Source organism: Cajanus cajan, chromosome 2 (genome assembly GCF_000230855.2).
Source record: "Cajanus cajan strain Asha chromosome 2, NIPB_CcT2T_4, whole genome shotgun sequence".
NCBI classification, from domain to species: Eukaryota; Viridiplantae; Streptophyta; class Magnoliopsida; order Fabales; family Fabaceae; genus Cajanus; species Cajanus cajan.
In genome coordinates, this window is record NC_138518.1 from 79005419 (window position 1) to 79077005 (window position 71587).

The 71587-nt window shown below is 31.0% G+C and overlaps 7 protein-coding genes across 10 annotated transcripts; 4 read left to right on the top strand and 3 right to left on the bottom strand.

The window, feature by feature from the left end:
- The first annotated feature begins 4746 nt into the window (after positions 1-4746).
- LOC109799467 (ribonucleoside-diphosphate reductase large subunit) lies at positions 4747-10209 on the top strand. The gene is made up of 17 exons (XM_020360038.3): positions 4747-5110; positions 5189-5250; positions 5336-5423; positions 6205-6468; positions 6628-6868; positions 6966-7042; positions 7176-7346; positions 7456-7548; positions 7644-7793; positions 7903-7989; positions 8131-8295; positions 8384-8503; positions 8685-8887; positions 8967-9116; positions 9194-9341; positions 9673-9756; positions 9841-10209. Exons 1-17 carry the CDS (start codon positions 4883-4885, stop codon positions 9937-9939), a joined length of 2430 nt encoding a protein of 809 aa, XP_020215627.1. The 5' UTR covers positions 4747-4882; the 3' UTR covers positions 9940-10209.
- A 4645-nt stretch (positions 10210-14854) lies between these two features.
- On the top strand, positions 14855-16341 carry ABR1 (Integrase-type DNA-binding superfamily protein). The gene is made up of 2 exons (XM_020360139.3): positions 14855-15589; positions 15809-16341. The coding sequence occupies exons 1-2, from the start codon at positions 15241-15243 to the stop codon at positions 16243-16245; spliced, it is 786 nt and encodes a 261-aa protein (XP_020215728.2). The 5' UTR covers positions 14855-15240; the 3' UTR covers positions 16246-16341.
- A 2729-nt stretch (positions 16342-19070) lies between these two features.
- Positions 19071-25798, bottom strand: RPN5B (regulatory particle non-ATPase subunit 5B). 3 transcript variants are annotated; one of them, XR_002239870.3, is made up of 13 exons: positions 25646-25798; positions 25204-25398; positions 24424-24531; positions 24230-24334; positions 24070-24126; positions 23764-23960; positions 20724-20823; positions 20506-20618; positions 20276-20426; positions 20073-20150; positions 19522-19770; positions 19282-19362; positions 19071-19132 (listed from the first exon to the last, which is right to left on the bottom strand). XR_002239870.3 is itself a non-coding variant. In XM_020359967.3 (12 exons), exons 1-11 carry the CDS (start codon positions 25781-25783, stop codon positions 19552-19554), a joined length of 1461 nt encoding a protein of 486 aa, XP_020215556.2. In that variant the 5' UTR covers positions 25784-25798; the 3' UTR covers positions 19071-19362; positions 19522-19551. The 3 variants fall into 3 exon arrangements, 2 of the variants coding, with proteins under 2 accessions (XP_020215556.2, XP_082925353.1); XM_020359967.3 differs by having other exon boundaries at positions 19071-19362; XM_083069227.1 differs by having other exon boundaries at positions 19071-19362; positions 25514-25648.
- Positions 25799-28076: 2278 nt separating this feature from the next.
- UBP27 (ubiquitin-specific protease 27) lies at positions 28077-32809 on the top strand. 2 transcript variants are annotated; one of them, XM_083069226.1, is made up of 11 exons: positions 28077-28556; positions 28672-28789; positions 29108-29208; positions 29290-29520; positions 30102-30155; positions 30339-30407; positions 30526-30654; positions 30788-30925; positions 31027-31089; positions 31247-31588; positions 32076-32809. In XM_083069226.1, exons 1-11 carry the CDS (start codon positions 28338-28340, stop codon positions 32346-32348), a joined length of 1737 nt encoding a protein of 578 aa, XP_082925352.1. In that variant the 5' UTR covers positions 28077-28337; the 3' UTR covers positions 32349-32809. The 2 variants fall into 2 exon arrangements, with proteins under 2 accessions (XP_082925352.1, XP_020215607.1); XM_020360018.3 differs by lacking the exon at positions 30102-30155 and having other exon boundaries at positions 28078-28556.
- A 12967-nt stretch (positions 32810-45776) lies between these two features.
- On the bottom strand, positions 45777-46440 carry RGF9 (root meristem growth factor). Its single transcript, XM_020359908.3, has 2 exons — positions 46309-46440; positions 45777-46188 (listed from the first exon to the last, which is right to left on the bottom strand). The coding sequence occupies exons 1-2, from the start codon at positions 46382-46384 to the stop codon at positions 46031-46033; spliced, it is 234 nt and encodes a 77-aa protein (XP_020215497.1). The 5' UTR covers positions 46385-46440; the 3' UTR covers positions 45777-46030.
- A 10796-nt stretch (positions 46441-57236) lies between these two features.
- LOC109799690 (uncharacterized) lies at positions 57237-63997 on the top strand. The gene is made up of 12 exons (XM_020360300.3): positions 57237-57561; positions 57955-58551; positions 58638-58717; positions 58963-59091; positions 59173-59326; positions 59507-59616; positions 59704-59879; positions 60903-60966; positions 61073-61191; positions 61596-61685; positions 63288-63402; positions 63613-63997. Exons 1-12 carry the CDS (start codon positions 57315-57317, stop codon positions 63787-63789), a joined length of 2058 nt encoding a protein of 685 aa, XP_020215889.1. The 5' UTR covers positions 57237-57314; the 3' UTR covers positions 63790-63997.
- Positions 63998-64043: 46 nt separating this feature from the next.
- Positions 64044-68231, bottom strand: LOC109799536 (putative serine/threonine-protein kinase At1g54610). The gene is made up of 7 exons (XM_020360111.3): positions 67825-68231; positions 67060-67344; positions 66108-66425; positions 65640-65861; positions 65121-65215; positions 64785-64902; positions 64044-64687 (listed from the first exon to the last, which is right to left on the bottom strand). The coding sequence occupies exons 1-7, from the start codon at positions 68200-68202 to the stop codon at positions 64340-64342; spliced, it is 1764 nt and encodes a 587-aa protein (XP_020215700.2). The 5' UTR covers positions 68203-68231; the 3' UTR covers positions 64044-64339.
- Positions 68232-71587: the final 3356 nt, after the last annotated feature.

Consider the following 71587-nt stretch of genomic DNA (forward strand, 5'->3'; position numbering starts at 1 on the left):
ATTAGTTTTATTTTTGAAGTGCAATTTTAGACAAGTAATGTAATATTACATATTTTTAGTTAATTTTTAAATAATAAGTTTTTAAAAAACATAAAATTCGAAACAAACCAAACTGCTGAAAATTGGTTTGGTTTAGTTTAATTTGAAGTTCATAATTTATTCAAACTGAATTACATATACTTTTTTTATATTGATTTGGGTGATTTTTAGGGTAAAAATCGAATCAAACCGCATTTCAAACACTCATAATATTTTCTATGTATAACAAAAACTTATCAATTACTAATAAAAAATTCCTTTTGAAATGTAAATTCTATGAAGTGAATTTAGTCTCTACAACCATGAGTATTCTTTATTTTGTTTGAAATTAATTATTTGTCCATAAAATGCATTTAATTGACCACCACAAGGTGGATGCTGTATTTTTTTACAATATTATTTATACATAATATTCATGGACTTCATTGATAATTAATTTTTTTTTTAAAATATAGTTGGCAAAATTTAGTGGGATTTTCCCCTCCAATCATTTTTTTATAGACAAAATTAAAATATAAGACCTTACTTAAAGAGATTGAGTCTAGTACCATTCAAATCAATGACTTATTGACATGTGAATGTTATATGTAAGGACAAAAAACAAAAAAAAAACAAAAAAACATGTATTCCCCACTTCTAGTTGATGTAGTCTAAGAGTTATATTTGAGATATAATAAAAGTTTTAATCTTGTGTTGCATACAAAGTATCTCATAAAATGAAAATGATTTATGGAAACTCACCAAAAGATAAGTACACCTTTGGAACATCTTTAAATAACATTATTTTTCTCTTATTTATCATTTTTATATTATTTAAATTATTAAAAATTTAAATTTTCAGATAATTTTTTGGGTGTCCCACAAACTTTAGTCTTTGGGTGTCCAAAAAAATCAAACACCTGAATAAAAACATAAACTACATTTCCCATTTCAAATAATGGCTAGTTAATTTTGTCTCAAATGTGGAAACTTAATCGTGGTTTGGTTCATAAGGTGTTATAAATCAATTTTCTTGAGATTTGCTGCGTGACTACTCTTGATTATGCGAAGTAGAAAAAAAAAATTCTTGAGCTAAACTCACACTTCGGCCTTGTCCAAGCAATAGTCACACTTTGGTGCATAACTATAGGGTGAAAAGCTGACACACAAAGCTTTTAGATGGTACAAGTTTTAGATTTAGTTTCCCAGTAAAACAATATCAATTTATTCCAAATCTAAACCCAATGCTCCTTATGACAATAATCGTTAACTTTGGCCATACAACTAGAAATCAAATGCCACATGTTTATATTAGAAGCTAATATCTAAGTCTTTAATCGGTTAAAAGTGCATATTTTAATTATTTGTATTCACTGTGCAAAAAAAAGTACAATAGTTCTCCTAAGTAATGTAGCCGAGTCTATTGTTCCTTTCGGATTTAGTGTATGTTTGTTTTATTGGTAGCACTCATTCTTAAACAACTAAACAGATAAATATGTGAAAAGAAACTTTCAAATAAACATCCTTTTATTTATCTCAAACTGAAAATCAAACACACTCTTATATTGATCTTATCGTTACTTTCTAGCTGTTCTGACTCGTATTATCCCGTTCCTCATTTTGTTTTTTGGTTTCCCTAACTACAGGGAATGAGTTATGATTCGTTTCTATTTTATTTTTGAGTTTTGAAAAAAAATTGGTAATTAATTGTTGGACAAAGAGTGAAATAAAAAGGAAACAAATAGGAAGTATGATAGCAATAGAGGGGAAATAAAATGTAAAAATTATGTTAATTGTTTGAGTTTGAAGAAAACAGAGGAAACATGGGGTGGTGACTGGTGAAGAAGAAAGGTTGAATAACAAAGGTTTTGAAAAAAATTAATATTTTGTTGTAAAAAAGCATTTTAAATTACAATGCTACGTGTATATATTCACCTTAAGTGCCACATCAATACTGTTAAAAGTATTATTAAAAAAAAAACTATAGAGATGGATGTTAATGTAAAAGAAATGTAATTTCAATGATTTTCTGTTTTTAGTTTTCCTTCCTTCGCATACTAAATTGCAAGCGTCATATTAATTCAGAAATCAAAAAGGTGTTTTTATTAAAAAAAAAAAAGAAGAAAAAAGTCACATTGTTCTGTAACTCCCATTCAATATTTACCCATATCATATCAAATAAAAATGACATACAATTTAAATGTATTCATCATCAAACAAAAGATAGGACAAAAAAATATCTTTTAAGGTCACATCAAATACAGCCCTACGCAAAATATCAAACCCATGCCAAAAGAGTGATGGTGCCATATAAGAAGAGTATGGAAACACACAAACAAATAGATGGACAAACATATCACATAGGCACTGTGAATGATATAATAAAAGAATCACACGAGTGTTCCCATTTTCTTTTATGAAAATGGTTCACACAAATACAAAATTTCGCTAATTAATTATTATTTTAACAAATAAATTTAGAAACATCATATTAACTGTCGAGCTGCATTTGTCTTTCCAAGTTTCAATAATAAAAATATATAATTATTTATATTATTAATTTTGACTTTAAACTTTTTTTAAAAATATAAAAATATTACACTCACACAAAATTTATCTATAACACGGGTGCAAAGTCTAATTATATTTCCAAAGAGCGTGGTCCCGCACCAACCACCATTTCAAATTGAGAATTCCAAATCCAACGCTCTCTCGCGGGAAAGTTTCGAATTGCACGCTTTTCTGCTTTGCGAGGGAAGCCTCAGTATTTGGGCATCTTGAACGGAATTTTGGTGGGAAACTTGCAAAAGAACTACAATTTTCTATCAAAGGTTACACCACAAATATATGGTAGTATATTATTCTCTAATTATATTTTTAAACATATTATTTATAAAAGTAATTAATATATACTGTAATTTATTATCTATAAATTAAATTCGAGATACCAAAAAGTTGCAGCTCCAATTATTATCACCTGCATTTTCTCCACGTGATATTTTTCTCTTTATTTATTTATTTTTTGTGTTGTACGGTGGATATATTATCTATTTTTATTCAAAAAAAATAAATGTTCTGTATTTCATTACACCATTATCAGTGTGTTTAATTTTGAATTTGAGAGAGACAAAATTACGTTCATTTAAAAGTTTTCTCTTACATATTTATCCATTTAGTTATGTAAGAGCACCTCCAACGGAAGGTGTTTATGCTGTCCTTTAAAAATAAGCTCCGGTGCTTAGAAGCACTTCCCATTGGAGTAGTCCTAGCTGACATAGAAAGTTGCTTATTTTTTAGCAACAGAGCTTCAGCAAGCAACGTTGCTTAGCTCTTATTAACTGTACCAAATTTTATAAAATGTAGTGTGAGGTGTCAAAAAGTATAGTATAAGTTGTAAAAAGTAGGAGTGCTTATAAGCAATTTTCATTGGAGCAAAAATTATAAAAATATAGTATGAGTTGCTTATGAGTGACGTGACACAGTAGGACCCATTTAAAGTGATTGGAAGTTGCTTATAAGAGCACCTCCAACGGGAGGTGCTTCCTGTGTTGCTTAAGAATAAGCAACGGAGCTTATAGAAAACTCCTATTGGAGTGGTCCTACATGGCAAGTCAGGTGCTTAAATTTTTTTCTCAATTGCTTGTACAAGATACGGTGCTTAGCACTGAAAAATTTGAAGAAGAGAAGTTTGATTGGTTGAATCTAGTCCACGTGGAATATGGACACAAACTTGGAAAATAAAAAAAAAACGGGAAAAACATTCTTCACCTCTTCTTCCTCCGTCCGGGGAGGGATGTCTTCGCCGGCCTCCGCATGACCAGAACGCTCGGCCCGCATGACCGTCTCCTCTACGCGCAGCTCCACACAACCAGACCTGCCGGCCCGCGCGAACCGCCCGATCAAACCCCTCCGCCCAGCGCACCAAGACCCCCAGCCTGCACGCGACCCCTCCGCACGGCCGTTTCCTCTGTGCGCTCCGCACCCAGACTCCTGCGCACAACCAAAACCACCGTGAAGAGAGAGTGAAGAAAAAGACAGAAGAGAAAGAAAGGGTGAAAAGTGAGTGAAATGAAAGAAAACGTGAGGGAGAGATGTGATTTTTTATATTTTTTTATGTATTATGTAATTTTTTATATTTTTTTTTATATTATGTAATTTTTCTTATTATTGTAATTTTTGGTATTTTTTTTTATTATTTAATTTTTGGTATTTTTTTATTATAATTTTTTGTATTTTTTATTATGTAATTTTTTTATTATTGAAATTTTTTATTATTATAATTTTTGATTTGTTAGTTATTCATATTTATATATTATTTATAATAATTAATTTTATAAAAGTTTATTATAAAGTGTAGTGTGAGGTGTCAAAAAAGTGTAGTATGAGTTGTAAAAAAGTAAGAGTGCTTATAAGCAATTTCTATTGGAGTAAAAATTGTAAAAATATAGTATGAGTTGCTTATGAGTGACATGGCACAGTAGGACCCATTTAAAGTGGGTGGGAGTTGCTTATAAGCAACTCCCATTGTAGATGCTCTAAGCAACTCCCATTATAGATGCTCTAAGAATGAGTGTTATCAATAAAAACAAATATACGTGTCATCAAATCATTTATTAGATGCATAACAATTAAAAAAATACACAAAAAACAATGTTGTACAAATTATTGTGGTAATTATTTAACGTGTCTCATACGGGGTATTAACGTAATTAAGTTGAATCTGTGTGGAGTTAGTAGAAACCAGGAGCATTTCAATTTTCGCGGTATCTTTGAGCCGTGGTGAGTATATATATATTTATACAGTCCGGGGTGCGCGGAAAGTGTTTGTAGAAATTATTGAGCGACAAACGCGAAAAGAAGAAGCATGTATGTGGTGAAGAGGGATGGGAGACAAGAGACTGTGCATTTTGATAAGATTACCGCGCGCCTCAAGAAGCTCAGTTACGGTCTAAGCACCGAGCACTGCGACCCCGTGCTCGTGTCTCAGAAAGTCTGCGCCGGCGTCTACAAGGGCGTCACCACCAGCCAGCTCGATGAGTTGGCGGCGGAGACCGCCGCGGCCTTGACCGCCAACCACCCTGACTACGCTTCGGTGAGTTAATTACTTCTCTTCTCTCCCGGTTCTGTCTGTGCCTCCGGTGCTGATCTGTTTGTTCTGTGTTCGGTGCAGTTGGCTGCTAGGATTGCCGTTTCGAATCTCCACAAGAACACGAAGAAGTCGTTTTCGGAGACGTAAGTGTGTCACGGTTAACGGTGTTGGCCTGCGTTTTGTTGCGATGATTTGTCGTTTACCGTTGTTAAATTGCGGTTGTTTCAGGATTAAAGTCATGTATGAGCATTTTAACGAGAGATCTGGAATGAAGGCTCCTCTCATTGCTGATGACGTCTATGAGATTATCATCAAGGTACTTTTTTTTTTTTTGGTCGCTGTTTGAAATTGGTGGGTTAGTTGATTGTATTCGGATTAGAATCACCTGCGGTTGAGAAAATAACTGCACGGTGTTGCAGTTGCATCCAAAGGATGCAGGTAATGTTAAATATAATAAAAATGTATATTTAAAATAAAAAATAAAATAAATTATTTTCGCTCAATAAACAATAACTACTTATTGGAAGAAAAAAGAAGAAGATAAATGTCTTTCAAAAATAAAATAAAATAAATATCAACAAGTTGTTGTTCTTGTGCACAAATAAGCATCACCTTTTAAGTAAGGTTGTGTCTTGTGTATTAGAAAAAAATGGAAATATTTCATGAAAGGTGGTTAGTTAGATTTTTTGTCAAAAAATAGTCATTAGTAAAACTAGTGTATATTTTGCATTGATAACCCAAAAAATTAAGTTTGTCTTACAAGTTAAAGTTAGCTTATACAAAAGTTACTTGTATACAAAAAAAAATAAAATGCTCATGCATGAGTTAAAATTGGTTCATGGTAAATTTAATTTTTGTATCAAGGATTTACAACATTTACACATGTTCAATCCTTTAGATGATGTAGTTGGTTTATGTTTCAAAATTGGAAGACACATGTCTTTGAAATAGTTTTAGTATAGTTATTTGATTATTGACTGATATACTCTGTGTGGTTTAATTTTTGGGGTTGTGACCATAAATACTTAAGGTTGTGTTTGGCTGTTGTTTGGTATGATGTGAATTTCACTTCTGTGTCATTTTCTGTTTTGTTTTAGAATGCTGGTCGACTGGACAGTGAGATAATTTACGATAGGGACTTTGACTATGATTACTTTGGTTTCAAAACCTTGGAGAGGTCCTATTTGTTGAAGGTTCAAGGAAAGGTTGTGGAAAGGCCTCAGCACATGTTGATGAGGGTTGCTGTTGGAATTCACAAGGATGACATTGATTCTGCTGTCAAAACTTATCATTTGATGTCTCAGAGATGGTTCACTCATGCATCACCCACTATTTTCAATGCAGGAACACCTAGGCCTCAGGTATGATTTATGCTAGTGCTCCTTCATTCCTTCCTTGGTTGACTTTTTTTTTTTTTTTTTTTTTTTTTGGTGAACCTGTGGTGTGATTTTTTTTTTTCTTTTATTGTCAATAAGATTAAGGTTTCGTTGTAAGTTTGATCTGTTTATGTGCTTTGGCAGTTGAGTAGTTGCTTCCTTCTCTGCATGAAAAATGATAGCATAGAGGGAATATATGACACTTTGAAGGAGTGTGCTATAATCAGCAAATCAGCAGGAGGAATTGGTGTTTCTATTCATGACATTCGTGCCACTGGCAGTTACATTCGTGGCACAAATGGGACATCAAATGGTATTGTCCCAATGCTGCGTGTGTTCAATGATACTGCTCGCTATGTTGATCAAGGGGGAGGCAAGAGGAAAGGTAAATCATTTATACTTGATTGGTAATTGGTAATTCCCACATTTTAATGAACACTTATAAATTGTGTTTAATAACGCATCCTGTATGCTTCTTGTAGGTGCATTTGCCATCTACCTGGAGCCTTGGCATGCTGATATAACTGAATTCTTGGATTTAAGAAAAAATCATGGAAAGGTATGATTGATGGACTTTTTTTAAAAGTAGCGATTTGATTCCCATTATTTAGTTATGAACCTAGTTCTTAGTTCATGCTAGTTGAATAGTTCTATTTTATTGATATAGCCACATGTTAATGTTATTTGTTCAGGAAGAGCATCGTGCTCGAGATTTGTTTTATGCTCTTTGGGTGTCTGATCTCTTTATGGAAAGAGTTCAAAGCAATGGGCAATGGTCTTTGTTTTGCCCCAGTGAAGCGCCAGGTTTGTCTGATTGTTGGGGTGAAGAATTTGAGAAATTGTACACTCAGTATGAAAAAGAAGTAAGTTTGGTCTATATATTTTGGCTTGTTTTGCATGTTCTGAATATGCCTCTTGCGGATTATTGCCTTGCTTATTTTGTTTCTTTTAACCAAATTCATGTGTACATAGGGAAGAGCAAAGAAGGTTGTTCAGGCTCAGAATCTCTGGTTTGAAATTTTAAAGTCCCAGATAGAAACTGGAACCCCTTATATGCTTTTTAAGGTGGTTTACAAATGCATATTTGATTTTCTTTAAGTTTCTATTTTAATGCATTTTGTATTTGCTTATCATTCAAACTTTCATTTTTTACATTCTAGGACTCTTGCAATAGGAAGAGCAACCAACAGAATCTGGGCACAATCAAGTCGTCAAACTTGTGCACTGAGATAATTGAGTATACAAGTCCAACAGAAACAGCTGTGTGCAACCTGGCATCGATTGCTCTACCACGATATGTAAGAGAGAAGGTAGGATACACCTGGCATACTTCATGCGTTGGGCTCACATATATTTGATTTCTAGGTAGCTTGGCCAACTTGTTCTTCCTGATTTAGAATGTTTATCTACTCACTGTAGGGTGTGCCCTTGGAATCTCATCCATCTAAGCTTGTTGGCAGCAGAGGCTCAGAAAACCGATATTTTGACTTTGACAAACTCGGAGAGGTACACTTTGTAGTTATTCTTGAGCTACATGCAATACTGGGTGTTCTTTACGTGTTTCCATGTGTGAAAATATATTGACATTATCATTATACGACTAGTTTTATGGTAATTCTGTGTTTTACTGGTTGTGGCTAATTATAGGTTACTGAAGTGGTGACAAGAAACCTTAATAAAATAATTGATGTTAATTACTACCCAGTTGAAACTTCAAGAAGGTCAAACATACGACACAGACCCATTGGCATTGGAGTTCAGGGTCTTGCGGATACTTTCATATTACTTGGCATGGCATTTGATTCACCAGAGGTAAACACTGTTTTTGGGACTGCTCATTCATCTATAGTTTAAGCTGGATGATCTTCAAATTGATAATTTACACGGATATCGGGTGCAGGCTCAACAGTTGAACAAGGATATATTTGAAACGATATACTATCATGCACTAAAAACTTCTTCAGAATTGGCTGCAAAAGAAGGTCCTTATGAAACATATAGCGGTAGTCCTATGAGTAAGGTATATTCTTGTGAAAGTCTCTTACTCGTTCCTTTTTCTAATAATCCCTGAGCTATATTCTTAATACAGTGGAACACAAATGTACATTTTTATTCAAATTAATTTCTTACACTAGCAATTAAAAATATAAACATCCAAGATGTTTGTTTGTAGTGGCTCAGGTGATTTTCATATTACGCAGGGAATTCTTCAGCCAGACATGTGGGGTGTGACACCCTCGAGTCGTTGGGATTGGGATGCACTTCGGGAGATGATATCAAAGATGGGTGTGAGAAATTCACTTCTTGTTGCTCCTATGCCAACTGCATCTACAAGCCAGATTCTTGGCAATAATGAGTGTTTTGAGCCATATACGTCTAATATCTACAGTCGCAGAGTTCTAAGGTTTATTGCCATACCATTCTATTGTGTCTTGATATCTTTCTCTTTGATTTATCTTGCTTGTTAACTGTTCGTCTTTCAGTGGTGAATTTGTTGTAGTGAACAAGCATTTACTTCATGACTTGACCGAAATGGGACTTTGGTCTCCAACAATCAAGAATCAGATTATCTATAATGATGGTTCAGTTCAGAAAATCCCAGAAATTCCCGATGAGCTGAAAACCATATACAAGTACGAGATTTGTGACGTTGCAACTTACCTAAAATTGGTTCCAAGATACTTATGCTAACTCAATTTGAAATTGTCAGGACTGTTTGGGAGATAAAGCAAAAGACATTGGTTGATATGGCTGTTGATCGAGGATGCTACATAGATCAGAGTCAGAGCTTAAATATTCACATGGATCAACCCAACTTTGGAAAGTTGACTTCGTTGCATTTCTATGCATGGTCAAAGGTATCAACCTTATTCTTTGGGGCAAGTTAATGCCATTCTCATTGGACTATGTTCACATTGGTGGGATGTGTTTTGATGTTAAATTTATGTCTGCTTTCACAGTAGGATCTTTTCAGTGATAGTGAATTTCAGGGAGAAACACATAAAATAAATAAATAAATAAATATATGCTCTGCCAAGAGCTGGGTTTATTTCTTCTGCATTGCCTTCTATTTCTAGATACAGTACTCAATGAATTTCATCTATATTAGAAACTAGGTCTTTTGTTGGGGAATGCTTAGAGAAACTGTTTGCGTATTGATGTTGATTGCTTTTTGTTTTGGCATGAAAGGGTTTGAAGACTGGGATGTATTATCTGCGATCACGTGCTGCAGCTGACGCTATCAAGTTTACTGTTGATACCTCTATGCTCAAAGTAATAAGAATTCTTTATGATTAATCATCCTTATTCATGTAATTTACACATTTTTTATGTTAAATATCTCTTTTGTGAATGCAGGAAAAACCTAAGGTGGAGGAAGAGGATGATAATACCAAGATGGCGCAGATGGTGTGCTCTTTAACAAATCGAGAAGAGTGCTTGGCTTGTGGAAGTTAAAAGTTTTCTAAATTAGAGTTGCATTTTCCCCGGATTAGTTTTGGGCCCAAAAGCCCTTCAGGGTAAACCTCAAATATTTATTTTATAACAGCTCTAGGGCAAAAAGCATTTGTGATGCAAGATTAAGGGTTCTAAATTATCTTTAGAGCTTTGTATAGTATTTATGGTGTTAATTTCATTTGTATCTGTTTGTGTACTATATTATCTCAGTCTTGATACAAATTAGAATAAATATTTTGAATAAGATTATTTTTAGGAATTATTCTTTAATATGATTTTTTTGTTTTCTTTTTATTAAAAGTAATTTATATATTCAAAATTATTTACTTATTATAAATTTTATTTATATAAAATAGAAGTTTAATCTGTGTATTATACATTAGGTATGTTAAATATTTGAAAGATCTTGAGACGGTAGCATATTAACTGTTATGGACCTTTATATTGGCCAAATAATCAATACTTCAATAGATTCCTTCTACAAACTTAATAACGAACCATGTTTGTTTTCAAACATATATTAATTTGTTGCAGTCAATGCTAAGAAAAAGTTGCTTAAACTAATGTTTTTTTTGTTACGTTACATTATTATTTTTAGGATTATTTAATTGAGGCTGACACTGATTCAAACAAATCAAACGGAAAATGATAATTGGATAGTTTGAAAATCACTTCTCTGTTTGAAGATGGTGGAACACGATGCTCAAGTACAAAAATGTCAAAAATTGTTGTTAAATCGGAACCTATTGATTGAGTTTTGGGATCATTTTGAATATGTAATTTTTTTGGGGAAACATTGCTAAACTTTGAAATATGGATGTAAACATTTCTTTTTCAAATAAGTGTTGCAAACTCCAACGACCTTATTGCAGAGGAAAACAAAAATCAATAATGTGATAATTGGTTCCACCCCACAAACGAAAATCACCTTTGCCCTCAAATTTGCAACCCAATTGAAAATTCAGCAGCCCCAGTTTGAGTTTGGCCACTGCATTGCCCAATGCAAAATTGAAGACACCTTTTTCTATTTCAGGCCCAAACACTGTTCTTATTAGCAACCCTCAAACCGGTGCAACAAATAAATTTGGAAAAGAAAAAAGTTGTAGAAACGATAAGAACTTCAAAGATAGGTGAAAAATTGATTGTGTAGGTGGGTTTCAACGATTATTTTTTGTATAATGGATTGTGCACATCTATTTTGCACGCAATAGTGTCATAAGCACATATTCTTTGCGTCACTCTTGAATTCTACTCAATTTTAAATTTTCATGTATTTTTATTTATTTCTCACCAATTCCAATTTTGTCAAATAAAGGATAAATAAAAATAAATAAATGAGAAATAGAATAAAAATAACTAGTGGGTTACACATTTTTTTTTATCTCCTTTCTTAATTTTACTCAATCAAACACATTCACTCTTCTATTTCTTTCACTTTAGTTTTGTAAAATTGATTGATGAGAAATCTAGTTCATGGATAAGATCATCAAAAATTTAATAGTAAAATGATAGTTTTATACCATGTCTTATTTTAATTATATTTGAATCAAATAAAATTATTGTAAACAATAAAGTTAGACTCAAACTCAAGATTTGTAGTTAAATTTAAACAATTTTGTGTTAGTTGACACTTGGTGATAGATTGATAAATCAATTCCTATATATATCGTACAAGAACACTTTTACAAGTTATTCTTAGACGATAATGTTTTGAGAGATTCTTTTAACTTTCTATTAAATTTAATTTTTATTTATTATATTTATAAAGTAAAATAAATTCTAATATTTCAAAATAAATTATTAAAACAATATATTTATTTATCTTAAATCTAAAACCTAATTTATATATTGAAAAATACCTACTTATATTAAATTTAAATATAATTTATATATTCAAATATAGTATTTTTTTATAAATATTTTATATATATTTTAATTACATATTTAGATATTTTCAGTTAATTTTCTTTAATAATAACGTTTTAGAGTTTTTTTTGTCAATTTCTTTTGAATTTATCCCTTTTATTTTTAGATTAAATTTAAATAATTTTAAATTATAAATAATTAAAATAGTCTTGTATTACTCTATAAATTATTTATAATAACCTAAAATATAATATGTAGTTTTAAAAATATTTATCATTAAATATTGATTATAATATAATTTGAGTATTAAAATATTTACTATTATAAATTATAATTATATAAACTAAATATTTATCCCTGGCGTTCCATAGATTAAAATACTAACAATATTATTTTACTTCTTCACTTATGCACAAATTAAGGACAAAGCTAATGAAACCATTATTGTAAAAAGATTATTTTAATATTAAAATGAAAAAATATTTAATAAAATATTTGAATGCCCTTTAATTTATTAAAAATAATATAAAAGAAGAGGAGAAGGGATGTGTATGTCAACTTTGAAATCTGATTTAACCTTAGCTTTGTACGTTACCTGCATGTGTTGGCAAATTGTGTTTTAGTCATGCCATTGTCTTATCAAGTGGACGGCAACATGTCATTGACGCGTTCATCAACCAGAATAAGATTTCTCATTTTTTTAATAGAAAAAATTAAATTTATTCATCATTTTTGTGTCAACCCTTATTCCCTTACTCATGGGGTTGTACTTGATAAAACACCTGAACTTTTTTTAACCATTAATATTATTTCAACATTGCAAAGAGTTTAGGAGTATGTTTGATTTATGTAACTTTAGTTAATTGATTTCAAATGTTGTGGTCATATGTTTAACAATTTTTTCCCCATTTCACCGAATATGAATTATAAATAAATTTTAATTGAATCATAAGTTAGAAAGTTATTACTTTTTTTAAAAATTAATTTTTAAAAATTAAATTCAACTTAATTTAAAATTTTGATTATAATCTAAAGTCTAAACGCACATAAATAATTTGTGTTTCTTGACATTTAGTCCAAATCATGGTAAAAATAACATAAAAATAACTATTAGTTACTTCTTAGGCCCACATTAATGTAGACTTAACATGAAAGCAAACTTGTTTTAAGAATTAGATTCACATTCAAATTTCTTTTTGATTTTTTCTTAATATAATAAACTTTATTTGTTACATTGTATATATAATCAATTATAAAAAATAAAAAATTATAATATTATTATTCATTTTAAAGATTATCTTATTATTATTTTTTTTCATAAAAATGCCATATCTAAATAAAATAAGTAACAATTTTATTATCTAGTTAAATCTATATTATAAAAATGTTAAACTAAATTTTATTTTTCATAGTAATTTTTATATTAGTGTTTTGATATAACATATTGAATAAATTATAGTGAAATAGTGACATGTTCTGATTCTTAAGAAGGGTATTTTTTAACTCAATTTTTTTTGTATTACTTTTTCTTAAAGTAATTTATGGCTGAATTAAATACATATAAAAATGTTATGTATTTACTTTTTATCATTTAATTTATATTTCAACCCATATATGTATATAGTTTAAGAAAAAAACATTTAGATTTTTTTAAAATTTTGTTATGGAGAAAGTTATTTAAATTGATTGTTGGAGATGGATGGATTGAGAAAATGATAAATGATTGCGCGTATCATTGAGAGGATCCATCATCCATGTCTCCACCGTTTTATCTATTCACATTTCAGAATTCATACATACGCGTTCTATCGCATCATTTGACTCATCTAAGCGTTGACCATAAACTTTTACTTCTCTAAACCTCAACCTTCTTTTCTTCTTCTAGATTCCAACAACTGCCAAATTCACCAATAAATATAAACCATCCTCTAAAACTTCATCTTATTTTTCACTATTAATACACATTTCTTTTTAATGCTAATTCCACACCATCTCAGCAATTTTATAATACCAGATTATTATTTTTTTATTTCTCAATTCTTCTCCCCTTTCATTTTAATCGTTAAGAACAGAGTTTGTAGCATTTTTTCAATGCACAAAATGCTTTTAACATGGGTTAAATTCGTTTAAAACCCATCTAGCAAAATTAGTTTTATTGCACTTAATTTAATTTTTAATAATAATATTAAAAATGTCATTTTCATCTTCAATTATCACTTGTATTTTAACATTATAATAGATATTTTACTATTTTAATTTAGGATAAAATTATGGAGATTTAGATTCAATCTTTATTGTGATTATCTCTGTAATTTTTCCTATTTTTTTTATTTTAAAATTATCATTGCCTAATTGGATTCAGTTTGAATTATCGTTACACTATCATTAGGTTTTTAGTTTTATGTGTCTGAGAAATAGAGTATTTTTCTAGTTCAAGCAAATATAATAATATTTTAATCCCTACAATATAACGATATCAAAGATCGTCTCTCCTTCCCTATATATTTAAGCCAAAAGGAAGTTGCATAGGTACTATTGAATTGATGATAAATAAATATTAATTTTTTTAATTTATTTATGAGAATTTGACACCACAGATATAAAAACTCATAGGTTTCTGAATAATATGGAAGGAAAAAAGAAATCCTTAAAAAAGTGGTTCGGATAAAAACGTACACGTTTCGTACCATTTCTCTAATAGACGAGTTCAATTTGAATACTTGCATGGATGTTCCATTGCACCTTCTTTTTAACCTTTTGAGATGTACCTAATGCAAACACATTTTTTTTTCCCAATTCATGGTGTGGTCCTAAAGAAATAGGCTTAATAATATTAATGAAAATAAGGAAAAAATTGAAGTGGCGTATGCAACTTGGCAATTTGATATCAAGTGTGAGAAGCAACTTGCATATTGATGCAATTAGAATGGGATACATTTGGCATTGGATGAGAAATAGAATTAATGATTCCAATTTGCACACAAAAGAGAATATGGCGACAAGTGGTTTGCATTTGAAGTGGGTTAATTAAAATATAAGATCGATCATGCATAAAATAAATATAAAAAAAGAATAATTAAATTGGATGTCGGCTAATTACTGTTGTAACCTTTTTGTGAGCAGTGAGCACCGACCGATTCGTTGAGAACCGTCAAGTTGGTTCACTCCACAAAAACGCAACGTAGTTTCAGCTTTCACACCTAAACGCTTTTGACCCATCCTTCCTTAACTAGGACAAAACAAACTGAATCTTCAAAAAGTATATACTATTACTATCACTGTTGCATTCATTTCTGACATTCGTGTTGTTTAAACACCGACCACTATTCTTGAATCTTGATGGCGGCTGTTACCAAATTGAACTTTTCCATGGTATGAAAAAGGGTTGGGTTGAGTTGGAGGGCGTGCATGCAAATTACAAAGAGGTGAAGCTACATGGCGAATCACGGTGGAAAGGGTAACGAGAAGCTTTTGTCAGTGCCATTCATGTTTTCGGGTCTGAACCGAGAGAGGGAGATGTCAGCCATGATCTCTGCTTTGACCCATGTCGTGTGTGGAGAGGATCACAGTATCAATAATAATAATAATAATAATAATAATAACAATAGTGAAGTTTTTGTGACATCAAATATGGCTTGTGCTTCTGTGGCAGTGGCACCTTCTTCATCTCATGGTGGCAACTCTGTTCTGAAGAGAAGGAGGGAAGAGGATAATACAAATACAAATACAAATACATCATTCGGTGAATTCTCACGTGAAGCCTCGCAGCCTGCTATTTCAACAAGTAAGCACCAAATTAATTAGATGATCATAGTCTAAAATGATAAATATATAATACATGTTGATGGGTCCAGGAATGTTTAAATTGTTATTTTTATATTGTTTTGTAGTAATGCATGCATGAGAATCATAGGTAGGAATAATGAAGTTGAAAAAGAATGTTAGGTAGGATGGTAGATAGTAGAGTGATCTTATTATAATGTTATGGTATTATGGAATACAGTTACAGAGAGTTCAAGTAGGAATAGGGAATACGAATACGAATACGAATACGAATACAAGTCAGAAGAGAAGGGTAGAAGAGAGGAGCAAGAGAGGAGGAAATACAGAGGAGTGAGGCAGAGGCCGTGGGGGAAATGGGCGGCAGAGATAAGGGACCCGATAAAGGCGAGCAGAGTGTGGTTAGGAACATTCCAAACAGCAGAGGCTGCAGCCAGAGCTTATGATGAAGCCTCCTTGCGTTTCAGAGGCAACAAAGCCAAACTCAACTTTCCTGAAAATGTTAGGCTCAGACAACCCAACCCACCAACCCTCTATCATCACATTCCCATGTCTTCTCATAATGTTCAATCTTCACCATTGCTTTCTTCTTCTTCAACTATGACTTCTCCACAGCCACCACCTGTTCCTTCCATTCATTTACCCTCTCATTCCATGTGATTTATTTCACTTCTCTCTGTTTTTTGCACTTGCACGATCTGCTTCTGGAATTTTTTGTGCCATGTTACTTCCATATAAAGAGATAATTTCGATTCACTCTGCTTACATTTACTTGAATTTTCACATTATTAATGCCACAAAATTATGAACATGCTTTTTTTTTTTCTTTCTTTTCAGAATAATACTAGTATTTTTAAAGAGTCTTTGAAATTATTTGTCAAATGATTAAATAAAGTTATTTTATGGGTCCCTTATTTAGAATATGTTTTACTTGTGAAATATATTAATGTCCATTTTACTCGAAATGAATCCTGCTAGATGCACAACATATCAATCGGTTTTTTTTCTTCCCCAAAATATTAACCAAACACGTTGACTTGTCATACGATTACATTATTTTGATTTTTGAAGTTACTATTGACTTTACGCAGAACAAATAAGTCCCTAATTCACAGCAAGAAATTAATTGCTTCGGGTTTTATTATACAACTATAACACGCTTCAACATTTTTTTTAAGTTAATCATCGAGTATAAATTTTTTTACTTGTGTGTAATAAATATTTTTATTTTTTTAAAATATTTTTATTCTTCAAATTTAAAATTAATTTATTTTGTTCTTTGTATTTTTAGAAAACATATTTCAGTCCCTCCGAACGATCAATAACATTGGACAATGATGGATTGAATGTTCAGTAAATTCAATAGAATCAATAAATTTAATGTAATATTTTTATTAACAAGAACACTTATAAATAGATTTTATATGACAAATTTGATTATAGGTGTATTTTGCCAACGCTAACATCTTAACAGAAAGCTAAAAATAAGCTTTATTTAAAATTAAAATCATATTTTGATACTTTTTAAATGAGAATAAATCATATTAAGTCTTTAAAACAAAATCACAGAATGAAATTATGATCAATAAATTCTTGTCTCAAATATTTAACACATGTATATTAGAGTTTAAAACTTACTTTAGATAAATTTAATTTTGTAAAATAAATTTTCATTGGAAGTTCCAGACTTGCAGTGAATACATTTATGTTTGAAAATATTCAATTTGAATAGTTATTTTAATAAAATTTAATTAAAGATGTATAATTAGGGAGAAGGATATAATCAAAATTGTCAAAGAATCCATTCACAACATATAAAGAAAAAAACATCTTAAGAGGATTTGACTTTTATGACGCTAAACCATGAATTTATTTTTTGTGTGGTGTGGTAGCGGATAACCAAGTAGTTGTAGTAATGTAGCGGGGCAGAAACAGAAACAGAAAGTGACGTTGAGCGTCATCAAGTAGATATTATATTATGCTTTGCCGGACTATGTAAGCAATTTCAAAAGATAAATACACTCCACGGAGAACGATTAGATTCACAAGTTTTTACAAAACAACCCTATCAATTAAACTATGGATTGCGTCTAAACAAAGTAATTCCAAAGTATGTCTTTGAAGTATCCTAAAACCGAGGAATTGAATCAAGCCTATACACCACGCTTACAACAAATTTTTATCTCTTACGTGCAAAACGTAGGAGAATTAGTTTCTACGCAACTTGAGCTACTTACGTAATAAATTTGCTACTTTGGACCATCAATCAAAAGGCCAATATAAAATTTCATGATATTTTGATATTTACTTTTAATAATATGATTGAATAGAAAATTTAAATGGAATAACTTATTTATTTAAAAAAATTATTTTTTTAGATGAAATACTTTAATTAAATAAAAAATTTAAAATTTAAATATTTGTAAAATTTCTTAAAATTATAAAACTTTAAATTCTTTAAAAAAAAGTGTAAATTTAAAATTTCTTACAATTTTCTTTTTTATTTTATTTATATCTTTTATCTTATCATTTATCTCTTTATATTTTTAATTATAAAATATTTTAAAATTATTAAACATTTAAAAATTAACTAATATTTAATTTATAAAACCTGATTTAAAAATCTCAACACACACATATATATATATATATATATATATTTAAAATTAATTTTATCATGATGAAATCAAATTATCATATTCAATTTAATAATTTAAGATTTAAGAAATTTTAACTTATTCAATAAAAATATTTTAAGAATGATAAAAATTAAAATCAAACTAATTCAAATGTCAAAAATTTAAAATTCTTTAAACTTGTAAAATTCTTCGTCTAAACCCACCATTCCACTGTAATTCCGGGCTCATTTTGATATTTGCTTATATAATATAGAGAAAACCTCTTCCATAAAATATATACATATATACATCAGAACTAATTATATTTCAATAATCTACTTCAACCCCGGTGACACGCGAATCATCTTTTCACCAGAGTCGATTCAAGATGGTAAACGCTAAGGTCACAACGCCAATCGTTAAGCGAGGTACATCGAGTCCAGGTCATACTTATCTGAATAGATTTCAAAGTTACATCTAATGTTTTGAAGAAAACAAAATCTGATATACTTTACTAGCAGTTGCTTTAGTTTAGTGAAATAGAGGGATAATTTTTCATTTATATAATATTTATATCAGAATTAAGTGATAGCCAAAAACTTTGTAAAATATCTCATTTTATGAAATTTTCAAATAAGGCGAATGTTCACTTGAGTGTAAAAATCTGTCCCTCCATTCTTCCCTCCAACCCGAAACTCCCACCACCCGACGTAGCCTTCGGAGACCCCAAATTTATGTACTCAAATAATAAATGCTTTGCTTGCAGCCAGCAAATTGTCATCCAAGGTAACATAACACGTCCAAATTGCACGAGAAATTGTAATGTAGAGAAATACAGGAGAAGAGAAAAAAACCAACCAGGCAAAAGAATATAAATGAGCAAACACTCAATTTTCTAGCCACTGCTTCAATCGAGATCGTTTATGATCCTGTCATAAGTCAGCGGTAAGGTATTGTACCAGTAGTATACAACAATGCTACTTTCAGTACTAAGATGCATATATCCAGCTCTACCGTGAACGCATGAGTAATAAAATATAAAATGAAAAAGGGATCATCGTTTAACGAAATTCCTCACCAATTCTAGTAGGTGACAATTCAAAAGAACATTCCTGAAAAGGCAACTTCAGTACAAAATCACGTCAAGATTGAGGTGCCCCTGCAATTACCAGAACAATCATCATGACAAAATCGGAGAAATACTTCAGACGTGAACAGTCGCGATTGTAATTTTTACATTAACCAGACTTCCTCTCTGAAAACAGTGGCGATAAGAAAAATTAAGGAGCAAGAGAGTAAAAAAGGACAAAAACTTTACCTGTGACTGTAACTGCTAGTATGGATCTTCTTAAACCTTCAAAGCAGCTTTATGGACCATGGTTTCCTTGTGTATCTGATGACAGCTCTTCTCCACAAGATCAAGCAGTTTCTCCAAGTTTGCTGCCCAAGAGTTAAGAATATCATTGCTATCCTTGGCTGTTTGAAAACAGACTATTCCCATTGGCCTATCGATCTTTGCCACCAGCGCCTTTGACACAACCATATCTGAGAGATGCTTCTCAGCTTCCTGAATTTTGTATGAAGTATTAATTAGGATCATCAAACTAAAAAATAGACAGTATTTTAAGAAAATGAAATGAATTCAGTTACAGCATCCATATACACAAGCAGCTCAACAATAACCAAAATAAATCACCACTTGTGATAAGTGAACTCCAGCATCACGCCAACATAAACAGACACTGCTAACCACAAGTATCATAATTCTTCCTTTGAAACACTAGTATGCAGTGGCAGTCTGTCAAACTAGGGAGGGCCTACGAGCCATTTAAAAACTGTAAAAAGCACACAACAACTAGAATCACCAACCTGTACACTGAGACACAAAAGCTCTGCAAGTCTCTTCAATGTAATTCTTGTGTAGTATTTTGATACAACAAGAATATTCTGAAAAGTAACAAAAATGCTCCATGTTAATGCTCACAAAAAGAAGTACAAAACATAAATCTTATCACACAATACCAACCAACAAAATTGATGGGGTGAAAAGAAATATGGCATTAGTTACTTACATGTTCAATAATTCTTTGCCTCAGATCTTCTGCTGCCTTTTCACCCAAAGATTTCCCAGTGGCCTTCTCATTCTCAAAATCACTCTTATATGTATCCCATAAAGTCGTCCATTGGATAACCTCCATGGTAACAATCTGTTTTAAAAGTAGCCTGGGCACAACATATAACAGGTACACCAAATGAATGAACACAACTTGGAAGACATGAGATAAAATTGAAGATAACATACTTGAAGCTTGGAATCTCAGATAGGTTCTTATCCTCCAGGGTGGAATTGAGAAGGCTTGACTGCATTGGATCATATGGTGATAGAACCAAGTACCAACATATTTTCCTTAGGATCTACATTACATGTAAAAGATAATATTCAGAAGAAAAAAAATATCATATAACAACTGCATCTCAGTAACAGAAAAGGCTAAAAAAGAAAAATAGGAGAAAACTTACTGGAACCCACTTGGCAGGATCTTCTTTGACAGATGGAATCTCATATATTGCCTTGTAGCAACGGCAAATTTCAAGATAATCATTGTTATGGGTATAATACCTTTAAACATAACATAAACCAGCATAAGACAACTAAGACTTTAAAATCAGCAGCACTAAATAATTAATTAAAAAATATGTAGCATGAAGGTTCAATAAACAAACTCATTTATATTTAATAGTATTTAACATTAATGAAGTGCAAAAGTCATAAAGAAGCATTCCACCAAATTTCAAAAGCAGTGCACAATTGGCTGGTACAATATACTCAACTATGAACATTATTACTGTTAAATTTTACATAATGTTCCCCAAAAACAAAAAATTAAATAAAGTAATTCATTAAGATTAAACAGAAAACACAGCATAAATGACAATTGATAAATAAAGCAATGATATACCAAATATGGATCACTCACAACATGACAAACACAATGGTGCAGTAGTTAATGAACCTGTATTGGAATAACAAAGTTGACAAAAAAGGCCTTGACTTTGCAATAGAAGACATTCCAAGGAGTAACATATTTTCCATTCTCAAAAAATAAAAATGCTAAAAATGAGAGATCTTCAGGTCTGGAGGATTAGCTTATGGGAAGGAAAATCAAAATAAGTTAAAAGTAAGGTTTTGGAGAAGTTGTTAGAAGAGAGTTTCTATAGATTAGCTTATGCTTAAGCTAATTTAAACTAATAGAAAAGCTTATTTCATTTAGTCCTTATTTTTCTCTCGTAGAAGTTCTTCTGGAGAAATTTACCCAAGCAGGCCCATAATCTATTTCATTTGGATTGTCAATAAAATCACTTTTTTATAGTAAAATTACAAACAAACAAAAAATTGAACTATTAAGTTACTTACAGAAGTTGGTTTTGTATTTGAAATAATCAATAAATGTGAATTATTACAGATTAATAATTTACAGTTATTATTAATATTATGTTATGTTGTTAGTCAGACAGCTAGTTTCACAGGGATGGCAACGGGGCGGGTCGGGTACGGGTTTCATGATACCCGTCCCCGTCCCCGCGAGTTAAACTCATCCCCGTCCCCGTACCCGTCGGGTATGTGATTTTCATCCACATCCCTGTCCCCGTCGGGTATCGGGTATACCCGTACCCGCACCCGTACCCGTCAATTTTTTTATTTTTTATTTTTTTATAAAAAATATGATATTTTTAAATTATTTTTTTATTATATTATAATTATAATTAAGTTATTTTTCTATATCATTTTATAATAAATAATCACACATAAAAAAATATTAAAATTTTTTAATATAATTAAATTAAAAGTGGGTATTAAATTAAAAATGTAAACAGGGACGGGTACGGGGCGGGTAAGTACGTACCCGTACCCGATTTAAAGTATCGGGTTTTACCCGTACCCGTACCCGGTCAAACCGGGTATTCCCTGTCAAAGTCGGGACGGGTTCGGGTATTACCCGCGGGTACGGGTATATTTGCCATCCCTCACTTTCACTGTGTAACTATCCTTTATCTGTAACTGACTGCTGAGTCAGCAGCCAGATAGCTAAATGTGTACCATCAGTTTCTTATAGCTGTTTGGTTCAGTGTTCTCTTGTGTGAATGTGGATCAACTTGAAGCAAAAAATACTTGCTTCGGCATCATTGAGGCATTTTGGGCGTGGTATTGTAGCAAAAATGTGGATCCTAAACTCAGATCCAAACATGCTATTAATTAATGAATCATTTTATCTCTTTCTAAATTTTATCTTCAGTTTCTTTCTAGAATCTTTTTCTCTGTTTTCTATTATGAATAAAATGGGAAAACAAAAGTTAGCTAGAAAATAATCGAATGGCTTCTAATAATAACCTGAAAGATTATACCTGTGACAAAAAAACACTTTTTTCCCCTTCAACTATTTTACCAAACAAAAAAGTTTTAAAAAAGGCTTTTTTAGCTTAAAAGGGACCCACCATCCCCCAGCCCTCAAAATGAAAAATAAGACCATCCTATCGAAACATGGTAATCCACTAAAGATAATTGCAGAATTGAATCCCAAATGGTGGCACTGGGTGACTAGCACCAAAACAACTATGGCGGCAGCAGGCTGCAGACATACCTGTGTTGAGGTTATGATACACATTGAATAATTTATTCTACACACAAATACAAGCTAAATAAAAAACCCAAAATTGAAGACATTTATAATTAATAATCAAAAGTTATAAATTTGAAGCTAAACAAAAAAATGGCAATAAAAAAAAAGCTGTGAATCAATCATATTTATGCCTCTAAGAGGGAATAGAGAGTTGCATTGGAGAAAGAACTGAAGGGCGGGCAGAAGAGGTGCTGGAAAGTGGAAACAAAGCCATATAGATGTGATTTGCCAGAAACAAGATTTGCTAGCCATAAATAAAGTTTTAGGTTCACCAGAATTGAAAAGGTTGTTTTTGTGTTCGTTCTCATGACAGAAAGAGTGAGTCTGGTACCCTATACCTTATGTTACAAATGAAGACAGAAGACTGAAATCCAAAATACAGAATAAAAACAAATAATTGGCAATAGTAGAGACATCCATGAACTCCGATCTGCATTTTATGTTTTAATACAAATGAAAATAATCACAAGAATGGCCAACAAAAATTTAGTTCCATATATATAGCTAAAGGAGACAAACACAGAAAGCTTTAGATCCACTAATACTCCCAAGTGTATTTAAGCAAACCAGAACAAATGCAAGCAAAGAGAGATTGAATAAATATTGCAGGTAGACAGTCATTGGCACTATGCCTTATTCATAGGCATCTCAAATGCACGTATTGGACCAACTTGCAACACTTAGGCTGACAACAATAACATATCCTCAAATGTTACCAAAACAGAGAAGCATAAAAACCAGATTATTTTACCATTTACTTGATGTTGCCTTATTTCAAATAAAATGGAAAGAGATATCAAACATGGTTACAGCACAATATAAGTAACTAAATCGTGATAGAACAACAAAAAGAAGGAAACATGAAGTACATATTCAATTACCGAATCATTAGTTCATAATAGATCTGCTTCAACTCCAACAATGATGGTATATCTGCAGGGGCCTCTTCAACAACATTATCACCTTCTTTAGGCTTTTTCTTTTCCTTCGATGTATCAGCATCAAATACTCTAGGACTAATCTTTCTTGAGAGTATCTGTGCACGAACATAATCCTGGCGGTCTAGACACAAACGAACCTACACAATTTGACATAGAAGATTCCGAAATCAGCAACTGAATTGCAAAACAAGAAACTAATGGCCTGCTAATGCTGTCATCACATAAACTCGGGAAGATGACTCATACTTGTTCAAGAATGAATGCGATTTTCTCAGTTTTGGCCATGGCACCAAAAGTTTCCACCTGTTAAGATTACCGATTCCGTAAGTATACTGAAAACTAATTAGTTACATCCAAAAACCAATGATATATAGAAGCCATCAAAACATGACACGTTCACACTGACCGCAATTTCTTGCATCAAATCAGCAGCTTCAGCTATAAGCCCTTGTTCTTCCTTAATCTTTGCAAGTTTCTTGATCAATCGAGCTCTCTCAATTTCCACATATATCTAATAAATGATACAGCATATAAATCATATACATAATGCTAAAATGAAAAATTATAAAACAGGAAAAAAAGTTCAAACATCACACTCACCTTTCCTGCAGACACACTGTTCAACGTTTTGATGAGTTCTACACGAGTTTCAACATCTGGTGTCTCATCAATATATTGCATAGCCTGCTGCACCATAGCTGTTACAGCCTGCAAAAATATAGTCAGTTCATTAATAACAGACAACACCATGATTCATGTACCATTTAAGGTTTTAAAAAATGGTCTGCAACCATTATTTCAGCTGCTACGTTAATGTTTTAGGACTCTCCGCAACTGCAACATTTGCGGTAATTTGTCATAATATCAAGGATGACTGGGATTTAAAACCTTGGAACCTTTTACAGAAACATTTAAATTTTAAATAACATCTGTACTAAACTCCTATCAATGAAGAAGTTATGAACGTGGTTATTAGATAGCCTACTTGCACATAACTCTACACGGTAGGGAACTATCACTCACGGTCCTAACATGCTAATAAAAACAATGAAATCAAAATCAATTAACATATATACTCTTTGCTGTCTAAGCAAAATTCTCGTCACTCGTGCATATTTCATTCACCCGAAATCACTAAACATTTGTAAAGCTAACTGACAATTTTTCATTCTAAGTGAACAAACAACTACTAATTTTTCTTTCTAACTGACAATGAAGAATTTTCATTCTAAGTGAACAAACAACTACCAATTTTTCAAAGCTTACTAAAACCCTAAACCTCCTTTCACAAAACACACCACAGCGCGATTCACATAACCTATGAGATTTTTCCACACTAGAAAACAATAATAGTAATAATAATCGAAGCACGGCGAGTACCTGCTTGAGCTGGCCACGTCGTTTCGACAAAACGACAATCTGGTCATTGAGGGTTTTCCATGCTCGCGCATCGAAACAGAGCTGCAAAATATCGGTGACCGCCTTTCTCGTCCCGGCCACGTCACCGGCGAGCCTCATCTGCTTCTCCACGTTCAGCAACTGCTCTATCGCCGCGTCTAAATTCCCCGTATTCGCCTACAAAAATTTCAAAAGCAACCATTAGTTTCAGTGGCGCAATCGTCGACTTTCAGCTCACAGAAAACCCTAGGCCAGGCGCTACTGGCAGAGAGTAATTGAAAGCAACTAGTACGCAAAGTTAATGGCGGAAGTGTGAAATAAAAGCAGAAGACGCGTGCAGCAACAAATTAACGAGAGGGATCTGGAACGGCTTGGATCCATGAATGGATTGAATGAAAGGGGAAGGAGCGAGAAGCGAGGGTACCATGGTTGGGTTGTGGGCGAGAGAGAGATCTCCGAAGGAACCGTCAATTATTGAAAATTGAAAATGGAAGAAAAAGTGGAAGAGGGGAGAAAAGAAGAGTGAAAAAAATACTATGGACCCTGTTTTTATAGTATTCATTCAGGCCCACCTCAGCCCAACGACAGTAATAGCCTGGCCCGATCCGCCTCCCTTTGTTTTTTCGAGTGACAAGTAACAACTATGCTTAAATTTCTGTCTATATAAAAATGTACAATTGTTCGGAAGAAATATGTGTACTCATAAAAAAGAAAAAGAAAAAATGCATATACATTTTTAAAAAATAATTTGTAAGTTGGTTGAAAATATATTTTAAAGAATTTATACTTTCTTTACCAAAAGAAAACTTTTATTGTTTCAAACCCTTATATAGATTTTTGTAGAAATCAATTTCACTTGTTTTACATTCAATATTTTACTTATGGTAGAAATTAAGTGAATCAACCGTTTTTAAAATTTTTAGTTATTGAATAATGATTGATCTTTGTTAAAAAAGTTGACCGACCATTTTCATAAAATATTTCAATTGACGATATGGAAGTCATCAAGAAATTCGTTTATTGTTGGGAGAGGGAGCCTATCTTTAACACTACTGGCATTCAATGCATGATAGTCGACACAAAACCTCTATGTTTCAACCTTCTTCTACATAAGAAAAACCAAAGATGAGAAAGGACTCTCACTGGGTTTTCCTCCATAGCTCATCTTGACAGCACTCAATTTCCTTTTATTTTTTTTAATGAGGGTGAGAGTTAGGACATACACTAATGAGCATTACATTGAGAAGTAGGTGGATGGCATGATCCATTAAGTGAAGTGATGGAAGGGAATGAGGAGCTTGAAAAAGTGTAAAGACAATGTCAATTGATGTTTGTAAAACACGTGGGTAGGGGTGAGCTTAAGGGAGATGTGCGTGGAAGAAATAGACTCCATCTATACGTGAAAATAGGTTGTGGTCTGATGAGTGGAGATAAAACGATTAGTTTGATGGTAGTTTAGCTCAAGTGTGCTTGGTCGCTCGCGATCCTTTAGTTCTATTTGTTGGGCATCATCCGTGAAACGCATAATGAGGTGATTGTAGTTTGTAACAAATGGACCAAGTGTCTTACGCCACACAACACCAAAAAGGAGATATGTGTTCGTGATGATCATAACGTAAAAATATACAATGAATCAATGGGCTTGTATAAGAACAAGAATTGAGAAACCATACCATACATCCTGAATAAAGTTGTGGGTACCACCCCTATCAATTAGGATGACAAGCTTATGCCCATAGATGGAATCCATATCTCAAAATGTTTCTGTGGTTGGCTGATCTGACATTGCAATGAGACTAATTTGAATCAAGGCAGTATCATGATAGTCAAGTGAGACTTACATTTGCTATTGAGATTGTAGTGTTCATTACAATTATAACATAGGTTTTTTTTCAACTGAGTGGCCAATTCTGTTAGAGTGAAGCATTTTTTAAGGATGGTTTGGTTGATGCAAGAAGTAGAGGGGGTTTAATGGGGGAATAGAGGACAATGATGGTATTGTTGTTACTGAAATTGGATTGGTGATTGACTTAATCAAAACACTAAACAGTGGATCATTAGTTGAATCAATATATTATTAAAAATATAATTTTATATTAATTATACAATTTAACATTTTTTTAAACATAAACCGAACTAAATTGCTAGCGTAATGGTTAATTAGTTACAAACAAGTTAAAGACTTTGGTTCAGACTCCAAAAGATGTTAAACGCAAGCAAACGAGAGTACATAGACAAAATGTGCATTGAAAGAAAGACTAAAAAAAAGGAAATTAAATAGGTTGAACCGTAAATTTCGAGTCACCGATTAAATCATGATTTGGATAGAGGAGTTGGAAAGATGCGTGAGCATTATGAAGAACGCAAATCCATTGGATTTATTTTTTCTGCCTGTAATTTTCTTTACATATATTACATATTCTGTACTTTTTTTTCTCATTGAATATAATTTTTTTAAGTATTATTCTCTAATCAAATTTAAATTTTGATCTCAATAATATACAATTAAAGAATTGTACATAAATTTTGTACTTTTATTTGTGCCATCACCGTGTTACTGAGACCAATGGTCACCTAACAATTAATTTAACACTAAAAATCATTTTTGTGAATAATTTGTATAGAAACAGGTTAGCGGGTTCAAAATCAGATAAATTGCTAAAAAAAAAGGAAAGCAAATTAAAATGGTTTGTTGGAAAATCTTTAATATTTTTATATTAATTAACGTTTCCGCATTTATTTTTTTTAGATTAATTGATTTTTTTTCCCGGTTTATAAAAAGAACCCAAACTTTAATATTTTTACATTAATTGGAGTATTTAATAATGTAGTTAACGTGAGAAAGAAAAGAAAAATGTATTCATATTTTGCAGTTTCCGTGTCTCTCCCTCCTTCTTTCTATTTGCTATTTCCATTTCTCCTACGCCTGCGAGTAGAGTAAGAGGGACTTCCTACTTCAAGGGTTCCACAAACAATGAAAATCCACCATGGATGATTTTTCTCACTCCGACTCCGAGATACACCACAGTCCACAGGGACCAACCACCATCCTCAAGCGTTCCTTCGCGACGCTAAATTTCCGAATTCGACGGCGAACGAACCCTCCAATTTGAAAAATGAGGTTTAACGACAACGCTATGAGTTGGATTGGCGTAACGCTAGGTGGCCTCGTCGGCGTAGTCGGTGCGATACTGGCACTAAGAGATGGCAAAGTCGCGATTCCATTTACCTTACCGTGGTCCTTCGGTACAGACAATAGTAGCTTCGAGAAATCGCTCTTTGTTCCTGGCTTGCAGAACCTCCACAACAATTGCTTCCTCAACGTCGTTTTGCAGGTAAGCCTTCGCTGTTGCTTCTCCTCTTTCTTCAATCGCCAATTGATTTTTTTTATGCGCAGTGTGCAAAAATTATATTATTGTTGTTATCTTTTTTTTTTTTTTTTGGTTGCAGGCTCTTGCCAGCTGTTTTTGCTTTCAGAGTTTTGTTCATGGCGTGATTGGCGAGTGCAGGAATAAGGACCTGGATGAAAACATGCCTCTTGCATTTTCTTTGGCTACTTTGTTAGAAGGTAGTAGAAGAACCTTATTGAGTATGAACATGTTTGGATAAACTTCGGAAGAAAAAATGAAATTAGTTTTTCCATAACTTCAATTAGTTTATGCTTAAGCTAATTTATAGAACTTATGTAATGTTAGCTTTTCTAAAAAAAAAATTTAACTCACATGTAAGGTAATTTTATCTGCTCAGAGATAAATTTATTTCAATTTTCCTTCCTATTTAAAGTGTTTTTGGAGAATTTTATTCAAACAAGCTCTATGTTTTCGTCTTTGCATTTCGCATTGCAGTTGTCGTTTGAAATTGTTGATGGAATGTTCTGTATTTGTAGAGCTGAGTTCACTAAGCGCAGAAAGGGTTACACTGAGTCCCCGAAACACAATGCTGGCCATGTCGAATTACATTCCAAATTTTAATCTGACTAGCCAGCAGGTAGAATTGCTTGTGCGATAGCGATTGCCAATAATGTTTTAGTTCTCTTTGTTGTTCACGCTTGGTTTTTGTTTCTTGTAGGATGCTGCTGAGGCGTTTCTTCATCTGTTATGCTCTTTGAGAGAAGAATTTGGAGGTTGTTATGCTCCAAAGATGAGTTCTTTAGCAGACATTTTTGCTTCTAATAATAGAATTCTTACTCCAATACAGAGGGACTGCCAGAGTGAGCAGGAGAGATGGCAGCAACTCTTCCTTGGACCTTTTGATGGGATTCTTGGAAGCAGCTTAACCTGTCAAAGTTGTTCATCTCAGGTACATGGGACTTTCCTCAATGCTATATAATAATCTTTTCCCCATTAATTGCACACACACTCCATTGTCATTGTTCGTGATTGTAATATTAGACTGGCTTCATTGAAAACTGTGACTTAACATTGATGCATCTTTGACTGAGGTGCATTGTGTTTGAAACCATTGTATAGCTGGAGACTAGGAGGGCTATGGTTCAGAGACATATTTTTGTTGGCTTGCTGTGTTGATTTGACGCTGTTGCATTTGGCAGGAAAAAGATTGTATGGTAACATTACAGCCGCTTCATAAAACTTATAGGAAAAGAATAAGTTAGTAATTTAAAAATGGTCAGCAATGCAGAAAAATATAGGAATTGAGGTTATAGGATGGTGTGGCTTGAGTTTTAGAAGTTAAGAAAAAGCTAAATTTTGGTTTTCTGTGTGTTACTTTAAATTTTCTGAAGTTTGAGTGTGCACATGTGGATACATTTAATAATGGCAATAATATGAAGGATAAATTTCGAGGTCACTTTGTTGGCTGAGTTTGCTCAGTAGTTCACATTCTTAAGCCACTACTTTGACAAGACTTATTGTTACCTGCAGGTTATGGAAATGACCAAAGCCAACTCACTTAATTACTCCAAACTTGCAATCCAAGTTATTGATGACCTGATATTGTACCTTTTAGCTGCAGATTTAGCTGTTGATTACAATTTAGCTTTACATTATTTTTTTTTAAATAACTTCCTGAATCATTATTCTCAATGTGATTGTGATAAGATAATGTCTCTTTTTAACAGTCATTTATTTTATTATTTTTAACTTATTTGCTTGGTGCAGATCTCAATTAATTTTGAACATTTTGATTGCTTGCCTCTTTCACCTGTGCTTAGCGATACTTCCACCATAGTAAGTTTTTAAACTAATGTAATGTAACAAATACCGTAGCTTCACTGTTATTTCTTTTATAATTGAAGTGCTGCATACCTCCTGTAGCTCCCTGATTATTAAATGTGACATGTTACAGAGAGTTGGTTGTACACTGGTGGATTGCCTGAAGCAGTTCATCGGTGCTGAACATGTTGAAAATTATCACTGCAGCCACTGTTGGCATAATGCAGCAATCAAGTATCTTTCTGTAATGGAAGGAAATGAGGTAATCCCATTGTGAATATTTTATTCATTTCGAGATAGATAAAAGCAGCTTAGGGATGCATAGTTGGTGGTTGCCGAATCCAACAACTACTCGTTATGTTGCCCTATATGATATCTGTGTCATTGTTACACAGGTAGAACTTGAAAAACTAAGGAGATGCTCTGACCCAGAAATCTGCGATTGCCAAAAAATGTATAATCTTGATAAACTACCTTGGTCAAACAGGTTTTCACATACTCTGAAGCAACTAAGTATTGCTAGATGTCCAAGGGTATGCATATTGTGTTTTCTGAGCTAGCATTTCTAATTTTCTCAAGAACATTTTCTTTTGTACTTCAATATCTGAACTAATGAAACATAGTCGGGTTGCAGATTTTATGCATCCAGTTGAAAAGAGTTTATATGAATGTCTTAGGAGATTTAGTCAAACTGCAGGTACTTGAATCTTTTTGATTGTGCTTTTAATTAGGATGTAAACTTGACAATTATTATTGATTGGCTGAACTTGAACAAAAGTGGTAATAACCGAGTAGAATATGAATATTCATTGAATTTTATGGTAGAAATTTTTGTCCTGATGATAGTAATGCAGGGACATCTTTCTTTTCCATTGATTTTGGATGTGTCGTCATTCATGACAACTAGGCTGGGAGTAAAGACACAGGACATAGATGTACAAAGTTTGCCATTAAATTTGAAGTATAACAAAAGAATTTTTTTGCCAAATCAATCTGACCAGCAATCTGAGATAAGAACAATGAAATTTAGTGGTCTTTATGGAGCAATGAAAGAGCCGATCAATTCAGATGGTCTCATTGATGATGGATTTGTCTCTTCTACAAATGGACATGCACTTCATTATGATTCTGTATTACCCTGCTCTGGCTCTTCAGAAAGCATTCACTTAGATACCCATATGCAACCCGTTGACAAGGTTGGTTTAATTGTTTTTTGATATTGATTAATTTTTACTGTTCTTTGAAATACTTTGTCTGTGCATAATAATGCCCCCTTTAAAGAAGCTTCATGGATATCCATTTATTTGTCAAAGTATAAACTAAAATTTTCTTTCCTGTGGGTAATTTCTTTCATGTCATGATCCAAAACAAAATTTTTCTCAAGCCATTTTTTTAGATTGTGCTAAAATCAAACTCAAAAGCATTCTACTATTAAGTTAGGGGGATAATACTACCAATAATGTAATATTGATGCATTTTTTTTTTCCGGATTGGACCCTTCATATATCCCTTTTATTTCTCCCCTGTGGGCTATGCCAATACTTCTGTGATGCGTGTAGACCTGAAATGAATTAAATGAATTTTTTTGGTGGGATATTCTTAATCTTATAAATGGAAAGATGATTTATATGATGGTAGGGGAGGTATTTTTCTTCTTCTCACAATGTTGTGTACATAATGCAGGTAGATGTTTCTTGTAATTTAGTTTCTCAAGAAACATGTTTGTATCAACTTGTTTCTGTGGTGGAACACTTTGGAAAAGCTGGAAGTGGGCATTACACTGTTTACAGATGTGCAAGAGTGGAGTCCTCGGAAGATGTCTCTGATGACTACTTTAATCAAACTCAAATGCGTTGGTTTTGTATTTCAGATTCTCAAGTGCATGCTGTTTCAGTGGAAGATGTTCTTTCTAGTGATGCCAGTTTGCTTTTCTATGAGAAAATTCCAAGGAACTGAAAAAAGGGAAGTTCTGGGTTCACAAAATGCATTGGTTGATAGTTCCGACTTACAGGAGTCTGGTGCGGCGTTTTAACGCTCCACGAGTGGTATAAGGACGTGCTGAAGTTGTTCCAAATTGCTAGACAAGCTTTTGAGGGGGTAATTATAATGCTTGGAATGGTTATTCAGTTGTTATTGTACTCAAAATGATTATTCATTTTGTTTCCTTATTGTGGTTACGCCCATAAAAGCTTTTTTAGGTATTTAAAAAAAAAAAACTGATCTCGGCAGCTACAGTTGCAGCAGAAAGCACGAACTTATATTAATACTTGATATGGTTATTGACCGGGAGTCTTGCATTGGGAATGTCGTTGACAAGAGCTGGGGTATTAAATTTCAGATTGAGTAGTGTGGGATACTTGGTGCTTGGTCTCTCCCCTTAACTAGTAATTTTTAAGAGATTTTCGGTATTGGAGTTATTGCTGAGTAACTGTTCAACGGGGATTTCAATGACGGGCAATTTCAACATAACTGCATGGCGTGTGGCCATTCAATAAGAGAAATATAAGAGACATTTAAGAGAAATAAATTTATTTAAGGGTATTTTTTGTATAAAAAAAAAACTAATATAAGAGACATTTAAGATTCTTATAAAACAAAAATCAAAGAACGCTCTTGATTTGAAACTTATAAAAGAGTCAGACAGAGTATTGCTTTTATCGTATCTGACACTTTGCAGATTATGTATATCTTAGAGTATCTGCAATGGGGTTGTTTATAAGTAATTCTCTGTGTCACATCAGTGCCATGTCAGCCCTGACTCACTTTATGGGTTGCTTAAATTTTAGCAGAGTTGCTTGATGTTCTTAGGCACTAAAGTAACAATTCCAAACCGTTGAGGTACTAAATGTAAATGTAAGATGATGAAGAGTTGCATGTGATGTACTTGAGTGCCCCATTCAACTTCTAGATAGCATTATTAAGGAGATTTAGCTCTGTTGATTGAGTATTTTTAATACCGTATTTGATTCGATAAAAAAAAATCTTGATGGCATTCAGTATAATTGAATAAAAAAAAGGAGGATTTGACAATTTTATTATGTAAAAAAATATTTAAGATACCAATTTCATTTATGATCGAGATTCACGTTATATATATATACATATATAGGAGGGTTCAAACGACATTAGTGTAACTTTTACTAAGTGTTACACCACTTAATAACTTTATATTAAATGTGAATTTTGAAAATCTAATCGTTAGATTGAAAGTTCATATCTCTTAGATTTTATATATCAAATTTTATTAATTTAAGATGATTTAATACTTCATTTTTATAAAACAAAATTGACGTAATATATATATTTCAAAATATACTAAAATATGAACATTTTGATTACTGTCAAGTTATTGTTCAATTTTAACAAAATTTGACATATATGATCTAAGAGATATGAACTTTCAATCTAACGGTTGGATTTTCAAAATTCACATTTAATATAAAGTTATTAAGCGGCGTAACATTTAATAAAAGTTACACCGGTATCGTTTCAATCTTTTTCATATATATATATATATATATATATGATCATTTCAATTAATTTTGACTAAACTATTTGAAAAAAACACTTGTGGGTTGGATTTTCAATAGTTATAACTTATAACAACTAACAAGGTTAGAACTTTTACAACTTCATGCAAGTTACCCAATTCTTCACTATCAGGCTTATCGGAGTTTGTGGTTAAATATTTTGAGTCACTGACATGTCAATCCATATTCCATACAATAAGCATAGCGCAGGTGATTGTGTTTTCGTTATCATGGCCCGGCTTGTACATAATATCCCTGTTAGCTGTTAGTTTTAGTTATAAGGAATAATAGTGTGTTTGAATGGATAATTTAAATTAATAATTTATTGTTTTAAAATTTTTTAAATGTTTTTGGATGAAATATTTTGTTTGAATGAAGGATTTATAAAGAATATAAAATTTAAATATTTGTAAAAAAATTTAAAATAGTAGAATTTTAAATTATTTTTTTAAAAAGTAAGAATTTGAAAATTTGTATGTTTTTCTTTATCTCACTTATATGAAAAATATTAATAATCTTTTTAATTATCGAGTGTTCAAAATATTTTTTAAATTATTAAATATCACTTAATATTAATTTTTGAAACTATTAAATATTTAAAAACTAGTTAATATTTATTTCTTAATTATTTATGCCTTTTGAATTTTACTTGAGTAAATGTTATACAACCTTTCATGTGAAAACATGGCAAGGAATATATATATATATATATATATATATATATATATATATATTATCATTTACATGGTACGGAATATAATTATATAGTCAATAATTATAAATTTCTTTATTGTGTGTTGTAATCGAAAATATTAATATATTTAATTTCAAAATATAATTAATTTATATCTAGCTATAAATAATTTTTTTTCTCTTAATATGCTTATATATATATATATATATATTATGTTTTATTAAATTTGTTGTCATTACACTTTTTGTTAGTTTTAAAAAGTATAATTGAAATACTTGTATTCTTTTTTAATTACTTTTACCATACAACATATGGATGCTATATTAAAATAAGTCAGAAGAGGTTGTAAATTGTAATGGAGCATATATGTAAGTTTATATCACTGTTCTAAAATTTCAATAGAGATCTCGTATAGTACTGTACTGTACACATGCATATTTTTTATTCATCTTTTTATATATACACTATGCTTTGTGTAGGAAAGACATAGGGTGATTTTCCTACGTACCGTGTATTCTAGCTATAATTAATTACAATGTTATAAAGTAGAAAAAACTTTGAAAATATATGATACACTTTTTGTAGTATATATAAAAATAAAGAGTGGCACAAAATTGGCATCAATTCAAATTGTGGATTGGTGGCTTCCTTCTGGCTGGAGTGTAATCCATTGAGAACACTTCGTTTCCATTATCTTTACCTTCTTTTGGCTTAAATACGTTATCATGAGTTTCCTTATGAGTTGTACTAGAATCCCCACTGCTAACCGTGTTGCTTTTCTCTTTCAGTTTTCGTGCTGCACATATATACAAAATTACCAATAATGAAAAATAATAATTAACTAAATTTTATATTTATAACAAAAACTAAGAAGTGGAATAACATGAGAGTGATCTCATATCCAATGAACATGACTATGATCTATACATACATATAGTACAAATTAATATATACCTCTTGCATGGATAGAGATGAAGCATAGGAGGAAGAAAAGCACAAGTAGAATGCGTTTGTTTTGCACAACCATCTTACTATAATTAAACTATGGTGCTCTATGACTAGATTTTGATGATCTGAATATATACACAATATACAAGTTCATTATTTGGGACCCTTATAGACATAAAGATTTAGCTTGCTTGTAGTTGTAGGAAGTTGGAAAGAAGATTATGTATCATGGTGGTAGTTTGTACATATGATCTACGAGGGTCACCATCGTTGTCTGCTGCTGTCTGGATTGAAATGACGGGTATGTGTTTTTGGGAAAAGTCTTTAACAAAAAAATAATAGAGTAGAAATTCATGATCGATATCCATGAATGTCAACTTCCACCATTTATGTACGTGTATTTGGGCCATATCACTTTTCTTTATAATATTGCCAACTGCTTCTTGTATTGTGTTAATATTAATATTGTTTTCCATGAGCCACTTCCATAATTGTTCCTTACGTAAAATTTATAATCATTTTTATCTAGAAAGTAAAATGTTTATTCGTTGATAATGAAATGGGATAGTAAAAAGTTGATCCTTTTGATTTTTGGGACTTTAAAAAAAATAAAAATACGTGGTGTTATGCTTAAATAATGAAACCGATCCAAGAAATCATATAATGATTTTTCCATGTATAGTTTGTATGCAGCCGCGTTAAATTTTGGGGCCAGTTATCTCACTTTTTGAGGTGTCTCCAACATAGCGAGAAGATTAGTCACTACTATTGACGGTGGATATTCCAGAGATGAACAAAAAAAAAAAATATTTTAAGAGGATAAAACTGGAGCAGCAAAGTCATTGATTTCTCATACTTATATATTGTTAATTGTGTTTGGTAAAACATTTTAAAACTTATAAATTATAATTAAAATAAATTTGTTTGGTATGAGAATTTGTGCAAGTTTATTTTAAGAGTTGATAACTTATGTTCATAATAGCTAATTGTATTAGTTTATAACCTGTAACTTTTTAGTTTTTTTTTTGTTCTTTTTCTTTCTCTCTTTCTTTATTTTTATTTTTATTTTATTTAATTTATTTGATTTTTTTTTTTTAATTTAGAAACAATCTTCTCTATCATGTTATTCTCTCTCACTTTCATTATTAAAACCTTTTTTTGTGTCATTTTATATTTATCGGATAATTTTAGTAAACACTTTTAATTCAATTTATAAGTTTCTAATTAATATTTTAACTCTCAGCTTAACTTATAAATTTTCAACTATTTTATAAATTAATTTTACTAAACATGTTCATCGTTACAACTCCTTTCAATTTTGAGTTACGTTAACTAATTAAAAAATACTGCCAAGTTGAGAAAGCAACCCAGTTCTTTAGCACCAGATATCCATAATACCTCAGTGATTCATGTCAAACTATCAATATTTAACAAAAATTAATTTGGTTGAGGAAATATTGTTTATGGATCTTGATAATGGGCCATTAAATTGTGCCATAGTATATGGACAAAATAATTGTGAACGCTCAAATTAATTTAATCCAATTAATATATATACTCATAAAAAAATTTATTTCAATATTTGTTTTATTATCCTTGAAAAAATGAAAAAATTATTTATATTCCTATATTTAAAATTAAGAGAGAGAGAGAGAGAAAAAAACTAAAAAAAAATCAGAAAAGTAGGGGGAAAAAGAGGTGGGAAAAATAAAAAAGAGAAAAAGAAAAGAAAATGCCAATCATTTTAACATTCAAGTGTGAGTGTTTTTTTTACCAAAAATAATTCATTTTCTTATCCAAATTAATAGTAAACTAACCCATGATTCATATTTTCCTTTATAACAAAAAAAGAAGAAAAAAAAACTAATTAGCCTCCGCTACATGTCTTTGACACGTACCTGTAACGCATTAATGCATTTTGCTTCGGTCTTTAACTAACATATGTTGTCAACTTGTCATGGAAGGGAAGAGAAATTCCCATGTTATGTAAAATGTTTTTTATGATATTAATTTTGTAAGTTAATATTATTTTTTTTGCAATACATATTATAAATTATATATCTTCTATGACTCATAAATACCTAGGAGAGGTTAACTGAGCACTGAATAAAAGGGACAAATTTTCATACATAGTGTCTGTCCATGGTGTGGGAGAGTATTTTGTAAATTTAAGAGATTTATTAGAAAAAATAAAAATTTAAAGGATTGAGAGGAAATTATTTTATATTTATTTATTATTTTTGGAGAGGATTAACTTGTATTTTGGTGTTGAGGTTAGGAGGCCGTTGATCATAATCGCTTATGTTTGGTAATTGATTTTCCATTTCTGTTGTAGTAATCCCTGATAATTAATTACCAGCTATTTATACAAGAAGAATTTGAATATTTGAGTATCAATCTATTTGAGAATTGGCTTGATACTAGTCTTGCTTCATTTACTTTTAATACTATTATTATTATTATTATTATTATTATTATTATTATTATTATGTTTCTACTTGTCATGAATACGTCAAAGTTACATGCGTCTTGTTTTGTCCCAAAGCTAATTAATTATAATAGATTTGGGACAAATTTTGAGTTATTTTAATATAACAAATCAATGTCTTACATAAATTTAGACTTAATATATTATAAAGATAAATTGAACTGTTTTAATCTAAATCAATGTTTTATTTAGATTTGTCCAATGTAGACGTTTTTAAGTAAGATTTAAAGAGTCTTCTATACTATGTTTAAATATAAAAATTAGTAAACATAATAGAGATAGACTATGACACATCGTAATATACCGATATAGATAAAGAATTCATAAACACATATTTTTATATATATTGATGTAATATTGTTCATTTTAAAATCTAAGTAATCTCAATTATACTTTTAATTATCTCTTAGAAAAAAATTTATCAATAAAAATTGTATGTATTTTATCAATTTTAATTTATTCTAAAGATCTAATGAGGTAAAACTTTGTTTTTATTTCAACAAAGACCAAGCTTCCTAGTCCCTCCCATCACTTGAGAAACATAGAAGAGACTCATTAATTAATCGCATGTTATTGAGAGCACAAGATCAAAGGCACTCGTATCAATCTTGCTCATAGGTTACGATCATAAGAGCTCCTTTGATTTCCATACCAAAACCTAATCTATGCTTAGAAAACTATTTGACCTAAGTAATTACACCCGCCACTTAATTAGTATATAAAATAATAACGATACTCTTCCTCAAAGATATAATTCTAAAATTCTAACATTTAATTAATTACACCACCACCACCACCTCAAAATAATCAACGCATAACAGGAATAACTAATAGGTGATTCTTTTCTACTGAGCACCCTCTATTTTTGAAACTGTTATTTGTTTCGTATATTTCACCCTTTCCTTAAAAAAAAAACACACACACACACACTAAGAAATCATCATGCACACCCAATCGTTACCCTTTTTTTTTATTGCAAAATAAATAATAAAGAACTGTCAAATAGAAGGTCTGTTTTTGTAGGTGGAAAAGAATATAGACGTTGACTTTTGGATAAGAACTAAATTAATAAATAATTATAAGAAGAAGAAGAAAAAAAAATGCCATGGAGATCGGTATATATGAGTCGGGTGGGTGGAGGGTATTGTGTGTACAAATGATTAATTTAAGTATAATGTCCTGTTAATCATATAATTTGATTTGAGACATTTGAGTTGGGATAATTTAATGATCTAAATTTTACTTAAATACTTTTTTTTACACTATAAAGGGCTAATTTAGGAGCGGTGTGCTAAAAAATAATTACTTTTCTATTTATTTTCTTTTATTTTGTTTTTAAACCGGCTGGTATAATAAATATTTTAAAATTATTAATAGTTTATACATTCTTTTATATAGGTATGTTGGAAAATAAAGAATATCACATTTTTATTATAGTATTAATTTTTTGGATATATAAATATTTTTTTACAAAAATATTATTTTCTAAAATCAAGTTTCTTTTTTATTATAAGGTGTGATTATGTCATAATCTAACATAAAAATATTATATTTAGTTTAAAATAATAAAATCTAACAATTTACATATGATTAAACTATATGCAACATACATAGTAAATCAAAGTGTAAAATATAGTTATAATAATTTATTATAGTAAGAAAAATCTTAAATTAACAATTAAAATTAAAATATAAGAAAATTAGAAAACAATAAAGAACATATATAACGTTATTTTGCTTAAATAATTTATTGAATTTAAAAGCTAAAAATCATAATAATTAAGAAATTAACAATGTAGTTTTATAATTTATAAATTTTAAATAGTTATAAAAATACAACCTCTTATAAAAATTATATAATTGTTTGGTTTTTATTATTAGGTTAACAACCAAATATTCACATCACAAATAAACATAAGAATGAGAGACAGAGCTTACATGAAATCTGTGAGTGTACACAATGTTGTTATCTCTTTCTAATATTTGAAAAATGAACAATAAAGTTCATAAAAAAAATGAATATTTTAAAAAAAGATGAATTTTAACTATATATTTCATATTTTAAAAAGGATTTTAAGATTTGTTTTGTATATTTAAAACTTTATTTCTAATTCGAAAAATTTAGATTTTCAACCCTCTATATTCTTGTAAAAAAAATGAGATAAAAATAGATTTTAAAAAACTAAATTTTATTTTAAAAAATTTAAATAACTATCAAATGATAAATTATAATTTTCGATTTAAAATTCTCACGAATATAAATATTCTACCAAACTCCTTCCTCCTTAATCTAATAATCACATTTGGGTGAGTGTATAAAAAGTATTGTGATATTAAAATTTTAACTTTTTTATTTCCATAAATCGACTATGGAATCTAATTTAATTTTTATAGAAAAAAAACATTTTCTAAATTTAATTGATTACTTAAATAAACCAACAGAAACTTCGTTTTTATACTTTTTTTTATTATCTGGAACTTTTGTTTATTATATCATGATGATTCTAGCTAGTAGTGACAATGACAATCACACATTCAATCGTGCTAATTTAATGAAGGTTCATGTTCAACCCATTAATTTTAAGTGTTTTTATTGTTTATATAGTATTACTCGTCCTATTTCATTTTTTAAATTTTATATTAATTAAGGAGAGTTATAGCCCAATAGAATAATTACAATCTATAATTCTCTTTGGGATGGTAAACGTACCCTATCAAGTCCTTTGAATTAAATATTATATATAATTATATTTAATTTTCCTTTTATATATATACATATATATATATATATTTATAATTTAATTTTGGTATTAATAAGTTTTTTTCCCACATCACCTTGTCAGTCGTCCCTTCACATATACATTCCCACCCACCACATACATTGTTTTTGGACTTCAAATACAAATAAATTTATTAAACAAAATATAAATCATAATATAATTAAAATCAACATAACTCATTTATAATTTTTTTTCTTCATAAATTAGAATAATTAAAAAGCAATGGATGTTATTCAAATTTTTTGTTAAATCCTTGTAGTTCTTCTGTGTTTGAAAAGCATATGTATACCAGACCCAACTAATTTAATTATTTTCACAAAAAATAATCATTAATGTTTACTTTTAACCAAAATTTAAACTTTAAATATTTCTGTCATTTTCAACAAAATATAGTATTATATTATTCTTCTAAATATTACCATAATTTTTCAACAAGGGAATTAGCTGGTATATTAAAAAAATGAAAATATTATAAGATAATTTTAATAATATATAACCTTTTTTAATCATTAATTCTATTCTTACATGATTACAAACACTAGTTAATGATAGAGATTGATTATTTTTACTTATCATGCTCACTTGCAAATTCATATATATATATATATATATATATATATATATATATATATATATATATATATATATAAAGTGACATTTAGAAAAAGCACTACATATTTAAAATATGCAATTTTCATTACATGGCTTTTTAATTAACAAATAAAACGTTCAATCTGCATTATTTGATAGCTAGCTAGTGGCAATTATTCATTCAATTGGCTTGGTGTGCCAAGCACGATTTACTGTGTTTTACTTTGTCATAACTCATACATAAGAGTATTTTGTTTGGTCTGGTTGTATTATCCTCCTAGAGTTAGATTTCACAGGCAGGAGATTTGATTAGTTAATGATGGAGGATGACATGCATTAATGAATGGAGGGAGAATACCCGACACTGGTGAGACTTCGATCATTTTCAGATAAGACAATGACCAATGTTTTTATTATTTGATCACATGGGAAAAGTCCATTGGTTATCTTCTAGGTAGGCCTGCTTTGTCTCTCACATATTGGGCATCAACCAACCTCTTTTGTAGACCTATTAAAGGTTATCATAGAGAGAATGAAACTATAACCAGCCAAGTAGGTTCTACACACAGCATATTTATATGTCCATAGCTAGCATTTATATATGGGGCCAAAACTATTATTACAAAGTTAGTAAATAAACAACTTTTGAACAGACTTTTTATCTTATGTTTTCATTTCTTTGGAATTACTATGTCATTCTTTAATTTCAAATTTAACTAAAATATTCGCATGAATCAACTAGTTTTTCAATTAATCAGTTATCTTAAGTAATAAATATACACATGTTAAATATTAAAAAAAAAACAATATATACTATCTTTATATGTAATAGTAGAATCAAGTTTGTGTCTTTATATATTTTGTTTTAAAAAAATAATAATAAAATAATAAAGATTATAAAATATAAATCAAACGAGATAATGTATAATTAAAAAAATAATTTTAAATAAAATTAAAGATAAAAATAGTTACAAAATAAAAAGATTATTATTATTGATGAAATAAATAATTAATTTTTTATGCATATTTTTTTCTCCTATTTTACTCTTACGAGATATGATGGTAAAAAAAATAAAGAAATATAAATATATTAAAAAAAAGTGAAAATTAAATGAAAATATTCCTTAATATATAGTGTATAGATAAAAAAAAAAATATTAACTAATGTGATCACTTCAACTCAATTAGGGAGAAGTGAAAATCATTAGGAAAAAAATTCATAACTCATGCATATATAATATATAAATTAAAGTATTTTCTCAAAATAAATAAAATATGTTGGCATCTTGTATTTTACTTACATTATATGTGAAATTATTATGTGGCCCGCTGAAATGAATTGTTTTTTTTCTTTTTAGTAATATTGGTCAACTTACTAGTTCAGGCCCGATTAATAATGGAAAAGTTGGGTTAAGCTTAGATTTTATAAAGCTATTTTGCAAATCTAAGACATGACATTTATCTACTTATCGGACATATGGTTTTTTAAGGCTAATTTGACTTGAACTGAAAGTTTATTTAACAGTACAATTTCTTAAATAGGTTAAAAAAATCACCTTTAAAAATGTTAATGGACCTAAACTTATACGTAGTTAAGTAATAAGTTTTTAAACCTCTAAATAAATTAATAAATATACAATCTTAAAACATTACCATATAAATTTAGTACAATAATAATTATATTATTATAACCCTACATAATAATAGGTTTCCTTTTAAAAATAGGTTTAGCTTATGTTTGATGTGGGGTTAAATCGTAAGCTCTCAAAGAACAACCTATCATTTTTTTTACACACAGGCTTAACATAATCATTATTCAATTATATCAAAAGGATTGCATTATTTTTTTTCTCCTATAATTAACTCGTAATAAACTTTATATACAAGGCCAAGAACTTTTGTGGCTTTTAGGATCATATATATGGGGATTCCATCTATTGAAAGGTAGACTATAACCATCTATTGGTCTTGTCAAATTGTAACTACCTGATGTCCTAATCCTATATAAAGAAGAGTTTCATCTCTTATGCTTTATAATTTGGTTGATGATGAAATAAATAATAATATAAAAAAAACTCAAAAGAAGAGAACGAACTGAACAAAAGTACTATAATTAAGGAAAAGTGTATTATTTGAAATAGTAGAAATAAAAAAAAAACTCTTTAATTTATTTAGAGAAGTGGAAGAACGAATAAAAGTAAATATAATTTTTCTGTATGTTTGAAAGAAGAATAAAAGAAATGAGAGACAAAAAAAATTGTGGCCTCCTACATAAAAAGGAGAGAAATGAAATAAATCATTCCTCACATGAGAGAAATTATGTGACACGAAAAAACTCTCCCCCTATTCATTTCTATAGTGTGTCAAATGAATGAAATGAGAAGTTTATACCTAATTACCTCCACACACGCACACGTATATATATATATATATATATATATATATATATATATATATATATATATATATTATAGTTGCCCCCAAATTGGGAATTACCATTTAAATTAATGTGTGAAGCAAATAACTAAGTCATTGGCATGAAAAACTGCTACCAAAGTTTTAGATGAACATCAAATCAACCATGCATTGGCCCAAAAAGAAATGCCATTTATTATCTTAGAATTGGAAAGTTTTCGTTCCTAGCTCTCAATGTTCATAATCATGTCAAGAGTTGTGATGCATGCCAAATAGAAGGGAATTTGACTAAGTATATATAGGGAGTATATCAAGTAAGAAGAAATTTATTATGAGAAATGAGAGAGTTAAAATATAACCCTTAAATTAATTTTCTCTGACTTGATATGCTGAAATTTGGAGATTCGCAAAATTAATCTAAGAGTTATATTTTAACTCTCTCATCTCTAATAATAAATTTTCTCTTACTTGATACGCTCCTTATATATATATATATTTCATGGTCAACTCACAGCCACACCTCTCTATAAAAGATGTGATCATCTTCAACTCATATAGCTAGTTAGGCATCCATATTTTGAGATATTTTAGTAAAAAAATAATAATTTCCTATTTTTAACTAAATTACTATTGTTTTCGAACCTAATAATTAAAGGTAAAGTAAATGTGTAAAGATTTAAATTCAATTCTTATTACCAATAAAAAATAGTACTTATTTCTTGATCATATTAATATAAATTTTTAAAATACTAATTAAATACAATTAAAATATAAAAGTATTAATTAAACGATGCATGATGGGGTCCTGCAGACAGGGCCATTCTTATTTACTCTTACCAATTGTACCATTATTATCGTTAGTTGCGCTGCAGATGATTTCTTAATGAATGGTTGTTCTTTTGCACCTCTGCAACATCTTGAATAAGCGACTCATTGAAGAGTTTTTATGCTGGTATAGTAGCACGTAAACGTTTATCAACCTGTGTTAATGCCATATGGAGTAAAGTATTACTCTTATTCAGATATGTTATTGAACTTTTTGACATTCAACTTCTTGTCTCCACATGTCCTACTGAGTAGCCCATTTTTCATTTTTTATTTTTGAACTGTGATATCTACGACTAATTTTTTTTTGAGATATTGATATTTATTTAAGAAACTTATTTCTTTTTAACAGATATTTTCCACACACATATCTCGAAATTAAATTCTAATGTTTAAGAGATAAGATTATTTGTCTATCATATCACGCCAACATGGTTGAATTGCACAACTGGTTATTCATGATGGTTGAAGATTGATCAGGGAGTCTCAGCTGTATCTATATATATAAATCATTATTTCATTTACCATCATGCATTTTCACAGCTTCTAATTTGTGAATTGATTTCAAATACTCCCAGATGCTGAAAGTACTGCAAAACATATGGTAATCAAACTTCCAAGTCCTATTTTGATTTAATTTGTTCTCCAATGACAGGTTCTTTAATTACATTGATTACGGATTTTTTTTTTGTTCGTCCCTGGAGTATCCACCGCCGATAGCGGTGACTAATCTTTTCGCTACGTTGGAGGCACCTCAAAAGATGGAATAACTGATTCCAAGATTTAACGCGGCTACATACATAAGGCAGGATTCGAACCCCTAATCTTGCTTAAGTGTGAATCAACCCCTACTACTAAACCACACGCTTGGAGTTACATTGATCACGGATATGTCCATGGTATATCACAAACTTTGTTATTATCTTCTCTACTACGTACATTGAATAAACTCCAGTCTCTTAAGATGTATCCCAACAATAAAGTGATTGCATAATTTGCATCAATTACTCCGGCCAAAACTTATATAAGGTTTCCGTAGGGTGAATATTAAGCATACGTTTTTCCTTTTATTAGCACATCCACAAAACAATAGTTTTAAGTATTTGGTTCTGCTTAAAACTTTGAAAACTCTTCTCAGTATGCTCCCTCATATTCTTATAGCTTCAAAAACTATTTACACGTGAGTCTGAATATATGACTTGGCAGAAGCTAGCTAGATTGGAAGCATGATAATAATTTAAGTGTGGGTTTCCTAGCTAGCTTCATATTCCAAATAATATCTATACATTGAAGGCCCTAGATAGAACTTGAGGTAATTAAGCACAGTGAATTGGTGCCTTTTCTAATGAAGAAAAAAAATTGGAAACTTAATTATGGATTGGTGGATTCCTTTTTGCAGGAGTGTAGTCCATTGTATCCAACTCATCATTACTCTCTTGTGCCCCTTCATGGTTTGGCTTAAACATTGCATCCAAATTAGCTTGACCCTTCTTAACTTCATCTTTAATCTCTCTCAAATTTCTTGCTGCAAGAATCCAAATTAAAGAAACATCACATAAATGATGGACTTTGAATACATAAGGTACACAATATTTACCCTGACATGGTAACATCTTTAATAATGTAAACATGAAACTAAACTTACCTCTAGCTGTGGTTGTGATAAAGCAAAGCAAGAGAAAAGCAACAAGGAGTAAGCTCTTGTTTGGTGACATAGCCATTTTAATTACTTAATTCTATAAGACTAGGAGCCTTTGGAATGAATGTGTTACTTTGCACTTGCACAAGACATGGCCTAGTTGCCCTCTTTTTATAGGCATGGAATTAGGTACTGTAGCTAAGGGGGTACACTCATTCAGGACAAGGAAAAATATTGTTGCGATTTAGGTTCAAATCATTGTCTCCTCCTTTGTCTTCCTTGAAAGTGACAACACTTTGCTTCGTATGCAGATTCCAAGTTAAGAGCAAAAGTGGTTCTATTGCTTCAACGCTACTTGTTAGATTCTTTTTTTTCTTTTGATAACCTTGTTTTTGTGAAGAATTGATTACTTGATTAGTCATCGGTGTAATTTTTTTTTCAACTATATATTTTTCGTTCACAAAATTCAAATCTGAAATTTTTTTGGGACCTTAAAAAGATTGAGTTCGATTTTATTTGTACCAATTACACGTGGTAGTTCCAATGCTACTTATTGTGTCTCTCAACATTCGACACTCTGAATTAACCAAAGATGATTTACAACGAAAAATAACCCCTTCATTGGAAACAAAAGGCCCTAAAAGACAAAGAAGCGTTTTGGTTAGGGGCAGGGACCCCATTCTTCTTTTGTGGAATACACTACGAGTATGATCATGAAACAAGAACCGAAGAGCATTTAACCCCTATTCAATCTCACAAGATAGGGTGAATTTCGATATTCCTTACACTTATAAACTGACAGACATGAATGCTAACACATGCTATTCACGAAACATCTCTTTCTTTCATTTAATGAGTACAATGACACATTGTATATTTCTATTATTTTGTGTACTAGTGTACAAAATTAGATACAAAGTATCTCAGCATATATTTTATTCAAAGGGTAACATTATAACTGGTTATTTACTCTTCTTTTTTTCTTCTTTTTTTCAGACATGTAACTTAAGGAGAAAAGATCATGAATTGGGTAAGTAACACTGTTGGGTATCAGAAAGAATGAGCGGAATGCGGAAGCACCGGATCAAGTTAATTAGAGATAGAGAGAAGTAAGTAGAGAGACAAGAAAAATAAATACACACCAAGTTTACGTGGAAACTCCAAAGACGGAGAAAAAACCACGGGCGATCAAGAGCAAGATAATTCCACTATGTAGAAATAGGAGAGTACAAGAAGTTCTCTAATATCATGAGAACAAAGATAATCTCTCAAATATAGACTAAAAATACTCTCTTGAATCTTTCCTCTCTATGTATGATTTTTCTCAAGTGTGTAGATTGCTGAATCAATTGCAATTTGCTCCAAATGCTTGATGCCTTATATAGGCATTGAGAAGAAGCGTATGCACCCAGAATAAGGAAACCTGGAACAAAACAAGGAGCAAAAAAGAGGAAACCATGCATAGAATCATGGCCTAAAATCAAGGAAACGTGTTTTCCTTAAAACAGGAAATATGGAAGAAATTTGTGCCATAACTTTACAATCTCCACCTTGGCTCAAATTTAATAAGTTGCTCATCGCCAGATAAAGCCCCAGAGGGGCAATCATTTGTTGTAGAGACCAACCAAGCCCAAACAATGCTGAAACTTGGCATTCGGAAGTGGCTTAGTAAGCATATCTGCTGGATTCTCAGATGTATGTACCTTTTGTAGTAGAACTTCACCAATAGTAACAATATCTCGGATAAAGTGATGTTTAACATCTATGTGTTTGGTCTTGTCGTGGTAACGACTATTCTTAGTCAAATGAATGGCACTCTGACTATCACAAAATACAGTAAGAACATCTTGTGTGAGACCAAGTTCTTTGACCAAACCTCGGATCCAGAGAGCCTCTTTCACACCCTCTGTTGCTGAAACATATTCTGCTTCTGTTGTAGATAATGCTGCAATAGATTGAAGTGAAGCTTTCCAACTGATAGCAGAATTACAGAGAGTAAAAATGTAGCCAGAAAGAGATCTTCTTCTATCAAGATCACCACCATAATCCGAATCAACAAAACCTGCAACATTATTAGTTGTAGCTTTGTTTCTGTCAAACACCAAGCCAATATTACTAGTACCTTTAAGATACCGAAAAATCCATTTTACAGCACTCCAGTGATCCTTTCCAGGATTATGCATGTATCGGCTCACCATGCTAACAGCATATGCTAAATCAGGTCTAGTGCACACCATAGCATACATTAAACTGCCAACTGCACTAGCATATGGAACGTGTGACATACGCTCCATCTCTTCTTTTGTTTGTGGGCAAAGGTCTGAAGATAACTTGAAATGTGCAGCAAGTGGAGTAGAAACAGGTTTACAATTATTCATATTAAATCTGTCAAGTAATCTCTCAATATATTTTTGTTGAGATAAGAATAATTTACCAACTTGTCGATCTCTATGAATCTCCATGCCAAGAATTTTCTTAGCTGCACCTAATTCCTTCATCTCAAACTCATTATTGAGTTGAGCTTTCAATTTGCTGATCAAAGACTTGTCACGTGATGCAATCAACATATCATCAACATAAAGTAACAAGTATATGAAAGTTCCATCAGGAAATTGTTGAAAATAAATACAATCATCATATTTACTCCTGGAATAACCTTGCCCAATCATAAAGGAATCAAATTTTTTATACCATTGTCTGGGTGCTTGCTTGAGGCCATATAAAGATTTCTTTAATTGACAAACAAGATGCTCCTTACTAGGAACAACAAATCCCTCAGGCTGATCCATATAAATTTCTTCTTCCAGCTCTCCATGTAGAAAAACTGTCTTTACATCAAGTTGCTCTAATTCTAAATCAAACAGAGCAACAAAAGCAAGCAAAATACGAATGGAAGTATGACGAACAACAGGTGAGAAAATCTCATTAAAGTCAATACCTTCCTTTTGATAAAAGCCTTTAACGACTAATCGCGCCTTGCATCTAGGATCTTCAACCCCTGGAATGCCATCTTTCTTCTTATAGATCCATTTACACCTTAGAGGTCGTTTGCCTTTGGGGAGCTTTGTCAAATTCCAAGTGTTGTTCTTGTGAAGACTTTCAATTTCTTCATTCATAGCCACTAGCCACTTAGCAGAATCAACACAAGAAACAGCTTCACTATAGCTGGCAGGTTCAACATCATCATTTACCTCTTGTGCATTTGACAATGCATAAGCAGTCAAATTGTCATCAATGTATCTAGCTGGCAATTTTATCTGTCTTCTTGTCCTATCTCGTGCAATGTTATATTCTTCCTGTTGCTGAATAGGATGATCATCACCATGATCATCAATGCTAGACTCAGTGGTAGAGGAAGATGGAACATCAACATTAGGAGCTACAGATTTTAACTCTAACTCCACCTTCTCGCTAGTACCTTGCAGATTATTAGTACTGGAAGAAGACACAGATGATTGTTTTCCAGAAGATAATAATGCATCCTCATTAAAAGTCACATCTCTACTAAGAATTAATTTTCGTGACTTAAACTCAGAACACCATAAACGATAACCTTTAGATTCAGATGCATAACCAAGAAATATGCACTTAATAGCTCTAGGAGCTAATTTTCCATCATTAACATGTGCATATGCAGGACATCCAAAAATTCTTAAATTAGAATAATCAATAGGATTACCTGACCAAATTTCTTCTGGAATCTTGAAATTAAGTGAAGAGTGTGGAGATCGGTTGATCAAGTAGCAAGCTGTAGATGCTGCCTCGACCCACAACTCACGTTGATGCCATAACCCAGCATTTGAGAGCATACAACGAGCTCTCTCAAGGATAGTTCTGTTTAAACGTTCTGCAACACCATTCTGCTGGGGTTTAGCTGGAATGGTTTTGTGTCTAGCAATACCATGATTTGCGCAGAACTCATTAAAGTCACCTTCACAGAACTCCAATCCATTATCCGTTCTGAGCTTCTTGACTTTCTTTCCTGTCTGAGTTTCAACAAGAGTTTTCCACTTCTTAAAAGTGGGGAATGTTTCATTTTTGTGCCTTAGAAAATAGACCCAGACTTTACGAGAAAAATCATCAATAATAGTCATCATATAACGGCATCCTCCATAAGATGGAACTTTAGAAGGACCCCAAAGATCAGAATGAATGTAATCAAGGGTACCTTTTGTGCGGTGAGTTGCAGTGGAGAAGCTAACTCTTTTCTGCTTCCCAAAGACACAATGTTCACAAAACTCCAACTTACCGATGCCTTGATTACCAAGGAGACCTTGCTTGCTCAGAAGGTGCATGCCTTTTTCACTCATATGGCCCAGGCGCATGTGCCATAATTTGGTGGCATCTTTATCAGACATAGAAGATGAGACAGCTGCTGATCCTGTCACTATAGATCCTTGCAAGATATACAAACTACCAATACGGTTAGCTTTTAATAAAACAATAGCACCTTTTGATACCTTTAGAACTCCACCTTCAGCTGAATACTTGCACCCAAGAGACTCTAGGGTGCCAAGAGAAATTAGATTTCGCTTCAAGTCAGGAATAAAGCGAACATTGGAAAGAGTCTTGATAGTGCCATCATGAGTCTTGATCTGAATAGTACCTATTCCTGCAATCTTGCATTGGGTGTCATTACCCATCAAGACAACACCACTATCAACAGGTTCAAGAGTGGTGAATAAGTCCTTATAAGGACACATATGAAATGTACATCCAGAATCAAGAATCCATTCAGTTTTGCTCCTCTTATCAGAAGAGACAGATATCATAACATCACCATCAGAATCAGTTTCAACATTAGCAGCTTCAGCAGGATTTTTACCTTTTTCTTGCCTTTCTTGTTTCTTTTTCAAGATAAAGCAGTCGGAGATATCATGCCCAAATTTCTTGCAATAACGACAGGTTTTGTTGGATTTACGCCCTCTGGATTTGGATCTACTTTTCTTGTTACTGGTACTCCCTTTTTCTTGAGTTCTACCCCTAACACTTAAACCCACACCCTTGTCCTCAAAGTGGATATCAAGATCAAACTTTTCTTTGGACAACAAATTAGATTTAACATCTTCAAAGGATAAGGTATCATTGTTGCTATACAACATAATTTCTTTAAAGTGTTTATAGGTAGAAGGTAATGAGACAATCAACAAAACAGCTTTATCTTCATCATCAATTTTAATTTCAATATTTTCCAAATCCATGATAATAGAATTAAACTCATTAAGATGAGATTGAATAGGAGTACCTTCGACCATACGAATCGTATATAGTCTTTCTTTGAGACGAAGCTTGTTTGCGAGACTTTTGGTCATATAAAGAGATTCCAATTTCAGCCACAAAGCAGCAGCGGTTGTTTCATTTGCTACTTCACGAAGAACCTCCTTGGACAAGCATAGTTGGATTGCTGAAAGCGCCTTTTCATCCAACTCGTCCCATTGCTCATCAGTCATGTTGACCGGCTTTTTGGCTTTTCCATCTAAAGCTTTCTTCAATCCATTCTGTGTAAGAACGGCTTTCATTTGGACTTTCCAAATAGAAAAACAAATCTTGCCATCAAACTTCTCAATGTCAAATTTAGTGACGGTAGACATATTGAATCTCTAATTAAACAAGTAGCTCTGATACCACTTGTTGGGTATCAGAAAGAATGAGCGGAATGCGGAAGCACCGGATCAAGTTAATTAGAGATAGAGAGAAGTAAGTAGAGAGACAAGAAAAATAAATACACACCAAGTTTACGTGGAAACTCCAAAGACGGAGAAAAAACCACGGGCGATCAAGAGCAAGATAATTCCACTATGTAGAAATAGGAGAGTACAAGAAGTTCTCTAATATCATGAGAACAAAGATAATCTCTCAAATATAGACTAAAAATACTCTCTTGAATCTTTCCTCTCTATGTATGATTTTTCTCAAGTGTGTAGATTGCTGAATCAATTGCAATTTGCTCCAAATGCTTGATGCCTTATATAGGCATTGAGAAGAAGCGTATGCACCCAGAATAAGGAAACCTGGAACAAAACAAGGAGCAAAAAAGAGGAAACCATGCATAGAATCATGGCCTAAAATCAAGGAAACGTGTTTTCCTTAAAACAGGAAATATGGAAGAAATTTGTGCCATAACTTTACAAACACATGTAACAAAACTTTCTTTATGTTTTACGTTATAAATTTCTAGTTACTTTTTATATATAAATTTTTGTTTCCAAAAAAAATCTTAAATGTTTAATTTGGTATAAATTGAAAAGTTTAAACTTCATGCACATACACATACAATATTTATTGATACAAGCGTATGCTTAATTTATAAAATGAGGAAGTCCATCTATCTCTAAATAACTCCCTGAACTTTAATTTACATATGTTTTGATCTTGTTATTTTCAAAACATGCAATTTGTGAAAGGAAAAAAAGAACTCCTTTTCTCATTTAGTATTTACTTGTCTATTATTTTGTGTCTTATTGCACAAAATTAGGTATATATTAGTATATATCTTTATATATATTTTGTTATAAATCAAATTCACGGCTCAATTCATATTTTGGGCTATATTAGCCTAATGCAACTTGTCGTAAATATATAGATATAGTCAATATCCTAATTCACATAGCTTAAGGTACTTACGTTTACAACATATATATATTTTATAGCTTATAGTAAAATTGTTCTTGTTACGTAGTATTTATTTATTTATTTTTAATTAAGAAGACAACGGATCTTAAGTTAGAAATCCAACCTACCTATAACTCCTATAAATACCAACAACATCATAATATCAAGCACACATTTAATATATCTCATTATTTTAGTAATTGATAAGATGAGTTAGCACCGGTTCAACTAAGTTAAAAGTTTACTCTTAATTCACCAATAACTCATTTCAGATTTCTCACTAAATCTATTTTGTAAGGAGGAGAGCAAGGAGTGAATTATTGTGTATTACTTAAACTAAGAGATAGAGTGGTGGATGGGGTGAAATTATTGAACTATGTCGTTAAAAATTTCACACCGTCTAAGAGAATAAAATTATAATAGTGTATATAAGTGGTAAGTAATCTTCATCATATAAGTCACTTTGTAAGGTTAAGTTAGACTTTAAACTACTTTCTTAAGATGGTATTAGAGTCTATTTTAGCAACTGTTATTGGACTTATTAGGTAAAGACAAATCTACATGAAAGATAATTGGGACACTTGCTTCCACTAACATTTTACGATTTTATATAGTACACATAATATATTTTTATTATCTAAAAATATAAAAAGAAATAATATGTTTTAACAAATAAAAGCTACATTTTGATAAAATAAACTTGACAGAAATGTTCATGTATTTAATGTGTCAAAGAATACTTTTTAGTAATAAAAATAGTTTTTAAAGTTTAATTATATATATATATATATATATATATTAAAAAAATAAATTTTGATAAAATGAAATTTGTCCATACATATACATATGTACCTTTTGTGCCTTTTTGTTTATTGTATAAGTTGATATAAAAGAAAATTTTGGACAGTAAAAGTGTCATATTTATGGTTTATTTAAAAAATTTATTTTAAAATGTATTTTTAAATAAATTATCATCTTAAATTTTATATTAAATATTAAAAATATGTTTATATCATAAATAAATTAAACTTTTTTATAAGATTTAATTTAACATATTTATTTTATATTTTTCTTAGTATTAAACTATTACATAATAGACTTTTAAATAGGCTTATAATTTTAAACAAATACTTAAAAAATGTTTATGACAGATAAACAAATTAGACTAAGATCATGTATTTATAAAGAAGGTTTGGTTCAAGCCTACTAAAACTTAATATAACCAAATTTGACATAATTTATTTTCACTGCTAGTTATAGTAATAAATATCAAAACTTGTAAAAGATAATTATGATGAATATTTATATTTTGAAAAGTGATGTGTAATATTTTTAATACTATAAATATATAAATGGACCTTACTCCTATTATCTAAGGTTTTTGGATTTGTCACTGTTATTGAACCACCTGTTATTGAATCATTATTGGATTAATTGTAAATATTCACTCTTACAAATTTCACGCTAGACATATTTAGTCCATAACAATGTATATGAGATATCCAGTCATTGACAAGAGAAGGAGGAAGGAGTAATTAAGAAAAATTGAATAAAAAATTAATTTTTTTAATCAATTTTTAGCACAAAATTTTATCCGGTCATGACAATTTTTTATTTATTTATGTATATCTAACAAATCAAAACAAGAAAAACATTCTAATATTTCATTGATCAAACCATGTAAAAGAAAGTGAAAATCTACAAGTTTGAACGTGAGACAATTTTATTTATTTATTTTTAAAGTAGGCTCATGATTTCTTCACCATTCATTTGTTATGGAAGGTTAACCTTTTGTATAAAATCAACAAACTCCAATACGATAACAAATATTGCATAATGAAACATGTAATATTGCGGTTGAAAGAAGAAGAAGAAACTAAAGGAATATGAATATATAGACTTAAGTGACTATTATGATACACATATATATATATATATATATATATATATATATATATATATATATATATATATATATGTGTGTGTGTGTGTGTGTGTGGTGTTGTAACTTAAAGTGACATACGTGATAAAAAAAATTATAACACGTGATAGTTATAATATAGATAATAGACAATAAACTAAAGTGTGATGCAGTTGTATCTTTTAATCTGTCAAAGATTAATCTTATCAATAAATCTTTAAAGTAATTTTTGCTTCAATATTTTTCTTAAACAAAATTATATTTACCAAAGAGACGATGTATCCTCATCTCCCCGCAATTATAAAGAATTCGTGAAATTATCGTGTTCACTTAAAAATAAAACTCTTCCGTGCTTTGGTTTCTTTCTAATAATGAGTTGTTTTGTTCATAAAAATATAAATAAAACCTGATATTATTTAGTCATTTCCCCCTGACTATTCTATCCTTTTATCATTTCTCTTAATCATGCGATGCCATTTTCCAATTTAGTTAAACAAGAAACGAAATCATGCATTAATGAAGGAAAAAATAGAGATTACCGACATTGGTGGGGCTTCAATCATTTTCAGATAAGGCGTTGAACACTGTTGTCTATTGAAAAATCACCCCATCAATCTAATTGTGGCCCTGCACTGTCCCTTAATTTCACCCTCATGATTAAGATTAAGGATAATACCCATGGAAAAGAAAGATTAGGAATAAATTAATTAAGATATATACTTAGGTAAGCATTTCTCATGAAACTATCGTACAATCACTTCAACTCAATAGATGTATAACTCAGTATAATAAATCTATTCTGAATTAAATAAGATTGTTATAACTATAAGTTATTTTACTGTTTCATGAATGGAGTAATTCAATCTTAGGATAGAATTTTTCAAAACATAAAAATTCATATTGGAGTATAGTTTTACTCCTTACTTATATATGTAAAATAGTAATATAGATTATTTTTTTATCTTCTTTATTGTCACATTTATTGCTTTTATTATAGACCAACATAGGTTGACTCTATATAAACCTATCTTGTATTTATTGTGCAGTTAGTGAAAACATATTTTTACTTATTGAAACATTTTCTCATCTTCTATCTTCCACTCTCTCTCTCACAATTCTATTAAGTCACAACGTACAAAGTCATAATAATTAATTACAATTTAAAACCTTCATTATAAGTCCATGAAATTTACAGTTGAGTTTGTTCTATGATGACAACATGTACAGCAAATAGTACAAGTAAAGCCATGGAAAGAGTTGAATGCAAGGTTAACTAGCTAGAATAGCCAGCCAATAATAAAATAAACAATATACTTGTGGATTAGGATGTGGACACTAATGACAAATTAATGCATGCAATTGTAAAGGAAGTGAAGCCTTGAAATTAACCCAAAAAATTATTATAAGTAGTTTACCAATTATTTATAAAAAATATTTAATAACAATTAATTACATATGATATTGAGAAGCACCTAATACGGAAAGTGAAGTAATTGAGGCAGAAATTGTTGGGGTAGAATGAATATTAATGTAGCAAGTTATGCATCCGGGTTTTAGGGTAGGGGCCAATGGGTAACATCCCTAATTCACCTAATGAGACCGACAAATGCATGGCATAGCATGCAAAAAGGTCCCTTGGAGGGAATGAATTGGAAAAGAGAGTGGTCCCAAAATGTGTTAGACATGGCCCTGCATCAATCCTAGTTCTTGTTTTGCCACGTGATTCGGCAGCACTTTTCCTCTAGTTCCTTTGCCACATTACTATTGAATTGATAAGGCTCAACACAATTGTCAAATAACTCACTTCTTTTAAATATGTTCATCAAAATTTGATTATCCTAATCGGTTGGAGGATGTTATGAGTAAATAAAAAATGTATAGTAGTACTAAGCTGAATTATTAGTGATTAGTGATTAAGTGTGTGGTTAAGAGGATTAGGAAAAAGTAATGACGTCTTGTTTGGGGTTGATTTGCCTCTTCAATGATGAATGAGAATCCGTATTTGCTTTTACTTGTCGTTGCTTTGCGTACATAGAGTTGGTGATCCAGGGCACAAACTCACATGTTTTGTTGCTCCTCCTCTAATCATCCATGCTACGTCAACGTGATATGGAATTAATGGACCAAACTTCACAACAACAATTCACACAATTTTAAACACATGTTCTTCTGTAACATTTTTTTCTTCTTTTTTTTAACTAGAAACTAATGAATGTATGGTAGTATGTCAAGGGTGAATATGGCAATTCACCTTTAAATGAAGTGGGTAAGAGCTTTGGGCCCACTCACAACAAATGGGTTAGCCTCATTTTTAAACGTTGGTGGCGAGGCTTGGAAGTTGATTATAACACTGTAATCTATAAAATATTCCTCATTATAAATTATAAATATAATAAATACTAAAATAAACAATATTTTATAAAATTACTCTTGAGAGTTGAGGTTGAGACTGATCCCGCGCTAATTCGAAGAGGCAACGATGGATCCAATCATCCTCTCTGACGAAGAAGACCCCTTAACGCCGTTCCCGCTCCGTTCAAAAAAAGCCCGAACCGAACCGGACCCGAACCGAACCGTTCTGGTCCTCGACGATGAGCCGACCCCGCAGAAATCCTCCACACCTTCTATCGTTCCCGAGACTCCAATGTCGGCGCTATTCGATTCCGATATCGCAATCGTCAAATGCACAATGCCTTCCGTTAGGGTTTCCCCTAATAAATTCTCAGGTCAACTCACTGCTATGTGCTATCACTTCACTTTAGCTCTATCCTTTAGTATTATCTATTTTGCATTTTCCGTAATTCGATTTCTTTCTTTTCTGCTGGAACTCTTGCATTGCTCATTTTCAGCGGTTATGAAAAAGAAATAAGAAAAAAGAGGAAATATGAAGTTGCAGTTACATTGTTTATATGATGACAAATTAATTTGTTGTTGAAACTAAATTGGACTTGCAGTGGTGCGGTATTTGTTTTCTCTGTGCTAATATGTAGCTTTCGATTTTCTGGTGGAATTGAATTTGCAATGCGTAGTTTGGGTTTTTTCCTCTTTCAAGTGTTCATTATTCTATGAGAAGTGAATGTCTAGCTGAACAGCTTCTACATTGTTTGTTTGTTGTTTAGGGGTTAGTCAAATGATATGTTTGGAATCGGATAATGAGTCGGAAAATTGTGGAATGGGCAAACGGGAAGAGAATGAACCGAGAGATTCTAGACGGATTTCGAATTCAATGGGGTCTGGAAGTTCTCCTGGTGTATGCTTGGAATCAGATAACATTTTAGGAAATTGTGGAATGGACAAACGGGTTGAGAATGAACAGAGAGATTCAAGATGGGCTTCAACTTCAATGGGGTATGGGAGTTCTCCTCGCATATGTTTGGAGTCGGATAACGAGTTAGAAAATTGCAGAATGGACAAACAGGATGAGAATGAACAAAGAGATTCAAGGTGGACTTCAAATTCAATGGGGTATGGAAGTTCTCCTCGTATATGTTTGGAATCGGATAACGAGTTGGAGAACTGTGGAATGGGTAAACGGGATGAGAATGAACTGAGAGATTCAAGATGGACTTCAAATTCAATGGGGTCCGGAAGTTCTCCTCATATATGTTTGGAATCGGATAATGAGTTAGAGAATTCTGGTATGGGCAAACGGGATGAGAATGAACTGAGAGATTCAAGATGGATTTCAAATTCAATGGGGTTTGAAAGTTCTCCTGGTATGCGCTTCTTCACAAGTTACATTTGTTCTGCACCACGTGAAATGTTTGTTTTGTTTATTGGTTTATCTAATTGAAAATTACAGAGAGGCACATTTCATGTGGAAATGCTACTCAAACTGAAATGCCTGGGGACAACCCTTCGAATCCAGCCTCTTTACAAGTGGTTAGTCATTTGATCATTATTTTCTGTGTTGTGTTTATGCACATGGATGTAATTATTTATTCTCTATTTGATTTTTCATTGATAATATAAATTTAGTTATTCTAATTGTATTTGTTTAAAATGAAAAAGTCGATTGTGTTGATTTTCCTGTGCTGCTTGCATTTTGCTCCATGTATATGGGAGAATCTGAAGCTATTTTATGAGTTTATGGCCATCCTGATTAAGAAAATACGAACATGGAGCAGGAGGAGAACGCCAAAAATATGAAAAAATCCAAAGTTTCTGCAAAGAACACAACCAAAGCAGTGGGAAAAACAAAAATGACAAAAGAAGAAAGAAGCCTCCTGATGGAGGAAAAGAAACTACAGAAAGAAGTGCGTTTAGTTTAAACTCTGATCATTGTTTATACTTTATATCATTCAGAATATGATAGCTCATGAAAACTTATTCTTCAGCAAGAGAAGTTAAAAAAAGCTGCTCTGAAGGCTGAAGCTGCAGAACTAAAAAAAATTGAAAAAGAAAAGCAAAAGTGGGAAAAAGGGAAGTTTGCAATAAAATCTATTGTGGCTGAAATTGATGCAAAGGTAGTTGAATCAGGTTCAATTGGAGGTAGGTTACTGATATCTGAATCCATAAGTACATGATAAATTTCTATATAGTTTCTTTACTATGATTGTTTTCTGTTAAAACTAATACTCTCGCTTATCTGAATTCATAACTTCAATATATTTTAATGCAATTTTTTAATCATGATTGTTTTCTTATAAAACTTCTATTCCCTTTCTTCAGGACATCTGCTTTCTAGGTTTGCTGAAAAAGGCCTTACATACCATATTACATCAAATCCAATCGCAGGATCAATTTTGTGGTCTATGAAAGTTCCAGAACATATTTCACAGGTAAGAAATTCCTGTAGTACATCTTTAAGCACCAAATTCATTAAGCATTTTGCTGGCATTGATTTGTTTTTTATTTATTATTTGCAGCTTTCTACTGAAAGAATTGAGATTCCATATGTCTTGCTTGTTTATGAGGCTGACAAATTTTGTAATCTTGTCATGAATGATTCTCTTTTTAATCAACTCTCTAGAATTCGAAATCTTTATCCAGCTTATACAGTTTGTTACCTCACCAATAGGTTATTGGCTTACATTAATAAAAGGTGAGTGATATATTACAATTATCTGAATACTTAATTCTTCTAGCAATTAGTTACATTTATGTTTTAGCGTATTGTGCAGTTTGTGCTATGTTGCTATTGTGTTTGCATAATCATGTCTGCAGTGTGTATATTTGCCAATTCACCTCCACCCCGAATAACTAAATATCGGGTTTCAATCAAACTCCGAAAACAAATAAAAGGAATATAATATAATAAAAAAGTTAGAAGTACTCAATAACTTTTTTACATTTTACATGCATTTGAGTTAACATTAATTTTGCTAAACATACTCATCAGTCATGACCCATTTGATAGGGCTCTATTTACATAAATGGTCAGCTACCCATCTGTATTCATTTGCACCCCTATAAACTTTTTTATAATAAATAAATTACACTACCGTCAACCATTTTATATCTATTGTTGAAATTTGTATGATTGAAAAATATTGTGCAATTGGAATTCGGAACTTGTGTTACTGGTCCTTGTGTGACAAGCTCAAACATGCACCTTATTTTCTATTCTAACCATTTACTTTAAATATCTTTCTATAAATACAAGATTTACTTGATTCTTTTTTTATTTTTTAGATGTATAGGTTAACTGGATATTTGTCTATAATTACTTTTGAATAGAAATTTCTATTAAATATTATTGAAATAGTGTAAATGAGGATATTTCGAAAATCATATGCAATATTTTGCCAAAATGCAATTCCTTTCAGCCAAGAGTAAGAAAATCTTAGTCTAGACTCTAGACTGAATGTAAGTTTCATGCTGTGCAAGGTACAAACACATTCCTGATTGCCAAATGCAATGAAAAATTACCAAAAGGATGCTACATAGTGCATCCAACTTTCTTGACAGATAAAATTCCATACTAATATTTTTCTTCTGCATATAATTTTTTTTAAATATATGTCAATGATTTCTGATACTTTTGGCCAATTTATTGGTAACATATAATTTCTTTTTAATTTCACAATTTTATTTTGTTGAAACTTTGATTTTCATGATCTGTTAGGGAACAAGAAAAATATAAGAACCCTGAAAACAATAGTTGTTGGAGACGTCCACCTGTCGAGGAGGTTAGATAACTGGCCTTTTATTTTCAAATTACAAGGAATAGGTCATGTTTTAGATCTTTGCCTAGTTTAAAATGTCTATCTTTTTTTGTTTTAAACTGTATTGTAGGTTCTGGCAAAACTAACGACTAATCTCAACAAAGTACATTCCAGGCAGTGTGTAGATGAGGCTGAACTGGCCGAGCATGTTGTTGGTTTGACCTGCAGCCTAGCATCTTGTCAGTTTAGGTACTTGATTCCTCTACTCTTGGTATTGAATTAGACTCCTATCAATCTTGGAAGCAAAACAGTTTCATGTGCAAAACTCCTACATGTAAAACCTGTTATGCTTAATCTATTAAAGGGTACATTGATGAAATTTGAAATGTCTACTGATTCTTAGCTATATCCGTTATAAAAATAATCCATTGTTTTCTTTCTTTTTCACCATTTTTCATGCATATGATCTGTTTATTTAAATTTAAAATTTGCATTGAAGCATTTATTTTTTCAGTTTGCATGAACAGCTCCCATGTACTAAAATTGGTGTTATTCAGAAGACACGATACTTGCTTTTTAACATTGTAAAGATGTTACATACTTGTATAATTTTTTTTTTAATCTTATACCATTTTTGTGTATTTAAACCGCAGAAAGAAGTTAACCCGATTATCAGTAAATGCAAATGGAGCCCTTATTCCAAAAGACTGTGTTGACCGGAATTTGATAAAGAAATCTTTGTGGTGAGTGATTTGTACATTGTTATATTGCATAAAGAAATGCTAGCATCCTCTTAATTACTTTAAAAGTATTAAATGAAAATGCTTAAGCATTTAATTTCTTGCCAACACAAAAGGCATTTAATACTTTTTTCTTGTGGTAATTACGAGAACAATTAGGCTGAATAATTTGCAGGATTTGTAATTTTTCTATTGCATAAACTCTTTGAAACCAATACATGGCTCTATTTCCAATTCTATTACTCATTACCAGTTGTTGTTTACCTTCATTTGATTTATTTTGTTTTCATCTGCTTGTGTGCTTCATGTCTGTTTTGTCCTTTCTACTTGTATGTTTAAGAGTTTGATTATCTAAATACCTGAATTATTGCTTGCTCTTCCTTCGTTCTTTCTGCCATTTTCTTTTTCATTTTCAATGTTAACACAGATTGAAAATGGTATTAAGTCAAGTGCTATGTTTTCGAAGTTGCTAATAATTTAACCAATGTAGTTTGTGCAATGGCAAATGATATTAGGAAGCTATTGTTGTAATGACTTTGTAGCAAGCTTTACAATTAGACTCACTAGTCAAGGCTTTCACATAAAAGACAATTGTTTAGCTTAACCCTTAAAACAAGTGGTGAAGGGCAAATTGCAAGAATTTTTCTTTTTCTTGTTTGCAATTGTGATTAGGAACACCTGGCATTCTTTACTTAAAGTCTATTATAAGATGATTTCTTGATATGACAATATAACTTGCTATTTATCAAGGTAAATCTAGGTGGGATGAGTGTCTGGTGAAATTGTTCTGTTCTATAACAATGTAGAGGCCACTCAGTTAAGGGTTAGTGAAGTAGTCAGAAGGATATTTGTAGTGGCTTGATGTATTTGGTTTGAGGAGAATAAGAACCACCTTGTTGTTTAATTTTAATTGGTGAAAGATGGTTCTTTTGTGACCGAGGATGAGCCTTGGCACAACAGTTAGATTCCTGCATTGCAACTTGGAGATAAAGTTGCATATATCTACCCTCACCATATCCACTAGATGGGGAGCCTTGTGCATCGGATTGCTCCTTTTTGTTGGTTTTCTTTTTTTTTACTGTATTAGTTTACCTTTGGCATTTAGAATGAGGTTTATTAATTTAAATTAAATTTAAGCTGAAGACCCTTCTGAGATTCTGTAGCTTCTTTTCTTTTCGCTCAAGATCAACTGATCAAGACTAAATGTTCTTTTTGTGATCTATTTCTTGTTTCTATCAATATAATTCACTGATACTTAAATTGATGTTCTTTCTACCAAAAAAGGAAAGAAAAAGAAAAAAAAAACTTTTTGTGGTCTGTTTTATTTTGTATGTGATGAATTTGTCATTTCTGCCTCAAACTTACCTGATACTAAACTTTTCTGTAGGAGAGATGTTTGATATTATCTTATCCTTGACTTAAAATATTTGAATTTCCTGTATTCAGTGTACTTAGACAACAATATTTTGAAAGATATATTTATTGATACTTACAAGTCAAACTACTTGATTGTGGAGTAAATGGGGCTTTCATCTAGGCAATATTTCTTTCAATTCTGCTTTGCAATCTATACATTGAGTTCCTCACCTTGACATCCATGACTAGGTTAAAAGCTTTGGTTGCTATCCCCAAGGTACAGCCACGATTTGCTATTGCTATTTGGAAGAAATACCCAACCATGAAGTCCCTGCTAAGTGTTTATATGGATTCAAGTAAATCGGTATGTGTTGTTAATATTTACTTTGTTTGCTTTGACCTTCCTGATTGATTGCAGAAAATTTGGATACAAAGCAATGCAATTTGATTAATATCTTTTAGTTGCTCTAGTTACAAATAATTGGGGACAAAAGAAAGGATGACCATTAAGTTTATTGTCCTTAATGATGGAAGGTGCGATATGAAAAATAAGACTATGGTTTTATTGCCACAGGAGCATGAGAAGGAATTTTTACTTAAAGACTTGATGACAGAAGGCTTGCTTGGTGGTGACAGAAGGCTAGGTGAGGTTTGTTCAAAGAGAGTATATAGAATTCTAATGGCGCAAAGCGGATGCATTAGAACAGATGATGTGGAGAATGGTGCTGATTTCTTTGAACGTCAATCATGAAGTGCTTTGTCCTTGTATGTAATCTGTGTTTAAGAAAAGGTGTCTACATGTGAATACCCAAGGGTGTCAACCTTTTAGATGTTTAATAAATTTTACGTTTTATAAATTAAAATCTGTTATAAATATTTTATATTAGTGATAAATCATTTGAATTTTTTTCATGCCTATTAATGAAGTTATAGTGGTGGTTATAACCAGGTTACCTTTATGAATAATATTAGTGCTGAAGAAATTGGTCATAATTAATGAACTAATGAGGAACTTTATATTTATCACTGAACTTCTGTCCCTGAAAGATATGCTTTATATGTATTGATTGTATCTGTACAACATTATTTGTACAGTTTCTTTATACAAAGAAAAGTGGGAAGAAGAGAAATTTAAGATAGATAGTGTGAATGTGTAATAGAGAGATAAAGAGGAAACATTATTTCAAAATATACTTATTATTCTAAAAATATTGTCTATAATAAATTATACGGTAAATTAGTAAATTTTATTTCTGAATGTTCAGACTACCAAGGATTATAGAACAGGAAGAGACAGAAAATCACATTTCGTTACCCAACTTGTTATTTGGTCCGTAGAAGCTTGATAGCTTCTCTTGATCAAGCCGAAAATCCAACGCAGAAAAGGACTTACGCAAGGGACCAATTTCACTGCTTTCATTGCGATTGATGACATCAATTATAGAGGCTTGTAAGAGGGCATAGTTTTTTATGTTCTTAAGAGCATTGGGATGGCCCTCAGTTCTGGGGGATTTTCTCACACTAGAGAGAAAAAGTGGTGATAAAGATGCATTCATGCTCATGCTCCTCTCGTTCATAAAGAATGACCACGCGCTGCTACTTCCACTATTCCTTGTTTCTTCTCCTTTCATGTTTTGTAACACCCTCTTCTATTGTCAAAACCAAAAGCATACAAATTATTAGTTCCTTGTAGATGATTCTTGATGACTGTTTTAAAGGATATATTTAGTGAAGCATGGATCTGACCTCCTTTGATGATTCTGAATCTCTCCATCGTTGTTCTGCAGTTTGGTTCTTTCGTGAGTGGCTCACATTGGATGCACTTGTTTGAAATACTTGCCCTTTATTTTTCAGACCCTTGCGCCTTTAATGTGTCATGAAAATTATCAATTTCAGTCTAAGAAACCAACGAAAATCCAATGTTGCACTTTATTTATCAAGAACACATAATTTGGTCCACACTTGTTATCTACAAATATCATATGTGAAAACCACAATTGCTGGAATTGTTTTCTTCACTTCCATCACTTAAAGAGTAACTCATATTAAAGACAGCTTTGAAGTTCTGAATTGATAGCATACCTTTTGCGTCTCTTTGTTTGTGAGCGTTCATCCTCATCGTTGTAGATTACTGGCAACGCTGAAGGGTCGCATGCTAATGGACTTGATTTGAAAAACTGTAAGCAGTCAACAATTAGCAGGTTGTAGTTTGAAATAATATGTTTTTAGGAAACATAAAAATGATGTAATCTAGGAAATCACACGATGTTCTTATTGGATTAAAGCAATTTTCTTTGTTTTCTCTGAAATGTTTGAAAGTGTATACATCTGTATGAAACTTGAAAGTTTAGTAACAAAATCCTTGCGAACTTCTAATACCATGTGGCTAATCTAAATCAGGACTATATTGTCAAATCATGATGATGTTGTCGAAAAGTGAAGATCGAGGAACAATGACTTAATATGGACACTATTATACTCTCAATAAGTCATTAATTATCAAAATGTAGACCAAATCAAACAAAATACATCAAACTTCACATACAAGCAACAAGAAGCATCACAAATTAGAAACAAGCTGCTAGAGAAGAACTAACTTACTTCACTTTCAAGAGCAGAGGCAGCGGTGCCACGAGAATCAGAGTGCAGATGAAGAAGTGTAGTCAAGAGAGCACAAGCAGAGGAAGGAAAGTCCTTAAAATTTTCTTCATAATTTGCTTTATAATGTGGTGGCGGACGGAAGCTTGTCATTAGCTTCGTTTTCATCCAGTAATCCGCTGAAGGTGAACCACAAAGTTTGAAGATCATGTGAATCTGTTCAACCTTCATACATAAAATGCTTAGTAACTCATCAGACTCCAAAAACTGCTATTGTTTGAATAAACTTCTCACAAACGGGTATTTCATACTAATGATATGATTATACCAAAAATTAGCTTAAGCTAGCAAAGTGTGATATAACTTGTTATAAGTCTTCAAAATGATAAGATCAATCATCAATCATCATTTGTATATGATGTCCAAGCTAAAAACTTTTACTATTTTCATAGAGGCCAAATGAAGTTTTACCTCAGTCCTCCCAGGCATAATTGGTCTTCCATGAAACATCTCAGCCAACAAGCATCCTGCACTCCATAGATCAATTGAATATCCATAATGTGTTGAACCTAATAGAAGTTCAGGAGCTCTATACCAAAGTGTCACCACTCGATTTGTAAAAGGCCCTTCAGGTTTAATAGCAAAAGAATTTGCCAGCCCAAAATCTGCAATTTTTAGCACCCCTTTTTTATCCACTAGCAAGTTTGATGGTTTAATATCCCTATGCATAACTCCTCTCTCATGACAATGATGGAGCCCCAAAAGCAGCTGCTGCATGTAACACTTGATCTGCATAAATTACAACTAATTAAACCACTCTGCTGAACCAAATATCAATATGAACAGCATAGAAAGTGACCATAGATTTGTAAGTTTTAGCTAGTACAAATCCTACAGTTATTAATTGACAAAATCAATAGCAACTAAAAGGAACAAATCATTTCTATTTATATGGCACAGAAATGCTAGTAACACTTTCTCTATTACTTTTTTGGTAATATTTTTTCTATTATTAGTTGAATATCACAAATTTTAGTAGATTTTACTACTAAATCAAGAGAGAAATCTTAAATAATAGGTGGGATCCACAAAATTTATAATTTCTAATAAAATTCAGTCAATAACAAAGAGTGTCACAAGCATTCCTTGTATCTGACATTATATGTAGCCTTTCATAGCCGCAAACAAATCACAGTTTACAAACATTTCAGGATGAATCCTTGGAAAAAAGAATTGAATTAGAAAATACTTTCAGTACAAAAGTTTTTTATATTCTCATCCGATCATAGATACTCGTGATATATGTTTAGATTGTTAAACTTTTGTAACATTTAGTTTAAATGTCTGATATAGGGTGATTTCTAATGTGTAAAACTTTCACACCAATAGTATATCAAAATTAATCTCAGGACCGAAATCCAACCTGTGGTTCAGTGAGTTTCTCCCCAGGGCGAGAGATGATTCTTGTAAGATCAGATTTCATGTGATCAAAAACAAGATAAAGACTATACTGCATCCTTGATGTCGCTAGTCCTTCCAGTTTGATGACATTGGGATGATCCAGTGTCTGCAGTATCACGATCTCTCTTGCCATAAACTTTATGCTTTCAGGATCCGATGTGTCAAACTTTACCTTCTTCAAAGCAACAATCTTTCCAGTATCCTTATCTCGGGCTTTGTATACATTACTGTATGTACCTCGTCCCACCTACAACCCCAAATAAAGAAGTTACTATAACTAAATGGAACTAAAACCCCTTCTTCAACATTATGGTACTGATCAATCTCCACGTGACATGTAACCAAGTTTTAATAATTATATGTCAGGTAAAGATTAATCAAAATTATAGACACATGGTAATCTCAGATCATGTAATAATTTCTCTCAACATACATGTGAAGAAGAGAAAGAACAACATGAAACTATACATACGCAACTAAAGAAATCTTGTGCATTAGTATCAGAGAAATTTTTGGACAAGTATGAGCTATAGCAAAGAAACAAGCGTACGTACTGCTTCTATTAGTATTATGTATTGTTCATTTTAAAGCAGTAATGTCCTACATGCAACTTTACACATGTTTAATAAATGGAATGTTCACTAATCATGATTAACTTATTTAGCTTCAAACTATAATTAAGGAGTGTCTAGTTAAGAATTTATTGACATATCGGAGTATTATTTACCTTTCCGAGTTTTTCATATGAATCAGCACTCTTGGGGACCAAAGTAGCCAAAACATTTGGTGGAATATTATCAACGAGCCATTTTGGCCACCCCTCCACAAATTCATTGCGTGCAATATTCTTCTTCTCCTCAGATCTCTCTGAAACATTTCCAACTTCACTTTTGTCATCATTTCTAGGAACACCCTTTACTACCTTACTAGTACTATCTCTATTTTCTTTCTCACTCGACACTTTCTTATTAATATCCTCTTCTAATCTCACTTCCACGTGAGTGGGTGGAGAAGCAGTGTTTGCATGGTCTTTGTTTGGTTTCAATCTCTCTGTGTTGTGGTTTTGGTTCCGAGGAGGAGTCAATTTGGTGTTAATGCATCCCATATGGCGACTCGAAGCTGCAAATATCTCTGTTTAGGTGACAACCAGATAACACTACAACTATAATATATATAACTAACTATAATAATAGACTTTACATCAAAAGTATCTTTTACTAGAATAGTTCCACAAAATTTTATTATAATCGGTGAAACTTTTTCTCATAACTCAAATTCGAGACTTTGATTAAGTTAGTAAGTTGATATTATTAGGATCACTATATCTAAGGCATTATCAAATTTTAGATTTTTAATTAACTTTTAATGTCTATTGATTTTATTCTTAAAAATGTACTCCAATAAGTTAAGCTCTCAAATAAAAAAGGTGTTAATTAATTATTTATTTCGATTTCTATATTGTAGTGTAATAGAAACAATTCTTAATAGCTCATATGAGGTGATGTTTGGATATTTAATTTTAGGGAAAAAAATCATTGACATTTGGGTGTAAATTACTAGAAGAAAGGAGGGATAAGTTATTGATAAAATTATGAAATAATGGGAGAAATAGATTAAAAAAATAAGTATTGAGTAAATATTTGTATTGTCAGGGATTTTAATGAATCGATATTTTTAATAAAGCAAAAATTAAATGAATTAAATTCCACACTATTACCAAATGTATAATGCTTGTTAGGATTAAATATAAGGAAAACTTTTTAATAAAAGAGACAAAAGTTACTTCATTGAATAAATAATATAAGAACTTTAATTATATTAATCATTGAAAATTTATTGAGTGTTGTAATTATGATATTAGATATGTTTATTGATTTTTTACACTCTCTACATACATTTTCATAAAACTCTATTTCATTTCCTCAATAATATGATTTCTAAATGAACTATCAGTATGTATGAGTATATTCATTTGAGAGAGATTAATCTCTTAAATAAAAATCTTCATACATCTGAGAGATTAGTCTTTTTCTCTTTCTTTCCAGAAGATACCTTAAGCGAAAAAAAAATTCATTATTCATTCTTATATAATGAAGAAATTAGTATATTTATATATTTAGTAATGTTAAAATTTAGAGAAATAAATATTTATTTATTGAAAAATTCTCTAAAAGCTATTAAACTTAAGACTTTTTTTTAAATAAAACATACATTAATTAACAATTAGAGAATACTTTATGTGAAAAATGAAATAGGATGAAATAAAATAATGTTAATATCATAATTTAAGTATTTATAATGGAATCGATAATATTTTCTGTTTATTATTTCTAAAGTAGAATTAATCGTATAACTTTATTTTCTTATATGACCCTTCTTTTAAATATAAAGAATAAGAAATGTAATTTTATTATTAAAAAGAATACAAAAGTATTGGTATAATTAAATCGTTAAATGAGAAATTTTATATCACTTCACTTAAATCCAAAGGAAAGAAAAATAAGAGAACAGAATAAAATGAATTTCATCATGTTTCATTCCATGACACCATATTATATTTTAAACAATCTAAATAATAGTAAATAATATCAATTGATTCTTGTGACAGTTTCTATTCATCGTCATTAATTCAAAGGAATCTTTAAAGTATTAAAAAAATAAAAAGCTTTTGTATTTTATTCAAAAATAAAAAAATTCTTACAGATAAAAAATGAGTACAATAAACATATATCGTCAACCAACAAAAACATTATATTAGATACAACATTTTAAGGTGATTATTTTTAAGTTAATAAATTTAATACGTGATAAATTTTTAGATGATAATGAAAAAAATCTTTTAATTTGATATTTGTACTATTTACTCACGAAAATCATCCAATACTCATTTTAAAATATAAATAAAGTACTGAATAAAATATATTTATGAGTGTTTTAGGAAGATCCAAACAACAAAAATGGTAACTAAAAAAGAATGTTTGGGTGGAAACAGCTCTTAGCCGGCATAGGATTGAGAATAAGCCAAACACTACTCTGCCTTTGTCGTCAGAAAACCAATGTTTGGAAGATTATGATATTAGAATTACCGGCTTGTGCGCACAACACCAACGCTACTCTCTTTATTAAATTATTTTTCTGTCTTTTTATGATTTGCCGTGAGAATAAAATAAAATAAAATCAGCTCCATTAGAGTATATATATTTTAGGAGAATGAAGCCATAAATAAGAAGTTAAAATAATTGATATAACAAATGATGTGATAATATATAATAAAAGATTAAAAGTGATATGGTTTTTTGATTTACATATTTTATACTTCAAATGCTATATGTGTAATTGTCATTTTTCCGTTGAGACTCTCGATATTTTCTTTCAGGTATTGTCTCTACGTTAAAAAGATAAAAATATTTGCTATTCTAAATTATTTCACTAATTTATTTTAATTCTTGAGCTTTTACATCAGTTATATTAATTAAAAAAACTCCATTAACTATATATACAAATAGTTCAGTTCCACAAAAAAAAGGGATAAAAAGGTATGTGAGTATCAATCTATTTTATATAAACATTGAGCTTTTATCTTTCTGCTGGTATATATAAAATTGTTTAAATTAGTTACTTGATTCTTAATTTAATATTTTACTTCCTATATAAAATTAACAATCTATTTTATATCTTATGCGAAGCATTGCATTTATTCTCTAAATGAAATCAACAGTACATTTTAGTTGTATAGGAATTATTTAATTTTTTGATTGTTGATCGTATTCTTATATAATGTAGGTATTATCTCCCAAGCACAACGACAGAGTTATAGCATAAAATACTTATAATCAAATATTGCGATGCAAATATCAAAGAATTATCATTATTTGCTAACGTGAGAATGATAAGGCTAACCGTGCCTAGGGAAATAACCTAGAGCCTAGAGAGTCCAAAATATTTATTTAAAAAAAAAACAAGTCTAAATAAACATGCAGTAAGTTTTTTTTTTTTTTTTTGGTATTGCTTTATATATTATTTTCATAAATGAATTAAAATCAATATATCATTCCATGACTCTTTTCTTATACAAATTAAAATACGATGTGAGTTAAAATCAATATCTCGTTCCTTGTCTCTTTTCTTGTATACAAATTAAAATATGATGTGACCTAAAATCAATATCTTGTTCCATGTCTCTTTTTTATATTCAAATTAAAATGTGATGTGATTAAAAATTAAATTATCAATCTCTTGAAAATTAGTTTTCCTATATGATGAATTACATTCATAAATCCATATTAAACAATTTTTTAGCTCAATGTAATATATCAATATGTAATGGGTCTATGATAATGTGCAAACTTGAAGTGTTAGTTTTTTTAACCACATTCGTAAATTGCTTATAAATAATAATCATTACTAAAAAAAATTTACATATTAAAATTAAGATATAACATTTATCTATTAAGAGAGTACGTAACGTATAATTTATTTATTTTTTTAAA

Excerpts from the sequence above, each read along its gene's own strand:
- RGF9 (XM_020359908.3), bottom strand. The coding sequence starts at position 46,384 with ATGGCTATGTCACCAAACAAGAGCTTACTCCTTGTTGCTTTTCTCTTG. Across the intron at positions 46,189-46,308 it reads TATCACAACCACAGCTAGAG|CAAGAAATTTGAGAGAGATT; the intron begins GTAAGTTTAGTT and ends GGATTCTTGCAG.
- RPN5B (XM_020359967.3), bottom strand. The coding sequence starts at position 25,783 with ATGAATACTATAAAAACAGGGTCCATAGTATTTTTTTCACTCTTCTTT. Across the intron at positions 24,127-24,229 it reads ATTTGATGCAAGAAATTGCG|GTGGAAACTTTTGGTGCCAT; the intron begins GTCAGTGTGAAC and ends TAATCTTAACAG. Across the intron at positions 19,771-20,072 it reads TTTTGTGTCTCAGTGTACAG|GAAGCTGAGAAGCATCTCTC; the intron begins GTTGGTGATTCT and ends TACAAAATTCAG.
- LOC109799467 (XM_020360038.3), top strand. The coding sequence starts at position 4,883 with ATGTATGTGGTGAAGAGGGATGGGAGACAAGAGACTGTGCATTTTGAT. Across the intron at positions 7,549-7,643 it reads CCCCTTATATGCTTTTTAAG|GACTCTTGCAATAGGAAGAG; the intron begins GTGGTTTACAAA and ends TTTACATTCTAG. Across the intron at positions 9,117-9,193 it reads GAGCTGAAAACCATATACAA|GACTGTTTGGGAGATAAAGC; the intron begins GTACGAGATTTG and ends TGAAATTGTCAG.
- LOC109799536 (XM_020360111.3), bottom strand. The coding sequence starts at position 68,202 with ATGGGATGCATTAACACCAAATTGACTCCTCCTCGGAACCAAAACCAC. Across the intron at positions 64,903-65,120 it reads CAAACAAAGAGACGCAAAAG|GCGCAAGGGTCTGAAAAATA; the intron begins GTATGCTATCAA and ends GACACATTAAAG. Across the intron at positions 64,688-64,784 it reads ATTCAGAATCATCAAAGGAG|AAGAGGGTGTTACAAAACAT; the intron begins GTCAGATCCATG and ends TTTTGACAATAG.
- LOC109799690 (XM_020360300.3), top strand. The coding sequence starts at position 57,315 with ATGGATCCAATCATCCTCTCTGACGAAGAAGACCCCTTAACGCCGTTC. Across the intron at positions 57,562-57,954 it reads TTCCCCTAATAAATTCTCAG|GGGTTAGTCAAATGATATGT; the intron begins GTCAACTCACTG and ends TTTGTTGTTTAG. Across the intron at positions 60,967-61,072 it reads GACGTCCACCTGTCGAGGAG|GTTCTGGCAAAACTAACGAC; the intron begins GTTAGATAACTG and ends ACTGTATTGTAG.
- UBP27 (XM_083069226.1), top strand. The coding sequence starts at position 28,338 with ATGAGGTTTAACGACAACGCTATGAGTTGGATTGGCGTAACGCTAGGT. Across the intron at positions 28,557-28,671 it reads TCCTCAACGTCGTTTTGCAG|GCTCTTGCCAGCTGTTTTTG; the intron begins GTAAGCCTTCGC and ends TTTTGGTTGCAG. Across the intron at positions 31,090-31,246 it reads GAGATTTAGTCAAACTGCAG|GGACATCTTTCTTTTCCATT; the intron begins GTACTTGAATCT and ends ATAGTAATGCAG.
- ABR1 (XM_020360139.3), top strand. The coding sequence starts at position 15,241 with ATGGCGAATCACGGTGGAAAGGGTAACGAGAAGCTTTTGTCAGTGCCA. Across the intron at positions 15,590-15,808 it reads GCAGCCTGCTATTTCAACAA|TTACAGAGAGTTCAAGTAGG; the intron begins GTAAGCACCAAA and ends TATGGAATACAG.